This window comes from Panulirus ornatus, chromosome 34 (assembly GCF_036320965.1).
Source record: "Panulirus ornatus isolate Po-2019 chromosome 34, ASM3632096v1, whole genome shotgun sequence".
Taxonomy (NCBI): domain Eukaryota; kingdom Metazoa; phylum Arthropoda; class Malacostraca; order Decapoda; family Palinuridae; genus Panulirus; species Panulirus ornatus.
The window spans coordinates 2,076,072-2,142,527 of record NC_092257.1 but is presented as its reverse complement, the minus strand read 5'-3'; the positions used below and the strand labels follow the sequence as shown (position 1 = coordinate 2,142,527).

Sequence of the window (66,456 nt, the reverse complement as noted above, 5' to 3'; positions counted from 1 at the left end):
AAGAATGACTTGATTCACGAAAATGTTTGAAGACGACGATGTGCATTTGTTAATTCCTCTCCTGTGGTTCTTGGTTGAATGAAACTGAGATAGATCCTGGGGGAAAATACGGCTCACAACACGACACAAGGAATGAGTAAGGAACCTTGAAGACTTAAGCGGTAAATTTACGTTCACTGTGAACTTTAATGTATCTCCTGTTACTTTTGTAAGTGAGTGTAGCGAGGAAGAACATGTAATACATATTAAAGTATCTACTTGAGATATGTGCCATGATGTTTTGCATATTACTTCACACTCTGTATGTGCCAATCGCTACCAAAGTAATTCCTCTTCTGCACACTGTCTCTGTGTCTCGGAACAGGGTGGTTCAGGGGGAGGAGGAAGAAAATGGGAAAGAGGAAGAAATAGACTGGAATGGGAGGGTGAAGTGTGTGTGTGTGTGTGTGGTGTACTGTGGTATGACGCAACTATGAGTTTAATAGTCTAACTTATGACTTGAGTCTTCGTACAGTCGTGTTCAAGGGTCACATGGTCGTCCTCGAGAGTGATACCGTACCGTCATGCTTGAGGTTTAAGTGTCAGAATGCTATGAGTGTTTGTATGTGTGTGTGTGTGTGTGTGTGTGTGTAGATATATCATAATTTCCTCTCTGTCTTTATGGATCTGAATCGCTCGTTACCTCGTTCAGAAATCAATCACTATTCAGACACACTTAAGGAAGATCCCTTCCACCCTTGAGTGTGTGGAAAGTGCGTATATACAACACACGTCACGAGTGTGTACGGTCATGTGTGCAATGAGTGCGTATGTATGTACGTACTGAGTGTGTGTGTGTACGCAAACTCAATGCTTGAACTCGCAAACAGGCAAACGTGCTGTTGACAGACACATGCTTATGTATGTATGTGGGTGGGTGTACGTGCCCCGCGCGTTCGTGTGTGTATGTGTGTGTGTCTGTGTGTGTGTGTGTGTGTGTGTGTGTGTGTGTGCAAGGTTACCGTAACAACTTGAAGAGTTCCAGCAAAAACTGGCCCAGGACGGGAGCCGCCCCGCCTGAGGTCGGGTAACTTTTACCTTCACACACTCGATGACCATACCATTCTGGGGGGGTAGGGGGGGCTCCCCCTACCCCACGATGGAAGGGGGGGTGTGTGAAGGGAAGTGGAGGTTATTATAAGGTGTGAGGGAGGGAAGGGAAGGGAGGAGGGAGGAGGAAGGGAAGGAAGGGAGGAGGGAGGGAAAGGGGGAGGTTCTGGTTCCCATACTTACCCTCCACCTCAACAAGTTACCGCTCAACTTTAAGTTGTAACTTGAGCGAAAGCAAACTTGAAAGCTTCGTGTACCACAGTGAAGAGATAGGCGTCGAATGCAGGTTATTCGTATGTCTCTGAGGGTAATGTGCACACTTTGATTTTGATTTTGAGAGTCGAAACACTGCATTAGACGTAAATCGTCCTAATGTGACCATCTTATCCAGCATAGTCACATCATGTGAATGACCCAGCATAGTCACATCATGCGAATCATCCAGTATAGTCACATCATGTGAATCATCCAGTATAGTCACATTATATGAATGATCCAGTATAGTCACATCATGTGAATCATCCAGTATAGTCACATTATGTGAATGATCCAGCATAGTCACATTATATGAATGATCCAGTATAGTCACATTATGTGAATCATCCAGCATAGTCACATTATGTGAATCATTTGATGCAGGCAGGTTGCACGGTCGTGTACATGGGGTAAACATTATATAATCGTTAATGGAAGTCTCAAAAAAAAAAATTGTATCTTCAAGGACGCTCAGGTTACCGGAGGTTGTTGTGTGAGACTAACCAGACCTACTGACAGTGTATCACACTGACCAGACCTACTGACAGTGTATCACACTGACCAGACCTACTGACACCATAACATACTGACCAGACCTACTGACACCATAACATACTGACCAGACCTACTGACAGTGTAAATACACTGACCAGACCTACTGACACCATAACATACTGACCAGACCTACTGACAGTGTAAATACACTGACCAGACCTACTGACACTGCAATATACTGACCAGACCTACTGACGGTGTAAATACACTGACCAGACCTACTGACACCATAACATACTAACCCCAGATCTACTGACACTGCAATATACTGACCAGACCTACTGACACTACACTATACTGATCAGACGTCTGTCGTTCGAGCAGTGGGAGATGGAGGAGTGTGGAGAACGTGAGCACAGGTGAGAGAGTGACCAGTGGAAGTAAGAGATTACATAAAGAAAATTAATGATAAATGAAAGACATTGTGAATGTAAGGTGAGGTGTGAATAATCTACAGACGAAGGCAAGGAACAGAGAGATACAGGCAGTGAATACAGTGGACGGAGAACTGAACTGAAGGAGACGGAGAGTGAAAAGAAGGGAATAAAGTAGAGGAAAAGATGACTGGAAAGGAATGAAGAACTGAACTGCTATGAATAACTTCGAAGAATAGATGACTAGAAGGAACGTGAGAGTTAAAAGGAATGAGTAAACTGCAGGAAAACATGACTGGAAGAGAAAGATTAGCACATACGTGGGATTCGTCAGTCCCTATTCCATTCCCAATCAAAATTGGCATATATCTCAGACACGTGATCATAGAAATCTAAGTAAGACTCAAGATTATTCAAATTTTCCCATAATTATTTTAAATAGCACTGTATTATTTTTTTACACGTTTAGAAATCTAAAAAATCTATGAAATTTAAAATCATTCTGATAATGCTTTTCGTCCTGCGGGAATTAACATAATTCTTGAATCAAAAGATTTAGAAAAGTCTTCTGTATATTGACTTTTAATTGAAAATAATACGATAATACTAATAATAACAACAACAAAAGTAATAATAATAATAGTAATAATAATAATGATAATAATAATGATAATAATGATAATAATAATAATAATAATACTGATAATAATAATAATAATAATAATAATAATAATGATAACAATAATAATGACTATGATAATGATAACGATGATGATAATGATGATGATAACAATGATGAAGACAGGTGATCAAGACACGTTTACCATGTCTGAAACACAATTTCAGGTGTGTGACATCCATACAGAACCCTTGTGTCTGCCTTGGTGGCAATGATGATCATTTACATACACCAGAGGCATCAGGTATGGCAACACACGCAGAGGCAACGCGATGCGTCATCCACCCACACGAAGCAGACATTTAAAATCAAAATCATGAAGAGAAATTACAATTTTGACGTAAATCTACATTCTTTAACACTAGTTCTCGCCCTTGTCTCACTGTAGCAAAATATCAGGTAGCCTTCTTTGGCCACTTTCAAGGCGAATGTCCGTATGTGAGGGATTTCTAGTTTTTTCCACATAAAAGTCGACATTATTGCCATAAGTCCTAGACAGGCCAATGGAAGATAGAGCTACAGAGAGATAGTGTCTCTAAGGAAACTATCTCTCACGGGTGAGGTGAAGAGATATGTTACGTACAGGTGTGATGAACAGGTTTTCCCCTGTGTGTGTGTGTGTGTGTGTGTGTGTGTGTGTGTGTGTTTGCCTTACATTTTGATCGTCCTATATCATCAACACAGAGTCAGTCATTTTTGTTCTTCATTATATACATCGAAATATATAAATGTTACATGGTTTTTGTGCAGGGAGTTACATCATCAAAATAAATCTCTCTCTCTCTCTCTCTTTCTCTTCTCTCTCTCTCTCTCTCTCTCTCTCTCTCTCTCTCTCTCTCTCTCTCTCTCTCTCTCTCTCTCTCTCTCTCTCTCTCTCTCTCTCTCTCTCTCTCTCTCTCTCTCTCTCTCTCTCTCACAAGAACGTTTATCCAGCAGCTGCGATTTCTAACACTAATGAACTGAAACGTTACTGGATCAGCTGACTACTGCCTTGAGAACGTTACTGGATCAGCTGATTGCCCTGAGAACGTTTAGAAGAGCGTGGAAGATAAACGTTTGCCAGTGACCGAAATCTCGTGGGTTTTCCTCACCAATTTATGATCCTCAGTAATTCTGTCTGATTTCAGGTAATGTTAAATGGGCATGATCTAATTTGGTAATAGGGACGACAGGAGCGTCAAATGGGCTTGATCTAATAGGGAGGAGAGGAGCCAGACTTCTAGATAGGATCAGGGTAATAGGAGGTGAGTGTGGGATGCAGGATCTGTCTGCTACTTGACCATCGTCTGCGTCCAGGACTTCGTGACCAACTCAGCCTTACTGCGGGGGCGGAGGAGGAGGAGGGGGCTTGGCCTGAGACCCACCTGGAGGTCCACTGCCACCAGACCACCTCAAAGACCTTTACGAAATCGATCGATTTCTCTTCGCTTTTCAAGGATGGTCTTCGTCATAGGTGGGTCCTTCCTAGGGCGTGATTGCTGTACCAGGAGGTCGTAGTGTTCAGTGGACTGGAGCAAGTTATGGGTCGTGAGGAGGAAAAGAGGATCTAAATGTCTGTCAAGGTTTCAGATGTAGCGTAGGAAAAGGATTGAATCGTCTAACTTATATATGGGACTGTTGTCCAACGAGAAGGAGGGGGATCCTAGACTCACCAGTACCTCTCTCATGGTCGACGGCGCCTTTGAATAGATTAAGATTTTCCTTTCTATATCCTTGTTCTAATTGATGGTGGCGTAAGGCTGTGAACTGGGGGGTAATAAGTAGGCAACAACCCGTCTTCTTCCGAGTGCATGATTTTCTGATTTTCTCCGACAATACGCCAGCCCCACGGGGGCTATCTAGTTCAAGGAGAGTGGGGCGCCCTCGTCTCGGTCCTCTGTGAGAATATGGAAGCTCTACATTGACTGTTATATGTTGAAATGATAATTGGTGTTCCACGAACACGCCTCACTGACTGGGGACCCCGAGTGTGTTCTCTTAAGAAGAGATGTGATTGACTGATGTGGATCAATTGTCAGGTGAAGCAGAGAGAGAGAGAGAGAGAGAGAGAGAGAGAGAGAGAGAGAGAGAGAGAGAGAGAGAGAGACCCTCCTCCTATATAGGAAACGGAATCTGAGGCAGAGACGAGCGTATACCACTCACACCCCCAGCCGGGACAGACAGAAAAGCGTACCAAACACACGACGGCAAGTAAGCTGAACCTCCACATTTGGTGAGGAAGTGAGGCGAGGCGGTGGGAAACCTCCCACCGGATCACACCACATTTGGCATTGATGATATTCTGAATAACTGCCACAGTGAGACGTGGTATGTACGTCCCCCGCCAACCACCACCACACCCCCCCCCCACATACCGTTCCTCCGTCTAGGTCAGACGTTGATAAGAACTTAGACCAGTTTCTTGATCTCCGAGAGAGGGGAGGAAAAAAATATATTGATGTCAAACAGCATTTGTCTGGGTTGAGGTCCAGATTAAGAGAGGAACCTCGTACACGGCCAAGGAATTATGCAGTTTCTATTTTTCCTTCAATTAAGGAAGGTCTGTCTCTCTTCCTTTTCGTCTCCACGACCAAGATGATGTTTTCGTTTTCCATCTTTCTGTTCACTAACGCATGATTCTCTTTCCAGTCGGCCCATCGTGGTAGTCTGTGGTGGGGTAATTTCCCCTTCTTATCATCCAGTTAGTAATGGCGTCCAGTAGGGTGCGGGTCTGTCGCCTACGCTCTTTCTTTACCCCATAAACAGTTCTCTCTGTCTTCAACTATGCAATCTTACAGCCAGAGACCCAGCCTTAATCTCCCTACCTTGCCCTCCCCACTACAGTACTCATTCTTCGTCCTGCACCCAACATGTGTCTTCTCTTGACCCAGACTTGTGCTGCACCTCAGTATGGGGAAGTGGTGACCTGATTACTGTCAACTGTGAAAAAAATATTATCTGAGCCTGATTCTCTTTCTAACACCTGGGTAGGGGGAGCCTCGATGGGGTGGAGGGGACGTCGATGGGGTAAGGGGGACGTCGATGGGGTAAGGGGGACGTCGATGGGGTAAGGGGGACGTCGATGGGGTAAGGGGGAGCCTCGATGGGGTGAACGGGACGTCGATGGGGTAAGGGGGACGTCGATGGGGTAAGGGGGACGTCGATGGGGTAAGGGGGACGTCGATGGGGTAAGGGGGAGCCTCGATGGGGTGAACGGGACGTCGATGGGGTAAGGGGGACGTCGATGGGGTAAGGGGGACGTCGATGGGGTAAGGGGGACGTCGATGGGGTAAGGGGGGACGTTGATGGGGTAAGGGGGATGTCGATGGGGTAAGGGGGACGTCGATGGGGTAAGGGGGACGTTGATGGGGTAAGGGGGATGTCGATGGGGTAAGGGGGACGTCGATGGGGTGAGGGGGGACGTCAGTGGGGTAAAGGGGACATCGATAAAAACACCTTCCCACAGGCGAGGTCCCTCACTACCATCGTCTTCAGTTCACTGCGTCATCTTGTGTGTGGTGACTCTCTGATCCGGGCCAGGAGTGCCCGTCTGTTGCTCCTGTTGCACATCTTCCCCCAGGCTGGCTGTTGCTCCTGTTGTACATCCTCTCCAGGCTGTCTGTTGCTCCTGTTGTACATCCTCCCCCAGGCTGGCTGTTGCTCTTGTCGCACATCCTCCCCAGGCTGTCTGTTGCTCCTGTTGTACATCCTCCCCAGCCTGTCTGTTGCTCCTGTTGTACGACTCGACAAGCCCGTGTGTTGCTCCTGTTGTACATCTTGTCCAACTCATCTGTTGTTTGCGCTGTACACGTCAGCCAGGCTACGTTCTATGTCGTGACTCGGGATATAATTCATAACCGTGTTAGCAGGAAACACACCAACCAAACAACCTTTGTAGCTGACTTAACGGGAAACAGTCAAGCCAAACGGGAAACGGTCAAGCCAAACAACCTTTGATATAAATGCCGTTGTAATTATCTCAGATACAAAGGTTAGATTATCCTTTTTTTATCTATCTACTAAACGTGGAGATAATATTTTTACAGCAATTTACATGTTCCAATACTTTATACAGGTGTGGGTCAGAAGAGCCTCCGAACTTATCTGATTACCCTAGGAATTTCGACCTTGGGGTCCTTATACGCTTAGCTGGTTATGTAAAATGCCACAGCAGGTACAGATGTTAGAGGAAAAAGGGCTTTGAAGGTCGAACAGCGGGTTAGAAACACACACACACACACACACACACACACACACACACACACACACACACACAGTTATGGAGGAGACGTAATATGTGAAGAACTGAATGACAAGTTCAGAAGTGCCTTCACTGTGAAAGACACTTTGCCCTAACATTAGTGAGTTGGGACGGAAAAGGTCCCGACTCATATAATGCTCATGGTCTTGATGGAATTTCTCCATACGAGTTGAAGACGTGCGAAGAAACTGTGGACAACCGGCTCGAAATGTTGTTCAAGACGTCGCTGGATAAGGGTATAGTGCTGAGGGAGTGGAAGACGGGAGACCTAAAGGCGAGGCTGGACTCCAAACCAGTTCCCTGTCGAGTGTGGGTCTGTCAGGTACTGGAAAAGATAATCAGAGAGCAAAGGAATGACTTCCTGCAAAGGAGAAAATGCCTAAGTGAGAGACAACACCTTTTTTTTCAGGAATAGAAGGTTATCTGTAACGAACCTCTCAGATTTCTACGAGAGAGTGAGCTCTGGTTTTGAGAAAATAGAAGGCCGGGTGGACAGTCCGCATCTGGATTGCCAGAAAGGATCTAACACCGTATCATATGGTAATTCCGAGCAGGAATAAGAAGATTCTTTCCTACGAACAGAAGACTATCTTAATGGAAGGGAACAATGAGATTATATCATAGAAACCTTCTCGAAATGCTTTGAGGTCACCAGTGAGGTGCAGAAGGGTTCGATCCTGGGACCAATGTTCTTCACGATCGATGTGAATGACTTGCCAGAGAGACTGGACTCCTAACTGAAAACATGTTTGCTGATGATGCCGTGGCCATGAAGAAAGTACAATGCTAGGTTGCATCAAGAAAACCTGGATAAACATTGAAAGAAAGAAAGAAAGATAGGTTAACCAAAGGTCATTCCATGAAACTGAGCAAGACAAAAAGGCAATCGTAATCTGTTCTCTATAAACAGTAAGTCTCTGAAATGAACTCCTGTCGGTAGGAGATTACAATTCTCTCTTGTTGGTCCGGGTGTGTTGTATATGCCTCCGGCAGACGCGTTCCTAATAAAGTATTACCGCTCCCCTCCACTGCCTCACTAGGATCCGCATTCTAGTTCTCTTTATTAGACTTCTGACACCGGTTGGATGTTAGGTAATGGAGCGTTTGGCGGCTGGTCGATGAGGAAGGTATGTCAAAAGGTTTCCTGAAGTGTCAGCATCGAGGTGGAGCAGCAGCTGGTGTGTGTGTGTGTGTGTGTGTGTGTGTGTGTGTGTGTGTGTGTGTGTGTGTGTCGGCTGGGCAGGAAGGGAGCTACTGCGCGTGGTTCCTCCCCCCCCCCTGGACTTGCCAACGATGGCAATGTCGGTGATGCCCACTTGTCTTACGCAACCCGGACTTACCCTCTTCACCTCCTCCCCCGCCCCTCACCGCCGAGCACCAGGGAACACCGGCGACGAGGCAGCAGGTGAGGGCGAGGCAGCAGGTGAGGGCGAGGTAGGAGGTGAGGGCGAGGCAGCAGGTGAGGGCGAGGCAGCAGGTGAGGGCGAGGTAGGAGGTGAGGGCGAGGCAGCAGGTGAGGGCGAGGTAGTAGGTGAGGGCGAGGCAGCAGGTGAGGGTGAGGCAGCAGGTGAGGGCGACACACCCTTCAGGAGTCACTGCTCTCAAGGTCCTCCCGGTGACCTGACCCGAGGCTCTATAATGAGAAGGTGAGGTCAAGTCTGACCCTCTGCAGGAGACGGAGCAACCAGGGCCCCCTGGACATACCCTACGTCACCCCCCTGATAGGATAGAGAAGGTGTGTTCTTATTCCTATTATGAACGACGTCATCATCATCATCCGCTGTCGCGTTTGGCCTGATATTGGTCATGCCATTTTCTTTCCCCGTGTTGTAGAAAACGGCGTGTTGGTTGCATGGAACACAGGTGGCTTTATGAGGCAGGAGAAGGATGTGGTGGGCCAGGTGGTGGTCAGTGGGGCTTGCTCCTCCTGATAGCCCTACGCTGCAGGTGGTGTTTATCTTTCCTGAAGCTACAGCCAGACTACAGTTCCTGGTCTGTAACGAGGGAGGGAATGTGGTCCCCAGCCACCACCAGGTCATGTGGTCCCCAGTCACCACCAGGTCTCTTCGTATGGGTTGTCATCTTTCGCCATATAGACATTCGAGTATTGCAACAGTAACACTCCAGACTAACGAAAAGAAATCGGTCGGAACACAGCAGGAGGCAGATCGGTTGCAACACAATGAGAAGCAGGTCCGTCGTAACACAAGGGTCCTTCTCATGACACTCGTCGAATCCTGCATCTTCCAGACTGGCGTTACCTAAACCATCTTCTCCCACAGGTCTTGCTTGCTGCCGTCGACCCAGCATCAACGTGTGACCCAGGATGGTGAGGTGTTCGCTGCCCAAGAGACTGTCCTGCATCTAGGAGGTCACGCCCGCGACCTTGTTTGACCTGGGACCGTTGATGGTAGAACTGTCACATTCAACCTACCAGATCATCCTGGTCGTCTACCACTTCCAGTGTTCCAACGTTGGTCGTGGGCGAGATGATGTGAGTTCATCTGGAGGACTGTACGTGAAGCTCTGTGTCCAGCGCCGCTACAGGACGGGTTTTGGTAATAGATGCCTTTATGGATGTCATTTAGCAATCTATAAATCTATATGATCATGTTTCTAGACTTGAACATTTCTGATAAGAGCCTCTTCAATCACTGCTTTGGATGCAGAAACAAATGATGGCAGAAGATGGGGTGTTGTTGCTTGTTATGGTGTATGTTGTGCTTGGATTGACGTCTATCTTTTGCAGGATGGTCTCAAAGTCCTTTTCTTTTTTTTCACAGGATGGTCTCCACATCCTCCTGCTGCCCTCGTTTTCTAAAACATATTTTCTAATGATCAAGGCGGATTGTGTTTACCATACAGCATACGTCAGTGTGGACAGAGATTACCAGAATAATTTTTTTCTTTCTAAGTCGATGACTATTTCAGGGTCACTGGCCCGTGGCAGGCAGGGTTGATGCCATCCCTCAACCCTCAGAGAGAATGGCCTCTATCAGGGGGGTAACTTTCTCAGGGATGATAGTCTCTCTCTGGAGGAACACCAAACTCCATAACCTCTCGTCACAAGCAGCTACAGTAACCTCTCGTCTCAACAGATGTCAACAGATATATACATGTGTGGGTGTTTACGTTGGAAGAGAGGCTGTGAAGTGACGTAGGTAGACCTAGCAGGTGTGATAATGATGGTCTGGCACATTTGTGGCGAGGATAGCCTCATCAACAGCTCATATAAACACAGACTGACATCAGTGCTTCAGGTTTTATGACCAGCTTCGAGAGTAAGAGGAAAATCTTGGACTGATACAACAGTTAAAGTCGATAAGAATTTAGAAAGATGTTTTCCCTCACGTGACTGATACCTTGGGTGATCTCTATAGTCCAACACACGTCATGAAGCTCTCAGACAGTGTTAACCAACAGGTCACTGTTCCTGAGAATGTTAACTAGCGCCACACATCTCCTGGTCGTGTTAACCACCAAGGTGGTGTTAACAAACGTTCAAGGAGGGCCATTGCAGAGGCCCGATTGTTTCCTGAAAATCCCTCAAGGTGAACGACTTTCGCAAGCTGTTATTGAACGCTGTCGACTGGAGCAGTGTCGAAGGAGCTCCGCTTTTGCCAAGGAATTGGATGGAAAGGGAGGGAGAGTTTGGCAATGGGCAGAGAGTGGAAGATCGGGAAGGAAAAACAAGATAGAGCGGGGAGACGCAATTGGAAACTCGTCCTGGTTGGGAGAGACGACTGGAAACTACCCCTGGTGGGGAGAGACGATAGGAAACCCCCTGGTGAGGAGAGACGATAGGAAACTCCCCCTGGTGGGGAGAGATGATAGGAAACTCCCCCTGGTGGAGAGAGACGACTGGAAACTCCCCCTGGTGGGGAGAGACGATAAGGAACTCCTCCTGGTGGAAAGAGAAGATAGGAAACTCCCCCTGGTGGAGAGAGACAACTGGAAACTACCCCTGGTGGGGAGAGACGATAGGAAACTCCCCCTGGTGAGGAGAGACGACTGGAAACTCCCCCTGGTGGGGAGAGACGATAGGAAATTCCCCCTGGTGATGAGAGACGACTGGAAACTCCCCTGGTGGGGAGAGACGATAGGAAACTCCCCTGGTGATGAGAGACGACTGGAAACTCCCCCTGGTGGGGAGAGACGACTGGAAACTCCCCCTGGTGGGGAGAGACGACTGGAAAGCCCTGCTGGCTTCAGGCGATCAGACAAACAAGCTACAAATAAGATAATTAACCTAGACCTTGACGCTCCTTTACAACCTGGAACGAACCACCTCTTAAATCAGGGTTCCGCATCAACTGGGATCTTATCATGCGTCTCATCTTGCGTCTGTACAGGAGGTCCTTTGGCTACTGAATGATACCGTTCATCCCGAACCACTAACTCCCACGTCAGTTTATCCCAAACCTTCGGCGTCAGAAAGTCTGGCAGTTTAGAAACTGTGTAATGCAACTACACTTTATGACAGTGAGTGTAAGGACGCCAGTGAGTTCTGTTTCCTGTTTTCGGTGAGAAGGAGTCCTCGTCCTGACACCCAACCCCGGAAGAGAGAGATCTCACTGGTTGGAAACAGGTATGATGGGTGTGGACACTTGGTGGTGGTGGTGGTGGGGTAGTGAGTCGAGGGCCTCGAGGGTGTAGTGGCTTGGGTGTGGTCAGTGGCTACACGGATGTAGGAAGATCCGGATTGTGTGTGGTTCCTTCAGTAAATGGGGTCTGGAGTGGGCTGGGGGAGAGGTTCTCCATTGGGTGTTGTGGATCCAGGGGAGGTGGTGTTTGGCTGGGGGGTTATGAGAAAGATTATCTGAGGTGAGGGATTACCAGGGAGGAATATAAGGTTGCCGATGCTCTGTGTTAAGGGTGAAATACAATGCAAAGTCTAGCTACAGAAGACTTCAAGATCCTCGTCTGTATGAACTAAGTATCATTACCAACATATTTCAGCCCGGTATTGCACTCCATATGTAATTAAGTATATATCTAGATCTATCTATATCTATGTTATGCCTACATATCCATATCTAGTATATACTTGATCTATCTATCATCGTATCTATCTACTTATCTATCGACGTATCTGTAAGCGAGTGTCCCAGCACAGGGTTCAGTGGGAAACCCCAGGTCGCGTGTTCACCAGGACACAACAGTACCGTCCTTAGTCACCAGTGAGGCTGTCACCTGGTGCTGCCAGGACACACACACACACACACACACACACACACACACAATACCCCCCAGGTCGCGCCCACCGCTTCCTCCATCCCCCCAAGCATCCACTAGGGGTAACTAAGAGGGACATCTCCGTCAAACAGGTTCTGAGGACGTGTTTGCCATCTGGTCTCACAAGCCTGGCTGCACGCGCGTCTTGAAGCGGCTCTTAAGCCACGAGAGGATGTAGCCACGAGTGCACGCGCGTGCGGCCGCCCTCCAGCCTGCCGTAATGTCTATACCAGGCAACAGTGAGCCGCAAAAGCTGTTCAGGATGGATGTGGGGACAGTAATCCTGCAGTACCTGGGCTTCATATGTCCTGATTTCTTGCCACATCGTTGACTAGATGGTGAGGTGACCGGGTTACGCCCTCCTCACTCACTGTTGATATCCAGATACAGAGTACAGTGGACTCCATCTCCAGACATTGAAGACAGTATACTCTATATGAATCTCTGATCAATTACGTCACCATAATCCGCCACGGCTCTCCGTGCAGGAGATTGGTACCTCTTTCCCCTTAAGACCATAGTTCGATTGTTATATAATGGACGAAACGGCTTTTTGATGATCCTGACGTACAAAACTATCGTTATGATGTTTAGTAATGGATGGAGTTGAGTGAGAGATCCATACATGCCCCTTCCATCATGTAGGTAGACTCTGTCACGTTGGCCATGATTGGCCCCACTTCTGGACCCGTGCAATCATGAGGCTTAGACGGGGCTGTGTCTGTGTGCTGTCGCGTCCTGCATGTCTGTTCACCTGGGGAACCCCGTACAACAGACACGCTCAGCGCCGGGCTGCACACAGGCTGGCTCTCCCCTTCCTTCCCCATACCCACCCCGGCACCCATGAGTAAAGAGGACACTGGACACACGGCATTCACGTGAGTGAGTACCATGTCCTGAGGAAGTGTGTCAGCTTCCTCTTGCCTCAGTGGTCTATAATGTGCCTCCTTGTGCCACACACACTACCACGTCACGTGGAAGCACGTGACGTGGTTGCATCATGTCCCTCCAGGAACTGAAGGGGTAGACGAGGACCTGCGACGTGTTGGTGAGGGTGAGTGTCGAACCTGGGGATCTGGCTGGCTTGTTTAAGACGAAGGCCAATCGATCATCTGACAGTTCGTGTGACACCACTATTTCCTCACACTGGAAAGCTACGTCTCCATCTGTGCCCAGGAAGTGTCCAGCTCCGTGCCCCTGGGCGGCCGTGGCCGTCCTAACGACCCAACTAGCCCCACAACAAGCTTGACCGAACAACCTAATTGTCAACGATGAAAAAAGTTACTCGAGAGGGTGAGAAAGATGGCCATACTGATAACAGCGGCTTAACCCCCATTGACCCCCATTGACCTGGAAGATGATATATCAACAAAATTAAATCCTCTTTATCTAATCAATATCTTCACAAAGTTTGGCTAGCATCCCTCAACTAGTCTGATAGAAAAAGGCATGATGGTACAGAGCAGACACCCCGACATCAACGCTTCTCCTCCATGCTTGGTGTGACAATGATAAATGACGTAAGCAAGTTCGAATCTGAGGTCAGTAGGTCGAAGGTCAAGGTCAAGTGATCATTGGCCAAGGTCTGGGAGCTTTAAAGAAGGGATCGAAAGTAAATGTTAGTAAGTTAGTAAAGTTTTAGAACACTTATGAAGGTGGTGTTGGCCTGGGTGAGCACCTGGTTCCAGTACTGTTCTCTTGGCCTCACTGGATGGTTCCAGTATTGTTTACACCCAAACACAACCTCGCCCTTACGTGCAAACACCCAAACACAACTTCACCCTTACGTGCAAACACATCTTCCGTCATAAGACCACCGTTTTCGCTACCAGCCTCAGCTGAACGGTTGTTAAGTAGCTGAACGGTTGTTAAGTAGCTGAACGGTTGTTAAGTAGCTGAACGGTTGTTAAGTAGCTGAACGGTTGTTAAGTAGCTGAACGGTTGTTAAGTAGCTGAACGGTTGTTAAGTAGCTGAACGGTTGTTAAGTAGCTGAACGGTTGTTAAGTAGCTGAACGGTTGTTAAGTAGCTGAACGGTTGTTAAGTAGCTGAACGGTTGTTAAGTAGCTGAACGGTTGTTAAGTAGCTGAACGGTTGTTAAGTAGCTGAACGGTTGTTAAGTAGCTGAACGGTTGTTAAGTAGCTGAACGGTTGTTAAGTAGCTGAACGGTTGTTAAGTAGCTGAACGGTTGTTAAGTAGCTGAACGGTTGTTAAGTAGCTGAACGGTTGTTAAGTAGCTGAACGGTTGTTAAGTAGCTGAACGGTTGTTAAGTAGCTGAACGGTTGTTAAGTAGCTGAACGGTTGTTAAGTAGCTGAACGGTTGTTAAGTAGCTGAACGGTTGTTAAGTAGCTGAACGGTTGTTAAGTAGCTGAACGGTTGTTAAGTAGCTGAACGGTTGTTAAGTAGCTGAACGGTTGTTAAGTAGCTGAACGGTTGTTAAGTAGCTGAACGGTTGTTAAGTAGCTGAACGGTTGTTAAGTAGCTGAACGGTTGTTAAGTAGCTGAACGGTTGTTAAGTAGCTGAACGGTTGTTAAGTAGCTGAACGGTTGTTAAGTAGCTGAACGGTTGTTAAGTAGCTGAACGGTTGTTAAGTAGCTGAACGGTTGTTAAGTAGCTGAACGGTTGTTAAGTAGCTGAACGGTTGTTAAGTAGCTGAACGGTTGTTAAGTAGCTGAACGGTTGTTAAGTAGCTGAACGGTTGTTAAGTAGCTGAACGGTTGTTAAGTAGCTGAACGGTTGTTAAGTAGCTGAACGGTTGTTAAGTAGCTGAACGGTTGTTAAGTAGCTGAACGGTTGTTAAGTAGCTGAACGGTTGTTAAGTAGCTGAACGGTTGTTAAGTAGCTGAACGGTTGTTAAGTAGCTGAACGGTTGTTAAGTAGCTGAACGGTTGTTAAGTAGCTGAACGGTTGTTAAGTAGCTGAACGGTTGTTAAGTAGCTGAACGGTTGTTAAGTAGCTGAACGGTTGTTAAGTAGCTGAACGGTTGTTAAGTAGCTGAACGGTTGTTAAGTAGCTGAACGGTTGTTAAGTAGCTGAACGGTTGTTAAGTAGCTGAACGGTTGTTAAGTAGCTGAACGGTTGTTAAGTAGCTGAACGGTTGTTAAGTAGCTGAACGGTTGTTAAGTAGCTGAACGGTTGTTAAGTAGCTGAACGGTTGTTAAGTAGCTGAACGGTTGTTAAGTAGCTGAACGGTTGTTAAGTAGCTGAACGGTTGTTAAGTAGCTGAACGGTTGTTAAGTAGCTGAACGGTTGTTAAGTAGCTGAACGGTTGTTAAGTAGCTGAACGGTTGTTAAGTAGCTGAACGGTTGTTAAGTAGCTGAACGGTTGTTAAGTAGCTGAACGGTTGTTAAGTAGCTGAACGGTTGTTAAGTAGCTGAACGGTTGTTAAGTAGCTGAACGGTTGTTAAGTAGCTGAACGGTTGTTAAGTAGCTGAACGGTTGTTAAGTAGCTGAACGGTTGTTAAGTAGCTGAACGGTTGTTAAGTAGCTGAACGGTTGTTAAGTAGCTGAACGGTTGTTAAGTAGCTGAACGGTTGTTAAGTAGCTGAACGGTTGTTAAGTAGCTGAACGGTTGTTAAGTAGCTGAACGGTTGTTAAGTAGCTGAACGGTTGTTAAGTAGCTGAACGGTTGTTAAGTAGCTGAACGGTTGTTAAGTAGCTGAACGGTTGTTAAGTAGCTGAACGGTTGTTAAGTAGCTGAACGGTTGTTAAGTAGCTGAACGGTTGTTAAGTAGCTGAACGGTTGTTAAGTAGCTGAACGGTTGTTAAGTAGCTGAACGGTTGTTAAGTAGCTGAACGGTTGTTAAGTAGCTGAACGGTTGTTAAGTAGCTGAACGGTTGTTAAGTAGCTGAACGGTTGTTAAGTAGCTGAACGGTTGTTAAGTAGCTGAACGGTTGTTAAGTAGCTGAACGGTTGTTAAGTAGCTGAACGGTTGTTAAGTAGCTGAACGGTTGTTAAGTAGCTGAACGGTTGTTAAGTAGCTGAACGGTTGTTAAGTAGCTGAACGGTTGTTAAGTAGCTGAACGGTTGTTAAGTAGCTGAACGGTTGTTAAGTAGCTGAACGGTTGTTAAGTAGCTGAACGGTTGTTAAGTAGCTGAACGGTTGTTAAGTAGCTGAACGGTTGTTAAGTAGCTGAACGGTTGTTAAGTAGCTGAACGGTTGTTAAGTAGCTGAACGGTTGTTAAGTAGCTGAACGGTTGTTAAGTAGCTGAACGGTTGTTAAGTAGCTGAACGGTTGTTAAGTAGCTGAACGGTTGTTAAGTAGCTGAACGGTTGTTAAGTAGCTGAACGGTTGTTAAGTAGCTGAACGGTTGTTAAGTAGCTGAACGGTTGTTAAGTAGCTGAACGGTTGTTAAGTAGCTGAACGGTTGTTAAGTAGCTGAACGGTTGTTAAGTAGCTGAACGGTTGTTAAGTAGCTGAACGGTTGTTAAGTAGCTGAACGGTTGTTAAGTAGCTGAACGGTTGTTAAGTAGCTGAACGGTTGTTAAGTAGCTGAACGGTTGTTAAGTAGCTGAACGGTTGTTAAGTAGCTGAACGGTTGTTAAGTAGCTGAACGGTTGTTAAGTAGCTGAACGGTTGTTAAGTAGCTGAACGGTTGTTAAGTAGCTGAACGGTTGTTAAGTAGCTGAACGGTTGTTAAGTAGCTGAACGGTTGTTAAGTAGCTGAACGGTTGTTAAGTAGCTGAACGGTTGTTAAGTAGCTGAACGGTTGTTAAGTAGCTGAACGGTTGTTAAGTAGCTGAACGGTTGTTAAGTAGCTGAACGGTTGTTAAGTAGCTGAACGGTTGTTAAGTAGCTGAACGGTTGTTAAGTAGCTGAACGGTTGTTAAGTAGCTGAACGGTTGTTAAGTAGCTGAACGGTTGTTAAGTAGCTGAACGGTTGTTAAGTAGCTGAACGGTTGTTAAGTAGCTGAACGGTTGTTAAGTAGCTGAACGGTTGTTAAGTAGCTGAACGGTTGTTAAGTAGCTGAACGGTTGTTAAGTAGCTGAACGGTTGTTAAGTAGCTGAACGGTTGTTAAGTAGCTGAACGGTTGTTAAGTAGCTGAACGGTTGTTAAGTAGCTGAACGGTTGTTAAGTAGCTGAACGGTTGTTAAGTAGCTGAACGGTTGTTAAGTAGCTGAACGGTTGTTAAGTAGCTGAACGGTTGTTAAGTAGCTGAACGGTTGTTAAGTAGCTGAACGGTTGTTAAGTAGCTGAACGGTTGTTAAGTAGCTGAACGGTTGTTAAGTAGCTGAACGGTTGTTAAGTAGCTGAACGGTTGTTAAGTAGCTGAACGGTTGTTAAGTAGCTGAACGGTTGTTAAGTAGCTGAACGGTTGTTAAGTAGCTGAACGGTTGTTAAGTAGCTGAACGGTTGTTAAGTAGCTGAACGGTTGTTAAGTAGCTGAACGGTTGTTAAGTAGCTGAACGGTTGTTAAGTAGCTGAACGGTTGTTAAGTAGCTGAACGGTTGTTAAGTAGCTGAACGGTTGTTAAGTAGCTGAACGGTTGTTAAGTAGCTGAACGGTTGTTAAGTAGCTGAACGGTTGTTAAGTAGCTGAACGGTTGTTAAGTAGCTGAACGGTTGTTAAGTAGCTGAACGGTTGTTAAGTAGCTGAACGGTTGTTAAGTAGCTGAACGGTTGTTAAGTAGCTGAACGGTTGTTAAGTAGCTGAACGGTTGTTAAGTAGCTGAACGGTTGTTAAGTAGCTGAACGGTTGTTAAGTAGCTGAACGGTTGTTAAGTAGCTGAACGGTTGTTAAGTAGCTGAACGGTTGTTAAGTAGCTGAACGGTTGTTAAGTAGCTGAACGGTTGTTAAGTAGCTGAACGGTTGTTAAGTAGCTGAACGGTTGTTAAGTAGCTGAACGGTTGTTAAGTAGCTGAACGGTTGTTAAGTAGCTGAACGGTTGTTAAGTAGCTGAACGGTTGTTAAGTAGCTGAACGGTTGTTAAGTAGCTGAACGGTTGTTAAGTAGCTGAACGGTTGTTAAGTAGCTGAACGGTTGTTAAGTAGCTGAACGGTTGTTAAGTAGCTGAACGGTTGTTAAGTAGCTGAACGGTTGTTAAGTAGCTGAACGGTTGTTAAGTAGCTGAACGGTTGTTAAGTAGCTGAACGGTTGTTAAGTAGCTGAACGGTTGTTAAGTAGCTGAACGGTTGTTAAGTAGCTGAACGGTTGTTAAGTAGCTGAACGGTTGTTAAGTAGCTGAACGGTTGTTAAGTAGCTGAACGGTTGTTAAGTAGCTGAACGGTTGTTAAGTAGCTGAACGGTTGTTAAGTAGCTGAACGGTTGTTAAGTAGCTGAACGGTTGTTAAGTAGCTGAACGGTTGTTAAGTAGCTGAACGGTTGTTAAGTAGCTGAACGGTTGTTAAGTAGCTGAACGGTTGTTAAGTAGCTGAACGGTTGTTAAGTAGCTGAACGGTTGTTAAGTAGCTGAACGGTTGTTAAGTAGCTGAACGGTTGTTAAGTAGCTGAACGGTTGTTAAGTAGCTGAACGGTTGTTAAGTAGCTGAACGGTTGTTAAGTAGCTGAACGGTTGTTAAGTAGCTGAACGGTTGTTAAGTAGCTGAACGGTTGTTAAGTAGCTGAACGGTTGTTAAGTAGCTGAACGGTTGTTAAGTAGCTGAACGGTTGTTAAGTAGCTGAACGGTTGTTAAGTAGCTGAACGGTTGTTAAGTAGCTGAACGGTTGTTAAGTAGCTGAACGGTTGTTAAGTAGCTGAACGGTTGTTAAGTAGCTGAACGGTTGTTAAGTAGCTGAACGGTTGTTAAGTAGCTGAACGGTTGTTAAGTAGCTGAACGGTTGTTAAGTAGCTGAACGGTTGTTAAGTAGCTGAACGGTTGTTAAGTAGCTGAACGGTTGTTAAGTAGCTGAACGGTTGTTAAGTAGCTGAACGGTTGTTAAGTAGCTGAACGGTTGTTAAGTAGCTGAACGGTTGTTAAGTAGCTGAACGGTTGTTAAGTAGCTGAACGGTTGTTAAGTAGCTGAACGGTTGTTAAGTAGCTGAACGGTTGTTAAGTAGCTGAACGGTTGTTAAGTAGCTGAACGGTTGTTAAGTAGCTGAACGGTTGTTAAGTAGCTGAACGGTTGTTAAGTAGCTGAACGGTTGTTAAGTAGCTGAACGGTTGTTAAGTAGCTGAACGGTTGTTAAGTAGCTGAACGGTTGTTAAGTAGCTGAACGGTTGTTAAGTAGCTGAACGGTTGTTAAGTAGCTGAACGGTTGTTAAGTAGCTGAACGGTTGTTAAGTAGCTGAACGGTTGTTAAGTAGCTGAACGGTTGTTAAGTAGCTGAACGGTTGTTAAGTAGCTGAACGGTTGTTAAGTAGCTGAACGGTTGTTAAGTAGCTGAACGGTTGTTAAGTAGCTGAACGGTTGTTAAGTAGCTGAACGGTTGTTAAGTAGCTGAACGGTTGTTAAGTAGCTGAACGGTTGTTAAGTAGCTGAACGGTTGTTAAGTAGCTGAACGGTTGTTAAGTAGCTGAACGGTTGTTAAGTAGCTGAACGGTTGTTAAGTAGCTGAACGGTTGTTAAGTAGCTGAACGGTTGTTAAGTAGCTGAACGGTTGTTAAGTAGCTGAACGGTTGTTAAGTAGCTGAACGGTTGTTAAGTAGCTGAACGGTTGTTAAGTAGCTGAACGGTTGTTAAGTAGCTGAACGGTTGTTAAGTAGCTGAACGGTTGTTAAGTAGCTGAACGGTTGTTAAGTAGCTGAACGGTTGTTAAGTAGCTGAACGGTTGTTAAGTAGCTGAACGGTTGTTAAGTAGCTGAACGGTTGTTAAGTAGCTGAACGGTTGTTAAGTAGCTGAACGGTTGTTAAGTAGCTGAACGGTTGTTAAGTAGCTGAACGGTTGTTAAGTAGCTGAACGGTTGTTAAGTAGCTGAACGGTTGTTAAGTAGCTGAACGGTTGTTAAGTAGCTGAACGGTTGTTAAGTAGCTGAACGGTTGTTAAGTAGCTGAACGGTTGTTAAGTAGCTGAACGGTTGTTAAGTAGCTGAACGGTTGTTAAGTAGCTGAACGGTTGTTAAGTAGCTGAACGGTTGTTAAGTAGCTGAACGGTTGTTAAGTAGCTGAACGGTTGTTAAGTAGCTGAACGGTTGTTAAGTAGCTGAACGGTTGTTAAGTAGCTGAACGGTTGTTAAGTAGCTGAACGGTTGTTAAGTAGCTGAACGGTTGTTAAGTAGCTGAACGGTTGTTAAGTAGCTGAACGGTTGTTAAGTAGCTGAACGGTTGTTAAGTAGCTGAACGGTTGTTAAGTAGCTGAACGGTTGTTAAGTAGCTGAACGGTTGTTAAGTAGCTGAACGGTTGTTAAGTAGCTGAACGGTTGTTAAGTAGCTGAACGGTTGTTAAGTAGCTGAACGGTTGTTAAGTAGCTGAACGGTTGTTAAGTAGCTGAACGGTTGTTAAGTAGCTGAACGGTTGTTAAGTAGCTGAACGGTTGTTAAGTAGCTGAACGGTTGTTAAGTAGCTGAACGGTTGTTAAGTAGCTGAACGGTTGTTAAGTAGCTGAACGGTTGTTAAGTAGCTGAACGGTTGTTAAGTAGCTGAACGGTTGTTAAGTAGCTGAACGGTTGTTAAGTAGCTGAACGGTTGTTAAGTAGCTGAACGGTTGTTAAGTAGCTGAACGGTTGTTAAGTAGCTGAACGGTTGTTAAGTAGCTGAACGGTTGTTAAGTAGCTGAACGGTTGTTAAGTAGCTGAACAGTTGTTAAGTAGCTGAACGGTTGTTAAGTAGCTGAACGGTTGTTAAGTAGTAGAACAGTCGTTTGCATGTCATACAGAACTACTCCCCAGTATACCACTGTATTCCTGGAGTACCAGTGTGGTTATTAAGGGTGAGAGGCCGTACTTACTTATATACGAATACTTACCATAAGTGTTGTTAAGTCAGGGCTGGCGCGTAACGCTCACCGCAGGTAGACCGCCAGCCAACCAGCTGCCCACTTGTGGCTGATACGGGAAGGAGACAGCTGCCTGGGTCAAAGGAGAGACACATGACAGCCACTAAAGTGTTGGTTCACTGCACAGTGCTTACTGGCCTCCCTATACCCAGGCGGGGAGTATATGCCTACCTGGTCAGTGGCTCCCTACCACCTGGTCCCTACCAGGGAGGGAGGGAGTAAAGGGGTGAGGGAGGGAGGGAGGGAGGAAGTAGAAGGGTGAGGGAGGGAGGGAGAGAGGAAGTAGAAGGGTGAGGGAGGAAGTAAAAGGGTGAGGGTTGGAGGAAGTAAAAGGGTGAGGGAGGGAGGGAGGGAGGAAGTAGAAGGGTGAGGGAGGGAGCAAAGGAGTGAGGGAGGGAGGGAGGGAGGAAGTAAAAGGGTGAGGGAGGGTTGGAGTGGGTAAAGGGGTGAGGGAGGGAGGAAGTAAAAGGGTGAGGGAGGGTTGGAGTGGGTAAAGGGGTGAGGGAGGGAGGAAGTAAAAGGGTGAGGGAGGGTTGGAGTGGGTAAAGGGGTGAGGGAGGGAGGAAGAGCAAGATTGAGGGAGGAGGAATCTGGGTCAACACACCCCCCTACCCCCCTCCCCCCCACACACACACACACCTTGTCCTTGACACACCCACCTACACTGTTCCCTCTCCCTCTACCACCACTACACCTCCACCACTACACCTCCACCACTACACCTCCACCACTGCATCTCCACCACTACACCACCACTACATGCGAGACACCGCAAGGCCCAGTTCACGCACTGCACAGTACACCAGAACCCACCACACACCACCACACCTGCCAGTACCCACCACACACCACCACACCTGCCAGTACCCACCACACACCACCTCACCTCCACCACAGTAGGCCTAGCACGTGCCATCCCCCCGCTGTGTACCACAATCTTCCGGCGCCTCCCTCCACCCCACATGACCTCCCCACCACCACCACCACCTAGTGCCACACCACACCACACCACACCACACACACACCACACCACATCACATCACATCCTCAAGTGAGATGTGGACTTTAAGTGTCAGGCAACGTTGTTGGTAATGTACATATGATGATTAGGATGTGTGTGTGTGTGTATGTGTGTGTGTGTGTGTGTGTGTGTGTGTGTGTAATGTTACCAGCTGAGTATCAACACAGATTATAACATCTAATATCATAATCTTGTTTTGCAACAACAATACATAGAGCCAGTCAGTGTTGCAAATATCATTTCTATATAAATATGTGAAGGAGTCATGTGTCCAGAATGACATTTCTATAATTCTACAATATAAGAACACTGTCTCTATAATTATAGGAGATATAGATAATATAGGATCTACGATATATCATTTTGCCACAACACATCTGTTGTGAAGATCATAGCTTCGTTGTGGTCGAGGAATTGGATATTTTTGAGAATATTCTTAGTCGTTGTGTTACACCTGCATCCACATCCACTACCACTGTAAACTTGTGACAATATAATCCAAATACCAATGTAACCCAGAACCAATGTAACTCAGACCCAATGTAACCCAGGTGCTTCCCCCAAAAGATCTTCCCTGGTAATAATATCATCTTTTTTCTTTTCCTTCGTACATTCCTTCACTGCTTCTTTCGTTCAGCCTTGACCGTCGTACTGGCCTTCAGCTCATTCACCTCTGTAACCTAAACAGAGAGAGAGAGAGAGAGAGAGAGAGAGAGAGAGAGAGAGAGAGAGAGAGAGAGAGAGAGAGAGAGAGAGAGAGAGAGGCCGTACCTTGCACTCCAACAAAGATGGACTCCTGGGCTTGGCGGAGAGAGAGAGAGAGAGAGAGAGAGAGAGAGAGAGTCAAAATGTTTCTGATATCACTAAGTAATTATAAACTCTCAGTCACTCACCCTTGCTACAGTCACCCAACCCCACACTCACTCACCCCTTCATACAGTCACCTTGTAGACAGGATCCTTCGTGATATCCCCTGTACAGTTGTAGTTATAATCACCTACGTCTCGTTACAGTTGTCTGTACGTCGTAACTGTCACACAGACACACGCACACACGGTCCTCATCTACCCCCTGCTGGCCAGGCGGTCAGGTAATCTCGAAAGAAAAATATTAAGATAATTAATTGAAACATCTGACGATGAAGAGGTCCTTACAGGATCGTTAAGGACCTTAGAAGGGCGTCAAGGGCGGCGCTACAGGAACGTCACAGGGCGTCACCAGGATCTCCAACCAACCAACCAACGAACTAACCAACCAGCCAGCAAGCTAACTAACCAGCCAATCAACCAGCCAACCAGCCAACCAGCCAGCTAACCAATCAGTTAGTCAGCTGTGTGTCGACACGCTCAACATAGATACTTAAAAGATGACACTTAAATAAGTATATTTATATAAGTCATCAATCGAGACTTACTTTACCGTTCCTATCGTAGACTGAATCTTCATGATCGATAATTTCGTACTAGTATCGAAGGTGAAAAAATTTAGGAACTTCAAAAAATTTACGTAAAGAATAGATATACATATGTTGCAACACTCCAGGTCTGAAACACAGGCGCCAGGTCACTTGTGTTGCGTGCCAGGCGTGTAAAGGTCAAGTGAGATGCAACACAAGGACATAAAGTGTCTTTCAGAAAAAGAAAAACTTGAGGTCATTAGTTCGTAAATCCTATGAGGAATTTTTACGATGACAAGCTCTACGTGGTCGGCTTGGCAATGGTTCAAGTGGTCGAACCCAGAACCTTATCTGAATAGGAAAATGAGTTCAACAGACATTGAAATAAGAATGTGTAGCAATAAAGTGTCATAGCACATCAAATGATGTCTTGATGTCATGACTTAATAAGGATGTTGAGTGATGTCAACTACTGAGGCCAAAATGGTGTGTGTGTCCTTTGATGTCAACACAAGCAGATGTTTGGCCTCATTAAACCTCATATGATGAGAGTAAGATTCAAGTCTCATCACCGCCAGAAAACCACACCTCTCTTCCCTCATAGATGGAAATCAACAGTTAATGGATATCTTCTATGTTATCTTATCTAAGTTATCTTCCAGGGGAATGTTTTCTAATGTAGTTGTTATGTTGTATATGGTTTGATCAGATCAACAGCCAGTGTGGAATGAAACTAGTCTCCACAAGAACTAGTTTGGATGGTAATTTTGTTAAAGGATCGAGTCCCATTTTACTAGAGGGACGAATTACATTGGAAGAATTCAGAAACCTGCAGGTTTCTTGTTTCCCAGAAAGTGAGGTAATCAGTGGTTGGAACCCGAAGGAAAAACTGTCCAGGAGCCCCACACGCATCCAGGGGCCCCACACACATCCAGGGGCCCCACACACATCCAGGGGCCCCACACACATCCAGGAGCCCCACACACATCCAGGGGCCCCACACACATCCAGGGGCCCCACACACATCCAGGGGCCCCACACACATCCATGGGCCCCACACACATCCAGGGGCCCCACACACATCCAGGGGCCCCACACACATCCAGGGGCCCCACACACATCCAGGGGCCCTACACACATCCAGGGGCCCCACACACATCCAGGGGCCCTACACACATCCAGGGGAACCCACACACATCCAGGGACCCCACATACCTAGGAGCCCCACCCGTCCTGGGACCCCCACAGACCTAAGGCCTCCACCCATTCTAGGACCCCCAAAAGACCAAGGGGCCCCACACACTCGGGAGCCTCCACAAAAGAGATCAGGCCCCCAAATATCTCTGACTTGGGAAGACGACTAAAGACAAACTGTCTTGATGAGTACAGAGAGGGCGCCTCAAGGTCTCAGGGCGCCGTCTTCTGGAGGCAAAAAGAAACAGAAATTTCGATAAGTTTTTGTTTCCATCGCGTTGGTCCTAGAGGGAAGTGGAGGAGGGAGGGAGAGAGGGACGTCTCAGAGAGACACTCTCCATGGTTAATTGGTTAATAATTCCCCAGACTGTTTCGAGAAATGATTTTCCTTCGACTTGGCCACTAACGAGTTTCATTTGATAAGATTTGCAGACGGAACCAGAAGGGTTGAGATTTGGGACTAGATAGAAGCCGTTCGTGGATGGATCTTAATAATGAGCTCACCAGATAATCCGCCTGTCGGCAAAAACGATGATGGTGGTTGTGAGAACCGCTGCATGACTGACGGTGTTTGGCCAGGGTCGCCAGAAGGCAACCAGACAGCCGCTGCTGCTGCTGCTGCCCTGGACACGCCCAGCTGTTGCCTCCCTCACAAGACGTCGGCCACAGCAACTTTCGGAGGTCCGTCCGCCTCAGCTGAGGCCCAGCCCAGTCTGACACAGTCGCCACTTTGACTCACGAAGCTAATCCCTTAAACACGACGGTACGACCTTTGGGTCATTAGACCCAAGGGTCGTACCGTCGTCCTTAAGGGTTATAACGCTGTGCTTAAGGGTCGTATCGTGCTTACAGGATGAACGTATCTGAACTACATTGTGTCGCCTCAACTACCATTATCACTACGAGTGTAGTAGTTTTAATTCATGAGGAAACCACCCATTCCACCACCACCACCACACCGCCACCACTACCACACCCCCACACCTACAGCCAACACTTCTTGTGGCATCCGGTTTGCCACATCGGGAGCCACCATGACAAGGATCTGATACAAGCAGCTTCCACCACGGTCGAGGAACCGGTGTTTTTACTCCATTCTACCCAAGTCCTGCAGTACGTGTTGAGGTCACCCTGGCACGAAGTGGCCTTGATGGACGCGTGGCATCCTTGATGACCACAGTTTCCTTATCATAGAGGAGTGTAGAGGGCGGGAAAACCTCCACCCGCTGAGGGGGGAACGTCGCAAGAAAACCATAACGTAACGAGTTTTTCTTCGTAACAGACCAGGGACCTCCCTGGCTGGGGTACGTGTTACGAGATCAAGATGAGGATCAGTTCGCCTCGTGACGGAGGTAACGCCCCGTTACGAAGCTGTGGAATTCAAGGATCATGAAAGATGGTGATAGCGAGGCATGATCTTCCAGGGCAGAGACCGTCTGTGACAAGCGTCCTCCACCTACAGAAGTCTATCTATCTTTCTCCTCCAGAAGGAGAGAGTCCTCGAATCCTCAGTCATCTGCCGACAACGTCTTCAAATTCCTTCATGACGTCCAGCGTCTGGGTTCAAGTCACTCCCAAAACCTCATCAGGAACTAAGTATATGATCTAAGGTTTTTCTCGACTGTGTTCTGTGGACGTCAGTGGTGTGTGGGCGTGCGGGTGTGAGGTACGTGAGGGGGTAATTCACATAATCTTGTTCCTCTTAGTGGTATGTGAAGGTAAACTTCATCAGCTCGAAGGTAATGTTTTTCATGAGGTAAACTTCATTGGCCTGAAGGTAAACATCAAGGTAAACTTCGTCGTCTGGTAAGAGGTAAACTTCACCAAGGGGATGGTCAACATTATCAAGTCTAGCGTGAACTTCATCAGATGTAACGTAGACTTCACCAATATGAAGCTAAGCTTCACATTAAAGATACGTTATCAAGATCTTTGATTAATTCGCAATACTTTAACACGTTAGCAAAGTACACACACACACACACACACACACACACACACACACACACACACACACATCATGAAACAGAGACAGAATGTAAGCCAAAAAAAACAAAAAAAAAACACGCCAGACCTTATATAAGAGTGTGATGTAGCGAGACCCTCTAGAGCAGTGCGTTTCTGCAAGAGTGCGTCTTGGAAACAGTAGATGTCAAAGCAACAGGACGATAGTTAGAAGGGGTCAGAACAGTGACCCTTCTTACGGATGGGATGTATCAATACAGGCGTCTAAGATGGATGATCTTGTTTGTTTTGAAACAGAAACGGAACAGACGAGGAAGCACAAGCGCAAGTACAGAGGCACACTCTTTCAGTAGACGGGGATGGATGCCATCAGGGCCACAAGCCTTCCTGGTGTCCAAAGAAACGCTTTTCGGACGGTCCGAAAACAGATTACGGGAAGAGGCAAAGGATGACGAAGAGGAGCATCAGGGGTTGAAGGAATGTTAGACTTATGCAAGGCGGAGTTAGAGGAGAAACGAGAACCAAGTGGAGTTGTTTTGTCTACTGGAGAGACATCTATGGTACCGTCAGAACGGAAAGGTGAGGGAAAGTTAGAATGACAGAAGTTGTTAGAGATTCCCTGAGCTAAAGATCAGAAAGAACTTTCAGTGGACGAGGAGGAGAGGTTAGCACACTTCCCTTGAATACTGGAACGCTTCGCCTCCCAGATAACGCACTTGGTGCAACGCGTTTAAAAAAACCTAGGAAGGAGCGACGGATGAGCTGGGGGGATCCTGGGAAAGGACAGTCTTCCCCAGTGAGGGCTCCTGAAGCGGGACGAAGAAGCGTGGAAGCTGTCTACCACATCCCTACGTTGTGCCTTCCTGTCACACACCTACGAAGCGAATGACACTCAAGTACACTTCACTTTATCAGGACTCGAACTTGATTGGACCTGATTGATCTATAGCTTAAGTCAACTCAAGTTTACCAGCGCTTCAAGGAAGATCTGCGCATTGATCATCAGTTTGATGAAACGTGAGAAATACTGAGAAGACAGAGTACATCCCTGGGGTGGTCAGTGGCTCTGTGGTGGTATGAACCTTCGGCAGTCCAGGTATGGGAAATACCTGGCGTCCTCAGGAGTATTTCCTGAAGACGTCCTCCTCCGGAATGGATTTGGCAAGACTCCTCCACGACGTCCCGCTGGGGAGGGTGTGTTGGGCGCCGTTAGGTCAAACTACCTGTTACCTCGTTATCATCATAACTCATCAAGAGGGATGATAGCTGGAGGAAGGGATGGGCTCGAGTTCAGAATGTCAGGGGTTAGGGTCAAGGGATGACTCCAGGCTTGGGTGTGGTCAGGGCGTCTCTGAATGACACTCCTCTGATCCCGAGGACGCCCTGACCTGACCCTGGCGACGCCCTGAACTGCTGACCCGAGGGACGCCCTGACCTGCTGACCCAGGGGACGCCCTGACCTGATTCGAGGGTCAGCCTGATCTGCTGACCCAGGGGACGCCCTGACCTGATCTGAGGGTCGCCCTGGTCTGCTGACCCGGAGGACGCCCTCACCTGACCTATGAGACGCCCTGACCTGACCTGAGGGTCGCCCTGATCTGCTGACCCGGGAACGCCCTGACCTGACCCAGGGGACGCCCTGACCTGACCCGAGGGTCGCCCTGATCTGCTGATGCAGTTTCATCGTCTCGCGTGATAGTCATGATGTCGGCTGACGGTACGGTACAGTCATAGACTGACGGTACGGTACAGCCGTAGGCTGACGGTACGGTACAGTCGTAGACTGACGGTACGGTACAGTCATAGGCAGACGGTACGGTACAGTCGTCAGCAGACGGTACGGTACAGCTGTAGGCAGACGGGAAGGGTACATCTGACGGGTAAGGTACAGTCATCGGTTGACGAGGTACGGTACAGCCACCGACTAATGGGTCCGACAGGTACTTGTACCACTGTCCCTTAGTTTTAGGAGCAGGTTGACACGCGCCCTCTGCTTCCTGGAAGCGGGAAACCTACGAATCAGTATCGAAAATGACGTCCAACATTGTCGAGTGAAGGTCGGGCACGCCATCAACCGAGCGAAGCAACTGTGATTATATGTATTAAGTCATCCATGATTTAATGGCACGGTTGGCTGGGTGGCCGAGAACCGACCCTCTCCTTCAGAGGTGAGCGTCAGGAGGGACTCCACCACCTTCGTCAGCAGGTTTTTGTCGTCGCTGTGATATGGTAATAAGTCTGATTATCATCCAGCAGGAACACGAGGGTCTGTCTTAAAGGGTTGGTGTGTTGTCGGGCAGCCATATACCACACAGCGACCTTCGGTAAGTGTATGTTTTTCAGAATACCTTTCAGAACCCACACACACACACACACACACACACACACACACACACCTTCAAGACCTGAAGGATATGCATTCCAAAAATTGACAAGGTCGCCTCATTCTGTTCAGAAGATGAGGCCTCACGAGCGTGGACCTCCTCACGAACATGGACCTCCTGACGAGCGTGGAACTCCTGCCCGCGTACTGCACAAAATACGTCACTTCACATTCAACTCTCCAGCTTCCTGCGCGTGAGGGAACGAGCGGAGTGGGTGTGTTGTGTGGGACGTAGCCACACCCCAGGATGGTGGGCGGGAGGACTTACCTCTCCCCCACACACCACCACAGACGTCCACCACCTCTCCGGAGGTCTGTGGTCACCTCCTCGGAGGTCTGTGGTCACCTCCTCGGAGGTCTGTGGTCACCTCCTCGGAGGTCTGTGGTCACCTCCTCAGCCATCAGGTCGTGTGAGGTGACTGTGGACCTCTTGACACTCCTCCCTCTGACCTTACACTACTAGCATGACCCCTAAATACTATCTCCTATGACCCCAGTCTACTACTATGACCCCAGCCACAATCCCCAGTGACCCCAGCCGCTAAAAGCCGTGGTGGATGGAGAGAGAGAGACAACCCCCCCCCCCCCCCACAGTAGCGGTCTACCAGCCACAAACGTGTGATTTACTGTCTATTTTTTTGTTGTTGTTGTTTTTGTTGTGGCTGTGGCGACCCCTGGCCCTCATCACTTCCTGTTCTGGACGGGTGAAAGGGGTCACCTTGTCTGACCAAACCCGCCCCCAGCTGACCACCTCATGATCACTGATATGGAGCCGTTCGTCGCCATCCGTAACCCCTCCAGCGTGACGGTACGACCCCATCCAGTGTGACGGTATGAACCCCATCCAGCGTGACGGTATGACCCCATCCAGTGTGACGGTACGACCCCATCCAGCGTGACGGTACGACCCCATCCAGTGTGACGGTACGACCCCATCCAGCGTGACGGTACGACCCCATCCAGCGTGACGGTACGACCCCATCCAGTGTGACGGTATGAACCCCATCCAGCGTGACGGTATGACCCCATCCAGTGTGACGGTACGACCCCATCCAGCGTGACGGTACGACCCCATCCAGTGTGACGGTACGACCCCATCCAGTGTGACGGTACGACCCCATCCAGTGTGACGGTACGACCCCATCCAGTGTGACGGTACGACCCCATCCAGCGTGACGGTATGAACCCCAGCCAGTGTGACGGTACGACCCCATCCAGTGTGACGGTACGACCCCTCCAGCGTGACGGTACGACCCATCCAGCGTGACGGTACGACCCCATCCAGTGTGACGGTACGACCCCATCCAGTGTGACGGTACGACCCATCCAGTGTGACGGTACGACCCATCCAGTGTGACGGTATGAACCCCATCCAGTGTGACGGTATGACCCCATCCAGTGTGACGGTATGACCCCATCCAGTGTGACGATACGACCCATCCAGTGTGACGGTATGAACCCCATCCAGTGTGACGGTATGACCCCATCCAGTGTGACGGTACGACCCATCCAGTGTGACGGTATGAACCCCATCCAGTGTGACGGTATGACCCCATCCAGTGTGACGGTACGACCCCTCCAGCGTGACGGTACGACCCCATCCAGTGTGACGGTACGACCCCATCCAGTATGACGGTATGACCCCATCCAGTGTGACGGTATGACCCCATCCAGTGTGACGGTATGACCCCATCCAGTGTGACGATACGACCCATCCAGTGTGACGGTATGAACCCCATCCAGTGTGACGGTATGACCCCATCCAGTGTGACGGTACGACCCATCCAGTGTGACGGTATGAACCCCATCCAGTGTGACGGTACGACCCCATCCAGTGTGACGGTATGAACCCCATCCAGTGTGACGGTATGAACCCCATCCAGTGTGACGGTACGACCCTTGAGTACAACGGTACGACCCTTCAGCACGACACTACAGTCCTTGACTATGATGGGTTGACCTTTTGACCTGACCCTCAAGGGCCAGATCACAGGGCACTGCGATCTACCCAAGAATCGCACCATCGTAACAAATGGTCGTGCCGTCGTGCTTCAAAGTCATACCGTCGTGATCACGAGGTCAATTAGGCCAACATGACCCCCTGTTCAAGATCTTACCTGTAATGACCTGATAAATGACTGGATTGCATGCAAGCAATACTACAGTCCTTAAGACTCGAGATTGCTACGTGTCTCCACGGGTTTGAAAGCAACTGCGGGTCAAATTACCCTAACTACACCCAAGATGATTAGGCGCGAACGCTTGGAAACGATGTCATTCGAGTAATCAAGATTCCTTTTACTTTCTCTCTTTACCAGCATTAAGACGAGGATGAACAGCTAGGTGATCTGCTGTCCGACTACCGTATCCAAGAATCGAACCTGGGCATGCTCATGTATATCACAGAGTAGCACTAGTCGCCACACCACGGAAGGCCATGATAATTTTGGTAATGTTAATTTTGTTGAATCTGTGTTTTTCTTTTTTCTTGACTCAACTAGATTGTGTTCATAGATGTCTTGGCTAATGATAGCTAATTGGCAATCGTGTCTGACACCTGATCACATACATTAAAGTTATAACAAGTGAAGTTGTTATAGAGTCCTGCATTACTGACATATTCCAGCAAAGCAAGTCATACAGTGTTTCTACAAATCTTCAACATTCGTATAACTTGCAGCTATGCTTCAATTCTCTCAACACAAGTTTTGATCTGTTACTTGTGTAACACTGAGAAAGGTTTTAACATTATACACACACACTGTCTACAATCTTCTTCAGTGAGTAATATACTCCAACAAACTCGTTCTCAAACAAGCGATTTATTAAAAGGTATTTAGCTATATTCTTACCTTCTTTTATATTACTAAATCCCTTTTCTAAATGGTGTTTGTCTTTCTTACAGAGTTTGGTGTATGCAGTATAAAACATCTCATGTACTGATTTCTTTGTATATAAATCAGTGTTAAGTCAACGACTCTGCTCACAGATGGTAAGTCATTAATCCTAACTTGTTATAGCAAACCTACTTTCTGAGATGTATATGAGGTAAAGCTTTCACGATTATCTAAACTCCCAAACCATTTTGGTCTTCATTGTTTATCATAAGTGAAGGATTACAATTAAAAAAAGTGGTACTTTTATACATTTATTCATATATTCATCTTTTGAAAAATAATCTATCAATAATTACGGTTAGTAGATATATAAATATATAGTAACTCTGATGTACATCTTTTGTCGATAAAATACACCTATACTCTACAAAAATAAATAATCGTATAGGAATTCTATATATAAATAAATCAAATAATCAGTCGTGGACAAGAGTCTTGGGGGACGCCTGATCGAAGCTATACCGAACCCTGTTTCAAAAACCACAAACAGAGGTCTTGATACAGATTCGATCAGTGTGTTTCGGGACTTCAGAGAGAGCTGTTACGGCATGTCTCAGATCTCGACTGAAGCCGTACCGAAGCTTGTCTCAACAAGCAAAATATTCAGCACAGCATCGGCAACTGTATACAAACCAGGACTTGGGAATTTGATGTGTATTTCCCAAGACGCTTGTCCACGACTGTTTACAAACATTAAGACTAATCTACGAACATTATAACAATAACTTAATTCATAATAACAAAAATATCACAGTCAATTCCATACGCTATGAACACATTGGTTCGAACCAGTTTCATATCCGGGGAACACCGACTGAACCCTCGACTCCTCCAGACTGGAACAGTCAGAAACTCTCTACGTTTATAAAACATGTAAGATTTGTAACAAGACAACGTTAGCAGACCCACGGTGCCCTAACATCATCTCAAACGACCACATTACGAATAAAATGACACAAATCAAGGTGAGGCGAAGGGAGGTTCCTGAAGCACAAATTGGGGAGGTGGCTTAAACGCATTTCGAAGGGGCAGTACAATGGTTAGTGATGACGTGCACAGTGGAAACGTTCTCTCTCTCTCTCTCTCTCTCTCTCTCTCTCTCTCTCTCTCTCTCTCTCTCTCTCTCTCTCTCCACATCGTGTTTTAAAGTCCCCTTCAAACAACTGGTTCATAGTATTCACAGTTAAATATTTTTCCTTCCTCGTTTCCTCATGAGCGTCTTATGTACTCGATTCAGTTGCTTTCGTCTCGCTCAGCATCAAGTCTGAGGGAGGAAAGAACCACACCTGCTGCTGTTCTCATGTAACATCTGCTTTGTTCATAACGTAACATAACACCGTTGTCTTGTTCATCTTTTGTAAAAGTTTCTTTTCATTCACTAAGCACCAAGTCCAGCGAACGAAGAAACCAAAATTAAAAACCTATTTTTTTTTCTCTCAATTTTCGACAATTACGTCGAATGTTGAGGTTTTTGAGCACTTGTCTACTAACGTAACAAAATGAACACAGATGTTGATCACAGAGACCTCAGGTGTACAGCGTCGTACTGTGGAGGGGTTGAATACAAGCCACACCTTGCGGAATCAAACACACCCACCACCATACACACCCAGTGTGGCCCAGTACACACGTGGCATAGCCCAGTACACTAGACGAGAGGAGAGTTTACCAAGTGTACTGGAAACAAGAGGAGGTCAGCGAACACCGAAGATGGACGAGGGTAACAATACTGTGGGAGGTGTACTAGGAAGAGAGAGAGAGAGAGAGAGAGAGAGAGAGAGAGAGAGAGAGAGAGAGAGAGAGAGAGAGAGAGAGAGAGATTTACCCCTTACGAGAGGTCACTGTACACAGAGTGAGAGGTACACCCAGTACCGCTCATGTACAAGGGACGAACACGCTATGTGACCTTGTGGTCACCCAGTAAACTGAGGAGTGCGACCTAGTACCACCCCCACACTGGGTGCACTAGGGTGGTCATCCAGTACTGCCATGGGTCACCCAGTACACTGGTGGGTGGCTGGGTGGGCAGGTAACGACCAGGACCAGCATGATGTTTAGCAACTCACACGACGTCCCAAAATTTTGCCTCAAATGTCATAGCTTCACCCAGGTCCCACGCAGGACGCGTCCACGCCACAACGGTCAGACACGTCCACGCCTCAACGCTGTCAGACACGTCCACACCACAACACTGTCAGACACGTCCACGCCTCAACGCTGTCAGACACGTCCACGCCACAACGCTGTCAGACACGTCCACGCCACAACGCTGTCAGACACGTCCACGCCACAACGCTGTCAGACACGTCCACGCCACAACGCTGTCAGACACGTCCACACCACAACGCTGTCAGACACGTCCACGCCACAACGTTGTCAGACACGTCCACGCCACAACGCTGAAATCCAACACACAACGCCCCACACTAACTCAAACGTCAAGTCATAACACTTGTACAACGTTGTCCCAACCATGAAACAGTGAACAGTTCACTGACAGTCAAATGTTCAGTCATGTAGAAATGAACAACACACAACCCAGCCAACAGTGACGAAGTATGAACTGAAATTGTACGTAATGTATGAGTGATTTAAGTTAGAATAAGAAACATGAAAGACTCACGCACAAAGGTTTCGGAACCTGACAGTGTACAATCCTGGAATGCTCAATGTTCATTCAGTCTCGTTCAACCCTACCTTCAGGCGAGGTTCGATCAATGAATGATAAAAATTTCAGTAGAACCGCTTTCCAGGAAAGGTATTTGAGTCAATGCTCGATACAGATGGATATATACTGCAGTCCTTTTGTGCGTTATGACTTCGCAAACATTAATTTTCAAGAAGAAAATAGATGCTTCAAAACGCTAAAACATAAGGAATCAGGTCCGCGATCGTCTGTGTGTGGTGTGTCAGCAGCAACACTGTAGGGAGGAGCTACAGAGTTGCAAGGCCCCGCATACTACTACTGCTACTGGTGGTGGTGGTGCTACTAGCTTGTGAGTCTCCTGAAGGAGGAGGAGGCTGCGGAGGCTGGTGTCCATCAGCTGCAGCAGGAGAGGCGGGCCCCGAGTTGAAATACGGTTGGGCGTCGTCTGACGGAGAGGTCTCCAGGAAGGGCGCCATGTAGCGGCTCATGATGGAGGAGCAGATGAAGACTTCCTCCCGCTCGGCTGGTGTGTATAACTCGAACAACCTGATCCAAGCGAGACCCAGGAGGGCAAGAACATCAGACACCCACATATTTCCAAGCCTCTAACTTGCATTACAAATGGAGTGGACAAATATGATACATTTCTATACACAGACTGGTCCTCTTGCTCGAATAAACTGCTATCTTTAACAAAAACTATATGTAATATGCAACCCTACACGTGTGAATTCTGTGTTCTGGGAACAACAGAAAGTATAGATATTAATGGTTCAAGATGGAGAGTAAGTCCGCAATCTCTGGCGGTGACTTCAGATGGACCAGTAAGAACATAGATTATACTGGATTGTGATCTGGTGTATGGAAAACACACAAGTAATTCACATTGTACGTAAGGGAAGACTTGCAGAGCCTGTATGGTGTGTAGGGGACATGAGGAGACTTACAGAGCCTGTATGGTGTGTGAGGGAACATAAGGAGACTTACAGAGCCTGTATGGTGTGTGAGGGGGCAGGAGGAGACTTACAGAGCCTGTATGGTGTGTGAGGGGGCAGGAGGAGACTTACAGAGCCTGTATGGTGTGTGAGGGGGCAGGAGGAGACTTACAGAGCCTGTATGGTGTGTGAGGGGGCAGGAGGAGACTTACAGAGCCTGTATGGTGTGTGAGGGGGCAGGAGGAGACTTACAGAGCCTGTATGGTGTGTGAGGGAACATAAGGAGACTTACAGAACCTGTATGGTGTGTGAGGGGGCAGGAGGAGACTTACAGAGCCTATATGGTGTGTGAGGGAACATAAGGAGACTTACAGAGCCTGTATGGTGTGTGAAAGCGTCGGGCTGGACACCAGGGTGAGCCCCACCAAGAGCGAGGCCGCCCCCTGCACGCTGGGTAGAAACTGACTCACTTCGTAGCTGCCCAAGCAGGTCTCCGCCACGGACCGGGACAAGCTCAACACTCGCCTGTTCAAGCACGAGAACCAGACGTTAGCACACACTCACGACCAGCCTGATGTAAAGGCTGGGTTAAGGAGTATGTTTACACTGGAATCATTTAACGTTTAACATTGCTGCTTATGAATCACGTAAGAGCCCACCCAGGATTCGACTCCTGGACTGCGTAACTTTATACCTAAACCATAACAAAAGTGATTACAATAGTTTTACAAGTCTTTCCAGACTACAAAACATGTATATCTATAGATACAATGGACTGGTAAACGATAGATATTACTCATAGCAGAGTGTATAGCTAATCGAAATGTGGTTATATATATATCTGAGGTTGTACCGTCGTGTTCAGAAAGGTCAACCAACTCCCTGACCTGTCACCATCTGAGAGAAGCAAGACCCCCACCTGTCCACTGCACCCAGCTGTGCTGCCTTCAGTGCCAGATGGTCCAGGAAGTACCAGCTGGTGGGGCTATACAGGGCAAACCTGTAGGAAGTAAACAAATGGTGTCAGGTGACCTGAAAACCCCAAGTGAGATGTCAACTTCTTAAATGGTAAATATTATATATATATATATATATATATATATATATATATATATATATATATATATATATATATATATATATATATATATATATATATATTACATAGGTTTAAGAACAGACATATCAGAGTGAAGATGAGACAACCATTGTCTATCAGACATGGACAATCAGTAAAGAAAGACTGATTGATTTTCTCCTTCCTTCCTGTCACCAGATTTGTACCATCTTCAGCCACTATCACCACAACCACCATTCCATGCCACCACCGCCACCATCCTCCTCACCCACCACCACAATCACCACCCCCAGCCACCACACAAGACCCACTGCACCACCGTACTCACTCCAGCTTGGAGAGGACCAGCACCTCCATGCGACGGAAGTGGTGATGTTTGTAGTTCCCGCCACAGATGGCCACCAGCTCGCTGATGCTGGGGAAGGCACACTCCTCCTGACGGAGGAACAGCAGCAGGTAAGTTGCTGGGGGGCTCCTCAGGGAACCAAGGACACTACACATTCTTCATGAAAGGGAAATAAAGTTGAGAAGTTGTAGATGTAGAGTGAGAGGTTGTGTACCTGGTCCAGCCAAAGGAATTAGGAACTGCCTTAATGATGAGAGAGAGAGAGAGATGGATGGACATTCTATACATATGTCTTCTTACATATAACATTATCTATCTATAATCTAACATTAAGTCTTGTATATAAACTGTCGAAGTCCTTAATCATTGACAATTATCTATCTATAATCTAACATTAATTCTAATATATAACCTTTCGAAGTTCTGAATCACTGACAATTATATATCTATAATCTACTCCAAATTCCATTCTTCTAGCGTCTAAGCTGATGTGTCTTTCTGAGGTAACATAATAAACACTGATAAACAAGTTATTGCTGTCTCATATAATGACCATTAATCAAGTAATCAATTAGTTCGTTAATAAGTCACTCATGAGATGGGTCAACTCACCATCTTAGCGGCCAAGAAGTGAGTCGTCACGGCCAACAGCTGAAGACAGTCCTGGGCCAAGGGCGTGATGGCCAGGAAGCGGTCGGCCAAGTTGACAGCCAGGAACACGGTCTCGGGGCCAAACTTGAGGCGATGATTGATCTTAATCAGCCAGTGGACGATGGTACATCGCATGTACTCCGTCACCTACAAAGCGGATGGCAAGCGGTGATATACAGTCATGCAGAGCAACAGAGGAGTGCTATGTACACGGTGAACATCCTGAACATGATGGTATAGCCAATAACCACGAGGGAACGACCTTTGGTAATGATGGCCTACATAGCCTTTGACCTGATCCTCAAGGGTCATGTCAAAAGGCAAGACGTCATACCCAAAGGTCGCAATGTTTGTACTCAAGGGTTGTACAGCCATTCTCAAGGAGTGAGAGATGACCCCAGGACATTCCAGGGAATATAAGCAACAAGAGAAACTTCACTGTCTGAAGATAGTCCCGTGTGGTGGGTGGGGAGGAGCCTTCTGCTGTACTATCCTGTCTCCATCTACAGTGGTGGGTGGGGAGGAGCCTTCTGCTGTACTATCCTGTCTCCATCTACAGTGGTGGGTGGGGAGGAGCCTTCTGCTGGACTATCCTGTCTCCATCTACAGTGGTGGGTGAGGGAGGAGCCTTCTGCTGTACTATCCTGTCTCCATCTACAGTGGTGGGTCGGGGAGGAGCCTTCTGCTGTACTATCCTGTCTCCATCTACAGTGGTGGGTGGGGAGGAGCCTTCTGCTGTACTATCCTGTCTCCATCTACAGTGGTGGGTGGGGAGGAGCCTTCTGCTGCACTATCCTGTCTCCATCTACAGTGGTGGGTGGGGAGGAGCCTTCTGCTGTACTATCCTGTCTCCATCTACAGTGGTGGGTGGGGAGGAGCCTTCTGCTGTACTATCCTGTTTCCATCTATAGTGGTGGGTGGGGAGGAGCCTTCTGCTGTACTATCCTGTCTCCATCTACAGTGGTGGGTGGGGAGGAGCCTTCTGCTGTACTATCCTGTCTCCATCTATAGTGGTGGGTGGGGAGGAGCCTTCTGCTGTACTATCCTGTCTCCATCTACAGTGGTGGGTGGGGGAGGAGCCTTCTGCTGTACTATCCTGTCTCCATCTATAGTGTAGGGTGGGGGAGGAGCCCTCTGCTGCACTATCCTGTCTCCACCTATAGTGGTGGGTGGGGGAGGAGCCTTCTGCTGCACTATCCTGTCTCCATCTATAGTGGTGGGTGGGGAGGAGCCTTCTATACTATCCTGTCTCCATCTATAGTTGGGGGGGGTTGGAATGATAGCCCCTGGTTATGATGAGTGTTCACGAGGAGAGCTATGCTCGAGTAGGTATGAAACATATATAAGTGAGGAACACCTTTCACCTGTGGCTGGTCGGCCATGCAGTTCGGTGGATGGTAGTCGCCCTCCATGGCCTTCTTGACGAAGAAGATGTCGTCGGCGTACTGAAGTCCCAGGATGGTCTCCAGGGGCGTGAGTGTGGCGGCGCCCTCGAGCTCGTACGATCCATCCTCGCTGAAGTCCTGGTCTAGGAGGGAGTCTGCACCGAGGGAGGAGCGGCGGGAGAACTTGTCGAACACCAGGTCCTCCTGACGGGCGTGGAAGGAAGGGCGACACCTTAGTAACGGGGCTGGTGAGGGGCGTGTGATGTGCCCATAGGCATGTAGGAACAGTTGATGGGGCTAGAAGTACGTAGAAACAGGTGATGGGAGGCATGTAGGAACAGGTGATGGGGCTAGAAGTACGTAGAAACAGGTGATGGGGCTAGAAGTACGTAGAAACAGGTGATGGCGACAGAAAAACAAAACAGTGAAGCCAACCACTTTACTAATTCAACGCCTCATTTGCAAATATGGGCACAAATTACCACTGAACTACTCCCCAGTGCCGCCTGCTGTCACCCACATCGACCTGTCAAACAATCGTCGACTCAAGCGCCACTTTATTCAACCTCAGAGTTAGAGAGGTCGACAGTGTACCATCCAGGTCGACCCAGTTACCCAATTTTTTCAATCAAGCTACGAATTTACCTTCCTACCTCACGACTGATCATCCTTCAAGAAGTGATACCTACACCCTAAACCTTGACGACCCAAGATTCTACACCTCTCCTTCAAGGTTCGACGACTTCGACATGAGATACAGCGACCCCTTCCAGAGATTCAACAACTCCATCCAAGGATTCGAAAACATCGCAAGATCCAACAACTGAAAAGTCGAAAGTCGACAGAATTCGACCAATATTCCCACTTCTACTGTTACGTAATAGCTTTCTAAAATTATGCTAAAAGTAACCGGAAAATTACCTTTAAATTAGTAAAGTAGATCAGCGTCGTATCGCTGATGATCAAAGTCTCTGAGCGTTTATCAAACTCCAAGGTCTGCCAACCAAAACATTAAACAGCAGACAACAGCTCTCAATATCATCAGATTCGCTACATCATTAGATGTTCTGACACGTAAGAAATTCAAGAATATAAAGTTCATTATTACCAAAATCGGAACATTTTGAAAAATACGTTTACGTTTTGAAGATGATCCGGCAGCCGGATTAAAGATTCGTCGCCAACATGAACCCCTCGAAATAATAGCTATATCAATTTGACTCATTATATATATATATATATATATATATATATATATATATATATATATATATATATATATATATATATATGCGAGTATCAAAAACTCACGAGGACGTTACTACACACGAACTACCCTGTAGCTGATACGAATCCGTTTTGTTTACATTGGATTGTGAACATTTTCGTCGCTGGGACTTTTTACGCATCTCGTCAGTCCTTATCATTATAGTAGTTTCTCTTACACACAACACGAATCATACGATTTTATAGTTCTTAAACTTACTCCAAAAAATTAGAATAATAAAATTATAAATAATCGAAAAATCTTGAACACCTCCAGGTGTTCAGGTTACAAGATCAAACATACATATATCTTTTTCTATAATGAACGGTAACAATGATATGTAATTCTCCCATTTTGTACTTGAAAATAATAATTCAAACATAGATACTTTCAAATGAAATCATTTAAAGTTTAGATACTTTCAAATGAAATCATTTAAAGATTTTACTTTCAAATTTTCTCTCGTATAGACAAGGCACATCCTGCACACAGCCTCGTAGAAACAACAATGACTACGATTTTCGAACTGTTAACTCACCAGGGCGTCCTGTGGCAGGGTGTCATCGCCGAGGACCTGGCTGGCGGGTAGCGCCTGGCATTCTGTGTCCATCTGGGTCTCCATCACCAGCAACACAACCTAAAGCGACAAAGGTCAAGGGTTCACGTCAGTGTCAACCGACCCTTCCTTCGAATCGGATTCGTTCAGTTCGCGCGCTCTGAATCCCTGAATTGCTCTCCTGTAACTTGAAAATAACTACAATGGAGCTAACTGCTCAAAGAATGATCGTATAGTTCGTTAATTAAGCGCAAACCCTAGTCTTACCGTTACTGCTTATTGACCTCCAACTATGTGTGTCTCACACTGACGGGATAATGTAAAATTGTTTTGCTGTTAACTAATGCACATCATAAGGTAAAGTAGGGAGAAAGACGTTTGTAAATAGATATGATTTTCTTGAAAAGGAAACCTAACTGGTTTTTTTTTTTTCCTTCACTGTAGAGGGTATAGTCATCAATATATATAATTCCGTCTTAAGAAACATCTCATTTACAGAATTATCTATATATTACATTATCCTTGGTCAAATAATTCTATTAATAGAGAAATATAAAGCCGTAGCAATTAGAAATTTAGTTTGAAATGCTGAAAGTTAACTTACCTTCGAAAGCAGAAGTTTCGAGCAGTAAAATATTAGCAGTTTTAGCTAAAGTTACGAGAATCGCTAGTCAGTCAGTGTTAAGCAGCTGGTCGCTTTGTGTCAACTGTGACGACAGAGCTGGGAAGACTCGCTCCTCGCTGAACACCGGTGCCACATCCTACATTTCTATCCTCTCCACTCTCTTCATATAGATATCTAAGCCTCATTGCGAGGAAAGTAATTTTTTTTTAATTATTTCACATTAGTTCCGTCACATTAGTCTATTCGTTTTACGATTATATAGTCTTGATAAGAGAAGTTTGCGTGAGATGTGGCATATAGTAAGCTTTGGTAATAGACCCTAGGTAGCCAGACTGCGTGGCTCCAGCCAGTGTCAACAGGTCGTTTACACCTTGGCTAACTGCGGGTAACCTTAACACGAGCTGATGACAGTTAACCAGTAACTCCCAGATATCAAAAACGCCAGTAAACACTGGACTGGGACGGAATAAGTGTATAAACTGTGTATAGATAGACTTTGAAATACCTTAATCTTTCTCGAAACTTTATCTTTCTCAAGCTGAGCAATATAGAATGTTTATAGCTAAATCACTCCGTAACAATGTAGTTTTACTTCCAGATGTCGCCAGACTCCTCTGTACCCATCACCTCTTCTCTTATTGAGTTAGTGTTTTTCTCTTTAATCTTTTTCAATTCTAATGTTTCCTCTGTTCAGATAATAAACTGCGTTGTTGCGACAAGGAAAAATAGTGTATTTGTGAGGTTCCATTAAGTTGAATTATCGGTATTTTTTTTTTTTCATTTCTTGCAAAGAGATAGTAAGAATATGTATGTGTACGTATTGATATATGTTTGCGTAATATATGTATATAATATCCACGTACATGCAGTAACACGTATCTGTAAGTGATATACACAAGAAATGCAAATTCTACTGCACATAGGTCAGGGTCATTAACAAATAGAGAGAGAGAGAGAGAGAGAGAGAGAGAGAGAGAGAGAGAGAGAGAGAGAGAGAGAGAGAGAGAGACAGACAGACAGACAGAGACAGACAGACAGACAAAGAGGAGAGAGACCCAATTAAAACCATTATCATTTTAATCATTATTATTATTATTATTATTATTGTTATTATTATTATTATTATCATTATTACTATTATCATTTTTACTATCATCATCATTATCAACATCATTATCATTATCAACATCATTATTATTATCATCATTATCATTATCAAAATCATTATTATTATTATCATTATGCCCAGATCCCTTCTAATGGTGTTGCTACTGATCCGAGGCTGCGCTCCACGCAGGAGGAGGGAAATGGTGGACCCGGAGCGAAAAGTTCCTCGACGAGATTATAATCCTTTCTTTGAAGGATAACAATTAAATTTGCTATATCTAAAACATACTGATCAATTATATATATCAATCAATATTAGAAATTGAATGATGCGCATCACACAGCATGATCAGGGTTCGAGACAAAGTGAAGGTGTTCCGTCGCGAACCTCATATTTAGACCCTTAGTTAGTGAACGCGCTAACATGGTGCTTATCCTCATCAGTAAAACGTAAATATCTACCATGGTGATGTCTATCCTCGCATAAATAGCCTGTCCGTTTGATGGCAAAACAAATAATACAGAAACCAAAAGGGGAAAGTGCTCATAGATCCTGGTAAATGTGGTCCATTATTTCATTATTTCGATACATCTACCAACAAAATATTCAATTTATTGATGTCTGTATATTTTAATCATTAGATTTAATAGACAAGCAATTATAAAGCCAGAATCTAAATCACACTTCATAGAAAATATCATTTTATATTTAAAATACGTCTGTGAATTTGTGTATAATATTTCTAGTTGGTAATTTTCCACGAAAAAAACGTTATACTTTGCACTATGGAAATTTAGAATAGTTTACCCGATCTATCATATATACTGAAGTTGGTGTATAAAACTTTATCGAAGTAATAACATTCTGAACAGATGCTTTGCTATAACTATGAACTATAAAGAATTTTTATTTCTACGTAATAATTCTATTACGAAATAATGTTCGATATTCCTTTTTTTTAAACCTGTCAAAGAAAATGGGAATACGTTTCACGTTTTCTCAGAAGAACATTCAGGCGACGGCGCTGGGATTGTAAACATTGACCTGTGTCACATCGTCAGTTATCCTTATATGTGAATTTCTGGACATGACAAGAAAATAAGTATAAGTGTATTTTGAGCCAAAACTCGCCAGAGGATGTGTTACAACAGTAACTGTAGTTGAGAAGTGATATTTAAGTGATACAGAGAACAAGCAAGACTGGGTTGAACCTTGTTGACATGGCCTTCCTGTACTTGCCATCACTCGTACTCGCTCGTAAGGTAAGGTTATGGTTCATCAGCCTTATTATGCCAACTGTCATGTGATTTTCCATAGAAGATTTTCCCGTACAGACAACCAGACGTAACCTTTTTGTGCAAGAATGACCCTAAAAATTAGATCAAAGTAAACAAAACATTGCCATTCCGTGTTGGGTATTTTAACAGACCATGTCAGACGTGATGAAAATTGATCACATTACTGTGTTACCTCGCGAATATCTTAAGTAGATTCTGGAAGCTTGTCTACCTTCACAGCTAAGTGTGGTACCAAGCTGTAGTGCTTTTTAGATCAGTTAGGTTAGGTTAGGCTACGGCCCGGACACTTGAACGACCCCCTCTCATTATTTTGCCGGTATGATCTACCACTTCACTGGACATTTGCCTCGTAATTTTTATAACTTCTCTTCGTGGTCGTGGTAGCTCACAAATTTTCTAACAATATGTCAGGGATCAGTTTTGGGGGCCGATACACCTGCATTTTTTCACGTTTTTGCATTTTTTGTGTGTGTGTGTGTGTGTCGTTTGTGGAGCACGGTTAACACTGTATGGATTGCATTGTCAGATTAGGTTAATTATGTCTGTCATGCCGATTAGGGAAACATATCTTGGCGTAAATTAGCTGTCGTGCTCAGTAAATAATAAAGAACTGAATGATTCCAGTGTTCTGCAGATCTGTTTCATAATCATTGTGTGATAAGAATGATCTTTCCACGTTTTCCAACCTAGTAATAACCTTTAACTTAATGAAGAACTGTTTGAACAACTGTATTTCATTTTGTATGGCACATATGCTTTGAAATATTGTCTGTTTTCGTCGTCTCGAGGACTGAAAAAAAAAAATCAGCCAACCATCATCATTCTATGACGAAAATGCTTACTCTGTTGTTCCTGCTGATGGTAAGGTCAACAGATATATCATTGATTATAGAAATTGTAGGTTGGAGCAGTGTTTAGTGTTGGGTCATTTCGTCTGCGCAGAGGCGCAGTATATGTCTGATTGCCATGTAGATGCTGTAGTTTCATGCACAGTTTACATAAAAGGCACGAACTTTAAAAAGGGAAAAGAAATTAAGGAAATATGCACTAGTTAAATGCTTTTCTATCTCAGTTATATAGGATTTGCTCTCCATTGCGACTGATATTGGAGCAGCCAGCTAACCTAATGTTTGGTTGATAACTTTTATTTTTATTATTACCCCTCTCCCCATGTTTACATTTTGTTCATTTACTACAGAAGCCCAGTCTTCACACCATGTAAACTTTCTTATGCAAAAAAAAAATTATATTCATACTGCAGTAATTGTTAAACGTGGTGAAACTAAGAAAAACGCTTAAGTTCTGACTAGTTTTCGTTGAACGACTTCACCTTTTGGTTTATATATTCAGAGTTCACTAGATATTATGAGGGGATTTCATATATATTTATTGCAAATAATGCTTGGAAGTGCTTTTATTCCTCTGTCAGTGCCAGTAGGTCATGTTGTACTCTAGAGTGTTATGTAGGACAGTCTGATATGAATCCTAATGTTTACTTTTCGTTACAGAAAATGGGAGTAGCTTTGTATGCTATCAAAGAGAACGTTTTAATGAAGTCTCCCAATTTATGTTTCTTTTATTATACTTTCTTCATTCCTCCAATAGATATACATTATGCTCGTTTGTTTTGTGGATATCCAGGTTTACTCTAACCCAGTCCATTTACTTAGGTCCTTTATACCTTATAGCTTGATAAGGATAAACTTTTATACCTTATAGCTTGGTAAGGATAAACTTTTTTATTTTAATAATTAAGCCCCTTTTGTTTAATTTTCATAATTACACGGTAATAGATTCTATTCTGGAATATATATATATATATATATATATATATATATATATATATATATATATATATATATATATATATATATGAAGTAGATTGCGAAAGCTAAGATTGTTAGGATTATTTTTGTCTCCGTTCACCACAAATTTCATTCAGATCACATAGAAATTTAATTCATTAGAAAATCTAACAAATCACGTAATAACGTTAATCATACAAGAAATTTACTCGTCCTAACAGCCTTCACGACGTCATTCTTAACGTATTTCGTAATGTTGCCGACATTTTCCTTCATAACGATATAGTAAACAACACCTTTACCTCCTCATTTTCATATTAATTCGGTATAGATGCATAATGCTGTGTCGGATACGTATATTTATATGCTGTCGTTAATGTTAATTACATAGTTTAAGTATTCGTGTATTTTTCCCTATGCGAGAAGCAGTAACGTACTTCATAGTAGCATACATACATTGATGTTCAGATAATTAGCTGAAATATATTATCACCGAAAATAGACAAAGTCAGAATCGCACTGTTTTTTTACGTATTGTAATCGAAATAGAAAACTAAAACTTTTGGTAAAGAAAAAAAAAATATTTCCCCAACTGAGAGAGCGAGAGACTATCACCTCCATCGTCTCCCAGACCCCCACAACAACTCAAATATTCAAGTCGTGTTTGCCGATAATTTCGTCAATGGCGGCTGTTTGTCCGTCCATCGGTGTGCGCTCCACTTCCCGCCAGAATCTCGCCGGATGTCCACTTTCCCGCCAGGAGTCAGATTTTGGCGCCATAATCGGCCTCAGACGTCCGAAAACTTCGCTGTTATCATGGACGTTCATCACTGATGCTTTTATCTTGTAAAGAAACCTTGCACGAGGATGAGAAACAACGTTAAGTAGTACGGTATTTAGACTAGAGCCTTATAAGAGGCTGTGATGTCCAACATCTGTTATCAACAAAAGAAAACTTCACCAGAAGAAACGAATTCGAACACAACACGTAAAACGATCATTTTGCCTGACCAACTTTGTAAGGCTAATCCGAAAGATTTACTCCATTGATAGACTATGAAAGAATGTTTCCTTCGTTGGCGGTGTCTTTCGTTTATGTTTTCTTTTGCTTCATATATGGCATCTTTGATGTCAGTAATATTACATGCTTATTGTATGTCAACGAAGTAATCAGTGTAACTCGCTCTCGATCAGTTAGTGTCATACTCCAGTTTTATCGCACAACAACGACTCACACACAAGTGGATGGTGCCAGTCCGAAAGTTTTCGACGGGTTTCGAGGCAGAAAAGCTGAGACAGTCCAAGATGGCCGTGGACTTGTTGGCTCGGAAAAGTGGGCACTGGCCAATTACCCGGATGCTGGCTGGGGGAGACGCTCGAAACGATGTCTCCTTTTTTTATCAGCTTATTCTCTGTTGGACAAGTCGGAACGGTAGTTTATATAATCTTCAATAATTGTTATGGGAGTGTACGGTATATTTTATTCACAGCTGGAAATATCACAGCAAGACTCTTTGGTATTGACTAAGTTCCTATTGGACGCTGCTGATCCATATTTACTCCTCATTTTCAGTCACCGAAATCCAATATTTGGATTTGTCAAGCGGCCAGAAAAAGACATTGGATTTAGTGTGAGAACAGAGGGTGTGCGGTTGAGCAGGGCTGGGGCGGGCCACAAGCGGGTGAGGAGGGGGACCGGGAGATGAGCCTGTCGCCATGATGGGACAGGAAGTTATATAAAGCTGAGATTGGCGGCGCTTCATCTCATTGTTGTCTGACACTTGTAAGGCGAATGTCAGGGGGCGGGGAGGCGGGCTTAGAAAAGCTTTAAGCTTGTAAGCAATAGTGATAGTGAGGAATCTAAGTTCATCTTCAGTTCGAGGGAACTTAGAGGATTGGGGCGTTGTTATATATGAAGTGAGTGACGGACTCAGCTGGGCCAAGTATATTCGTTCCTGGTCTTTAGCCATGAGTTCCCGTGGTGAGTCCACTTCGTTACCAGGAATTCTGATACTTGTTACTGTAACTCCCCGTATTGTATGGTAGTAAGTGTAGGGTGTTTTTCCTGCTTTGTCATCCGTCTTGTATTGATTGTATTATTTCATTTTCGTATTATTATTATTATTATTATTATTAGGAGGGTTATCTCTGTGATCATACGGTACATTGTACTCAGTATTATTCGTTGTAGAATATATATATATATATATATATATATATATATATATATATATATATATATATATATATATATATATATGTGAGTGTGTGTGTGTGTGTGTGTGTGTGTGTGTGTGTGTGTGTGTGTGTGTGTGTGTGTGTGTGTGTGTATATATCCCTGGGGATAGGGGAGAAAGAATACTTCCCACGTATTCCCTGCGTGTCGTAGAAGGCGACTAAAAGGGGAGGGAGCGGGGGGCTGGAAATCCTCCCCTCTCATTTATAATTTTCCGAAAGAAGGAACAGAGAAGGGGGCCAAGTAAGGATTTCCTTCAAAGGCCCAGTCCTCTGTTCTTAACGCTACCTCGCTATCGCGGGAAATGGCGAATAGTATGAAAGAAAGAAAAGATATATATATATATATATATATATATATATATATATATATATATATATATATATATATATATATATATATATATATATATATTACTGGATTCCGCCTGTGAGAACAAAGGTGAGCAGGAAGTTATCTTTGGCAAGGTTTTTTTTTTTTTTCTATTTCATCTGCAGCGGATGGAAAGGAATATAATGCCGTCGACGACTTTCCCACCCTAATGGAACCATCCTTACCATGCTACTGCGAGAAGCGCAGCATCGAAGCTGCAGGGGATCCATAGATGGTAACAGTGTACGTGTGTGTCTGTGTTTGCGTTTAATGATAAAAATTCATGACATAAAAACTGATTTCATTTTGCCGTATTATTTTCCATGTTATAAATTCTTCGGGGGTCATATATCAACCGCTATTTTATCGTGGCTTTGCGTGTGTGGCAGTTCATCTGTGGCCTTTTTTGGGTGCTAGATGAATACAGATTAATTCCTGTCAAGTTAAGATAGTGTCCTACGTACTTCCGTTTTCCGTTATGTAAACACACTGCAGTTTCCAGTTAGTCTCGTCGATATGTAAGCCAAAAGATCTGGTATGAGTGAGAAAGATTATTACCCATCTTCAGCTGAAGGTAAAAGAATGTGTACTTATAGAAGTGGGTTCCTCTTTTATTTATTTCCCGCTTTAGCAAGGTAACGTTAAGAACAGAGGAGTGAGCCAAAGAGGAAATATCCTCACTTGGCCCCCTTCTTTGTTCCTTCTTTTGGAAAATTGAAAACGGGAGAGGAAGATTTCCAGCTCCCCGCTCCCTCACGTTTTTGTCGCCTTCTATGACACACAGGGAATACGTGGGAAGTATTCTTTCTCCTAATCCCCATATATATATATATATATATATATATATATATATATTATTGACCAACCCCTATTTGTGGATGAACAGCTGGGTTGACTGTGGATCGACTGCCGCAACTAGAATTCGAACCTATGCTTTCGACGCTGGGCAGCCAATGACTGTGTCACAGTCAGGGACGCTTCCTGTTTAGATTGCCAAAATTTGTGTTTTAATGACAGCAAATGCTTTGTAACAGATCATGGTATGTAGCCAGAAGGGGTTTTTGGTCACATAGCTCTCTCTAGTTGATTAGCTTGCTTCACCACATTGTTTTACTTTTCCTAAAATCATACTGCTCTTGGTAAGTATATAGCCCTTTGAGGAGGACATGAGACACCAAATATAAGCCAGCTGAATATATATATATATATATATATATATATATATATATATATATATATATATATTATTTTTATTATTATTTTATTATTATTATTATTATTATTATTATTTTGCTTTGTCACTGTCTCCCGCGTTAGCGAGGTAGCGCAAGAAAACAGACAAAAGAATGGCCCAACCCAACCCATTATAAATATATGCAGCAGGTAATCTCAGAACAGGCTATTAGATCCTTTGCCGCCTGTTTTTGAAATATATATATGTGGGTATTCTATTATGTGTGCAGTAAGTGTCTTTTTTTGTATCTTGTAGGCGGTCGTTGTGGTGTGAACCAACTTGGGGGTCATTATGCAAACGGTCGACCTTTACCAGCTGTGACCAGGTGGCGCATCCTCCAGCTGGCCTTACTAGGGTACCGTCCATGTGATATATCTCGCCATCTCCTCGTCTCCCATGGCTGCGTCTCCAAGATCTTGGCCAGGTTCGCAGAGACTGGCTCCATCCTACCAGGAGCAATAGGTGAGTTAGCTTTCTCTTTCTCTCACTGTCCAGTAAGCAGCCACTGACCAGGTGGTTATATATGACCAGTACCACTCTCCTGGCATTTAGTGAGGGCTGCACTGTGCTAGCACTTTAGTAGTTGGTATGTGTCATTTATTTGACTAAGGTAGCTGTCATTTCTTTCTGCTTACCCCACATGTGGTCTTCTGGTTTTGATACTTCTGCCATAGTCTCTTCTCATTCACAACACATAACTCACACCACTCGCTCTTCATATTTTCATACAGTGATCCCTACGCGTTAGCCTTGCCTTCTAATAAAATCCGGTAGTAAGGACTGATAAGTAAGTACTCTCTCACAAAGCAGAGAGATATCAAGGAACTTGAATAAATTGCTAAAAAAAAATACTTCCACATGAACCAGAAACTGATGAGTATGCTATGTTACTATTGGCTAGGAACAGTACTGTTAATTTAGCAGGATGTTTTCTGAGCACCAGGCACTAGTCCGCTTAAGGGCTGTATCTTGTCATGGTTATGTACTCTTTCTCTCAAAACTTTCACCAATAAAGTATATATATATATATATATATATATATATATATATATATATATATATATATATATATATATATATATATATATTCCTGAGTCCACGGGGAAAATGAAACACGAAAAGTTCCCAAGTGCGCTTTCGTGTAATAATCACATCATCAGGGGAGAAACAAGAGAGAAATATAACAGTAAGTTTGATATACATCGAAGAGATGAAGCTAGCTTTGTCTCTTCGATGTATATCAAACTGACTGTTATATTTCTCTCTTGTGTCTCCCCTGATGATGTGATTATTACACGAAAGTGCACTTGGGAACTTTTCATGTTTCATTTTCCCTGTGGACTCATAGGAATATCTTGATCACGCGCAAAATTGTGATCCTTTCCAACATATATATTATTTTTTTTTTTTTTTCAAACTATTCGCCATTTCCCGCGTTAGCGAGGTAGCGTTAAGAATAGGGAACTGGGCCACTGAGGGAATATCCTCACCTGGCCCCCTTCTCTGTTCCTTCTTTTGGAAAATTAAAAAAAATTGAGAGGGGAGGATTTCCAGCCCCCCGCTCCCTCCCCTTTTAGTCGCCTTCTACGACACGCAGGGAATACGTGGGAAGTATTCTTTCTCCCCTATCCCCAGGGATATATATATATATATATATATATTCATTTATTTTTCATTATACATAATTGCTGTTTCCCGCGTCAGCAAGGTAGCGCCAGGAAACAGACGAAGAATGGCCCATCCACTCATATACACATATATATAAGCATAATCACCCACATACGCACTATACATACATATACATTTTTTTTTCATACTATTTGCCATCTCCCGCGTTACGAGGTAGAGTTAAGAACAGAGGGCTGAGCCTTTGGGGGAAATCCTCACTTGGCCCCCTTCTCTGTTCCTTCTTTTGGATAATCATAAACCAGAGGGGAGGATTTCCAGCCCCCTGCTCCATCTCTTTAGTCGCCTTCTACGACACGCAGAGAATACATGGGAAGTATTCTTTCTCTTCTATCCCTAGGGATAACATATACTTATCAACATATATATACATATACATACACATATGCAAATATTACATTAATACCCCTATCCAAATATTACATACACATGTACATATTCAAACTTTCTTGCCTTCATCCATTCCTGTTGCTTCCCTGCCCCACAGGCAATCAGCATCGCTATCCCCTGCTTCAGCAAGGTAGTGCCAGGAATAAAGACAAAAAAAGGCCACATTTGTTCACACTCAGTCTCTAGCTGTCATGTGTAATGTACCGAAACCACAGCTCCCTGTTCACATCCAGACCCCACAGACCTTTCCATGGTTTACCCCAGACGCTTCACATTCCCTGGTTCACTGTATTGACAGCGCATCGACCCCGGTATACCACATCATTCCCATTCAGTCTGTTCCTTGCACGCCTTTCATCCTCCTGTATGTTCAGGCCCCGATCTCTCAAAATCGTTTTTTATCCATCCTTCCCCCTCCAATTTGGTCTCCCCTTCTCCTTGTTCCTTTCACCTCTGACACATATATCCTCTTTCTCAATCTTTACTCACTCATTCTCTCCATATGTCCAGACCATTTCTGCACACCCGCTTCTGTTCGCTCAACCATATTCTTTTTATTTCCACACATCTCTCACCCTTACATTACTTACTCGATCATACCACTCACACCACACATATTGTCCTCAAATATATCATTTTCAACACATCCACCCTGCTCCATATAACCCTATCAACAGCCCATGCCTCGCAATCATATAACATTGTTGGCACTACTATTCCTTCAAACTTACCCATTTTTGCTCTCCGAGATAACGTTCTCTACTTCCACACATTCTTCATAACTCCTAGAACCTTCACTCCCTCCCCCACCCTGTGACTCACTTTTGCTTCCATGGTTCTATCTGTTGCTAAGTCCACTCCGAGATATCTAAAACACTTCACTTCCTCCCATTTTTCTCCATTCAAACTTACATCCCAGTTAACTTGTTCCTCAACCCTACTGAACCTAATAACCTTGCTTTTATTCTCATTTACTTTCAACTTTTTCCTTTCACACACTTTTCAAACTCAGTCCCCAGCTTCTCACACGAATCAGCCACCAGTGCTGTATTATTGGCGAACAACAACTAACTCGCTTCCCAGGCCCTCTCATCTACAACAGACTGCATACTCGCCTCTTTCTCCAAAACTCTTGCATTTACCTCCATAACCACCCTATCTATAAACAAATGTAACAACCATGGGGACATCACACAAACCTGCTGCAGACCAAAATTCACTAGGAACCAATCACTTTCCTCTCTTCCTGCTCGTAAACATGCCTTACATCCTTGGTAAAAACTTTTCTCTGATTCTAACATCTTACCTCCCATACCATATACTCTTAAAACCCTCCACAAATCATCTCTAACAACCCTGTCATATGCCTTCTCCAGAGTCCATAAATGGTACATACAAATCCATGTGTTTTTCTAAGTATTTCTCACATACATACTTAAAAGGAGACACCTGATCCACACATCCTCTACCACTTCGGGAACCACACTGCTTCTTCCAGAGCTGATGCTCTGTACATGCCCTCCTCCTCTCAGTCAATACTTTCCCATATATATATTTTTTTTTTTTTTTTTTTTGCTTTGTCGCTGTCTCCCACGTTTGCGAGGTAGCGCAAGGAAACAGACGAAAGAAATGGCCCAACCCACCCCCATACACATGTATATACATACACGTCCACACACGCAAATATACATACCTACACAGCTTTCCATGGTTTACCCCAGACGCTTCACATGCCCTAATTCAATCCACTGACAGCACGTCAACCCCAGTATACCACATCGATCCAATTCACTCTCTTCCTTGCCCTCCTTTCACCCTCCTGCATGTTCAGGCCCTGATCACATAAAATCTTTTTCACTTCATCTTTCCACCTCCAATTTGGTCTCCCACTTCTCCTCGTTCCCTCCACCTCCGACACATATATCCTCTTGGTCAATCTTTCCTCACTCATTCTCTCCATGTGCCCAAACCATTTCAAAACACCCTCTTCTGCTCTCTCAATCATGCTCTTTTTATTTCCACACATCTCTCTTACCCCTACGTTACTTACTCGATCAAACCACCTCACAACACACCTTGTCCTCAAACATCTCATTTCCAGCACATCCAGCCTCCTGCGCACAACTCTATCCATAGCCCACGCCTCGCAACCATACAACATTGTTGGAACCACCATTCCTTCAAACATACCCATTTTTGCTTTCCGAGATAATGTTCTCGACTTCCACACATTCTTCAAGGCTCCCAGGATTTTTGCCCCCTCCCCCACCCTATGATCCACTTCCGCTTCCATGGTTCCATCCGCTGCCAGATCCACTCCCAGATATCTAAAACACTTTACTTCCTCCAGTTTTTCTCCATTCAAACTCACCTCCCAATTGAATTGACCCTCAACCCTACTGTACCTAATAACCTTGCTCTTATTCACATTTACTCTTAACTTTCTTCTTTCACACACTTTACCAAACTCAGTCACCAGCTTCTGCAGTTTCTCACATGAATCAGCCACCAGCGCTGTATCATCAGCGAACAACAACTGACTCACTTCCCAAGCTCTCTCATCCCCAACAGACTTCATCCTTGCCCCTCTTTCCAAAACTCTTGCATTCACCTCCCTAACAACCCCATCCATAAACAAATTAAACAACCATGGAGACATCACACACCCCTGCCGCAAACCTACATTCACTGAGAACCAATCACTTTCCTCTCTTCCTACACGTACACATGCCTTACATCCTCGATAAAAACTTTTCACTGCTTCTAACAACTTGCCTCCCACACCATATATTCTTAATACCTTCCACAGAGCATCTCTATCAACTCTATCATATGCCTTCTCCAGATCCATAAATGCTACATACAAATCCATTTGCTTTTCTAAGTATTTCTCACATACATTCTTCAAAGCAAACACCTGATCCACACATCCTCTACCACTTCTGAAACCACACTGCTCTTCCCCAATCTGATGCTCTGTACATGCCTTCACCCTCTCAATCAATACCCTCCCATACAATTTGCCAGGAATACTCAACAAACTTATACCTCTGTAATTTGAGCACTCACTCTTATCCCCTTTGCCTTTGTACAATGGCACTATGCACGCATTCCGCCAATCCTCAGGCACCTCACCATGAGTCATACATACATTAAATAACCTTACCAACCAGTCAACAATACAGTCACCCCCTTTTTTAATAAATTCCACTGCAATACCATCCAAACCTGCTGCCTTGCCGGCTTTCATCTTCCGCAAAGCTTTTACTACCTCTTCTCTGTTTACCAAATCATTTTCCCTAACCCTCGCACTTTGCACACCACCTCGACCAAAACACCCTATATCTGCCACTCTATCATCAAACACATTCAACAAACCTTCAAAATACTCACTCCATCTCCTTCTCACATCACCACTACTTGTTATCACCTCCCCATTTGCGCCCTTCACTGAAGTTCCCATTTGCTCCCTTGTCTTACGCACTTTATTTACCTCCTTCCAGAACATCTTTTTATTCTCCCTAAAATTTAATGATACTCTCTCACCCCAACTCTCATTTGCCCTTTTTTTCACCTCTTGCACCTTTCTCTTGACCTCCTGTCTCTTTCTTTTATACGTCTCCCACTCAATTTCATTTTTTCCCTGCAAAAATCGTCCAAATGCCTCTCTCTTCTCTTTCACTAATACTCTTACTTCTTCATCCCACCACTCACTACCCTTTCTAATCAACCCACCTCCCACTCTTCTCATGCCACAAGCATCTTTTGCGCAATCCATCACTGATTCCCTAAATACATCCCATTCCTCCCCCACTCCCCTTACTTCCATTGTTCTCACCTTTTTCCATTCTGTACTCAGTCTCTCCTGGTACTTCCTCACACAAGTCTCCTTCCCAAGCTCACTTACTCTCACCACCCTCTTCACCCCAACATTCACTCTTCTTTTCTGGAAACCCATACAAATCTTCACCTTAGCCTCCACAAGATAATGATCAGACATCCCTCCAGTTGCACCTCTCAGCACATTAACATCCAAAAGTCTCTCTTTCGCGCGCCTGTCAATTAACACGTAATCCAATAATGCTCTCTGGCCATCTCTCCTACTTACATAAGTATACTTATGTATATCTCGCTTTTTAAACCAGGTATTCCCAATCATCAGTCCTTTTTCAGCACATAAATCTACAAGCTCTTCACCATTTCCATTTACAACACTGAACACCCTATGTATACCAATTATTCCCTCAACTGCCACATTACTCACCTTTGCATTCAAATCACCCAACACTATATATTATATATATATATATATATATATATATATATATATATATATATATATATATATATATATACATATATATATAGTGCCATTGTACAAAGGCAAAGGGGATAAGAGTGAGTGCTCAAATTACAGAGGTATAAGTTTGTTGAGTATTCCTGGTAAATTATATGGGAGGGTATTGATTGAGAGGGTGAAGGCATGTACAGAGCATCAGATTGGGGAAGAGCAGTGTGGTTTCAGAAGTGGTAGAGGATGTGTGGATCAGGTGTTTGCTTTGAAGAATGTATGTGAGAAATACTTAGAAAAGCAAATGGATTTGTATGTAGCATTTATGGATCTGGAGAAGGCATATGATAGAGTTGATAGAGATGCTCTGTGGAAGGTATTAAGAATATATGGTGTGGGAGGAAAGTTGTTAGAAGCAGTGAAAAGTTTTTATCGAGGATGTAAGGCATGTGTACGTGTAGGAAGAGAGGAAAGTGATTGGTTCTCAGTGAATGAAGGTTTGCAGCAGGGGTGTGTGATGTCTCCATGGTTGTTTAATTTGTTTATGGATGGGGTTGTTAGGGAGGTAAATGCAAGAGTTTTGGAAAGAGGGGCAAGTATGAAGTCTGTTGGGGATGAGAGAGCTTGGGAAGTGAGTCAGTTGTTGTTCGCTGATGATACAGCGCTGGTGGCTGATTCATGTGAGAAACTGCAGAAGCTGGTGACTGAGTTTGGTAAAGTGTGTGGAAGAAGAAAGTTAAGAGTAAATGTGAATAAGAGCAAGGTTATTAGGTACAGTAGGGTTGAGGGTGAAGTCAATTGGGAGGTGAGTTTGAATAGAGAAAAACTGGAGGAAGTGAAGTGTTTTAGATATCTGGGAGTGGATCTGGCAGCGGATGGAACCATGGAAGCGGAAGTGGATCATAGGGTGGGGGAGGGGGTGAAAATTCTGGGGGCCTTGAAGAATGTGTGGAAGTCGAGAACATTATCTCGGAAAGCAAAAATGGGTATGTTTGAAGGAATAGTGGTTCCAACAATGTTGTATGGTTGCGAGGCGTGGGCTATGGATAGAGTTGTGCGCAGGAGGATGGATGTGCTGGTAATGAGATGTTTGAGGACAATGTGTGGTGTGAGGTGGTTTGATCGAGTGAGTAACGTAAGGGTAAGAGAGATGTGTGGAAATAAAAAGAGCGTGGTTGAGAGAGCAGAAGAGGGTGTTTTGAAGTGGTTTGGGCACGTGGAGAGAATGAGTGAGGAAAGATTGACCAAGAGGATATATGTGTCAGAGGTGGAGGGAATGAGAAGTGGGAGACCAAATTGGAGGTGGAAGGATGAAGTAGAAAAGATTTTGAACAATTGGGGCCTGAACATGCAGGAGGGTGAAAGGCAGCAAGGAATAGAGTGAATTGGAATGATGTGGTATACTGGGGTCGACGTGCTGTCAGTGGATTGAACCAGGGCATGTGAAGCTTAAACCACGGGGTAAACCATGAAAAGTTTTGTGGGGCCTGGATGTGGAAAGGGAGCTGTGGTTTCGGTGCATTATACATGACAGTTAGAGACTGTCACATCAGTCCAGTTCCTTCTGATGACGGCATGTCTCTAGTTCTGAATATTCATGTCCTGATACCCCAAAGCCTCTTTCACTCCATTCTTTCAATCCCCTGATTTGCCTCAACCCCTTGCCCCTTATACTTCTGCCACATAAATCCTTAGCTAGTCTATCTTGGCTTTATTCATATGCACAAACCATTTCAGTAAACCAGGGTTGGTACTCTTGGTCAGAATGAATGTACAAGCACACCTCTCATGCTCATACCTTACCCTGTCAGATTTCCAAACATTGCATATCGTCCTCAGGCTTTTAGTTCAAACACCTCCTCCCTCTTTCTTTTGCATTCAAGACCTACAGCCACATCCATACAACACTGTTGGAGCTGTTATATATTCAATTATAACATTTTTGCCATGCAAACGCCTAACATATCCCACATTCTCCTTAATACATCCAAGATGTTGGTTTTTTTCTTCCACCCAGATTCACTTCAGACACTATGGTTCCATTTGCTGCCATATCCATTCCCAGATGATTATACTTCTTCCAAGTCCTTCCTACTGAAAATCATACTCAAACAATACTGTCTGTCTCACACCTGCTGTACTTCATTGCCTTATTTCTGATAGCATCTTTTTTCTCAGCTTTCATTTCATATGGTCTCTCAAGCATTGGCACCAGCTTCTGGAGCTTCTCTTTGGAGTCTACCTCCAGAATCATGTCAAGTGCAATCAGCAAAGGATTCACCTCCCATGCTCCACCGGTACTATCTACCCACCACTTTTTCTACTTGAGCACATGCCTAACTCTCCTGTTGAAAACTCTTCTGTATTTAGTAATGTAACATTTAACCCATGTATTCATAGCACCTTCCATAAGGCATCTTTGCCAACATTATCATATGCTTTCTCAAAGGTCCATATGTGCCTTCTGCAATTCATTTTCTTTCTCCAGATATCTCTCACACATTCTTCAAAGCAAATAACAGGTTCACCTCCTCTTCACCACTCTTGATGCACACCTTACAAGGTATTCTCAATAGAATTAATCTAATTCAAACATTCATTCTTGCACCCCTGCCTTTATACAAGGGATTTAAACATGCATAGTGCCAGTCATCAGGCACCTTACCATATGCCATACAAATGTCTGACAGTCTGACCGACTAGTCAGAAGTACTGTCATCCCTCTGTTGAGAAACTGTATGGCAACCCCATCCACACTTACCACTTTGTCACACTTCATCTCGTGCAAGGCTTTTACTACCTCTTCTCATTTCATCACATTGTATGCCATGACTCCCTCAACCTGCTTGCCACATCTTCTCAGGTACTTCACAGCTGCCTCCCTATCATTTAATGCTTTCAGTGTTCCTTCAAGATACTCAGACCATCTCATTTTTCACATTGTCCTTGCCTGTTACTACTTTCCAAATCTGTCCTTATCACACTTTTCACCTTATCCCGAACCATTATCTTATTCTCAGTGAAATTAATGGATATTTTCACAATGCCTTTCCTGTACCTTTGATTTTTTGACTCTTGGATATGTCTTGACCTCCTCCTGGTTTCTGTGTATTCACTCCAAATACTTGCACTCCTTTCCTGCAAAAATTACCCGTACACTATGCCCTTTTCTCTTTCATTAGCTATTCAACTTCCTCATTCTACCTCTCTACCTTTTTTCTAATATCCCCATACCACCTTTCACATACTCCTCAGTTTAAGCACTACTTCCCTAAATACTTTCAAATCTTCTCACACTCTCTTTAAAAACTCTTGAATCTTCCTGTGTGATTTACTTATTATAACAGTCTTCAGTCATTCTTATTTTAAACTATTCATTTTTTCTTCCTAGATACTTGGGTGCTTTCTTTTGAAATTTAACTCTTCTGTTCAGGGCTTTAAATTCTATTTTTTCTCTCCATTCATGAGCTTTTTCTGACAGATTTAATATCTTCCAAGCTGTTTTTTCCAATCACTTTCTTAAATCTTCACTCAGCCTCACTTTACCTCTCCCTCCTCAGCTTACACATAACATACTGTACACATCCCTGGCAGCCTCTAGTACAGCAGTCTTAAAAAGTGCCACCACATTAAATCACTGTTGTTATTACTCTTTACTTTTGGTGATTGTTATCAGTCATCTTTTTTCTTGTCACTGTGTTTGCAGGAGGTAGTAAGCCGCGAGTATCTACCCCAGCAGTGGTGGCTTGCATCAGGGAGTATAAACACCAAAACCCAGGAATGTTTGCCTGGGAAATCCGTTCCAGGCTAGCCAGGGATGGAGTCTGCCCACAGGCCCATCTTCCCTCCATATCCTCTATAAACCGAATTCTCAGAGCCAGTACCAGTTATGATGGTGATAGAGTTCAAAGTGTAAATGGCGGAGACAGCCATAACTTCTCCACTGACATTTCTAGGTCAGCTGCTAACGACATAAGAAATGTTTCCATTCCTTGCTCTAGTGATACCACTTCTACAACCATCTCCAATATGAGCCCAGTTGCTGCTCTAAACAACACTAATACAGTGTTCCCCACATTCAGTAGTTCAGCATTAAAAAATATGGTGGATCACTCAATGAAGACTTGCACTAACAGGAAACCTCAGAGTATAGATCTTGTCATTTCACATGGGAGAAGCAATAGCCACAACACTAAAAGAGTTTCGAAATGTGCTCCTACAATCACCACCACCAGTGTTGCTAAAGAAAATTCCAGTACACAGGATAGCATTGATCATTTACAAAAAATCCCACACAAAGCCCATACAGGAAAAGAGCATCGAAACTTTTATTCTTTTGGTCAGAGGAGACAGGAACCTGTTTTACACCAATATTTACATGTGCAAAAAAGCATTGATGAAAAGGGAGTTGATAATCTGAAAGATTCTTCCCTGTCTGTAAAGAGAAAGGGGGTCTTTAATGATATAGACCATAATTTCCCACAGGGCACATTTGCCTGGAAAAGTCCATCCGAAACCTTTTCCTTAGAAAATTTGAATTCATTAAGATGCCACTCACAAAATATCTGTCCCCAAATGCTCACTCGATCAGGGCATTCTGTTCTCCAAGGTCATCGTGGAGAGGAGGTTGCAGAAACTCTACCTCATCTCAACCCTCACACTTTGTTTCAAAGCAACAATGATGATTCTGGCCTAATGGTTCATAAAACATTTATGAAGTCTTTTGGTGTGCAAGATGATACTTCTTACTCTTATTTCCTGAAGTCACCAAATACAGCAGATGGTGCAACAGGAAAGTTAGGGGTATTTTCTTCAAGTTGTTTTGATGACAGATATAAGTTAAATAAAGTATTATCTCCTATCAATATTTCATTCAGACCATATGACATAGCCCATATAAACAGCAGTCAATGGATTGCCCCCCTTGGAGAGAATGAAATATCCTTACAAAATGTACCATACTCTGGAGTACACTGTGGAACAGAACATTTACAGTCACAAGAAAAACATGAAAGTTGGAAGAATCCTTGGGGGAATGCATTATTACCTATTACTGATAATCAGGTGACTTCTCAGCCCTCTCAGTCACAAAATCATCAGCATTTAAAAGATTTCCACAAGAAAACTTGTGTTCAGAATCAAAATATAGCAGATTCACTCAAAGTAAAAAACAGTCATACAGATGTTACAGGAAACATATCCAAAAGTGAAGTCTTGCATTCCACAGAGGAAGACACTTTTCGGGAAAGACCACCAAATCCAGAAGCGACAGAAGGCAAAAATTTGGAAAGCCTCGAGGCAAGTCTAACTACAGGGAACATGTTAATACGTGATGCTTCATTCAAATGTAAAGAAATGCCCCGAGAGATAAGTCATACAAATCCAACAAAAGATAGCCTAAAACACACAGGACTGAGTCACATGAGCCCCCTAGGTTTGAATCATGGCATCTCAGAAAGCAGCATTGATGATCTGTCTCATAGTTTAAGAAATTTGAAAGAAAACATTAGTCATGGTAATTCTCTAACTTCTCCGAAATTTTCATTCCCTGATCACAAAAAGTCAGGCAGTACAAATTATGAGAGTGTTAAAGGCTTCCCTGCTAGTGGATTACCACCTTCATTTACTGACAGTGAAGTGCACTTGAAATACAAGGAGTCATTGCATGTTTGCAGAATTCACAGAGCTTGTAAACCAGATACCTTAAAATCAACATGTAAAGAAGCAATTCAAGATTTAGAATGCTTATGCCTGCAAAAAGAATCTTCCAGTGCCAAAACATTAATCATTAATACCACAAGCACTATCTCAGGTACTTCAAAATTAGCTGAAAATTATGTAACAAATCATAATTCTAGTACTTCTGGCTCTAAGGAGGAACATCAGCCAGAGACACAATTAGTAGGTTATGAAAAAAACAAGGCAAAGATTTCTGGCACAACTGAAGCAAGTTTTGATACTCAGAAAGAAGAAAGTACCTCAGAGGACACCACGAATCTTACAGAAGTGTTCACTGGAGAAAAATGTATGGAAGTAAATGGTGAAAGAGCACAGGAAATCATTGAGGATGATAGAGATATACTTGTAGATGTTATCAAACTTTTCAAAGATGGTAAAGATTTTAGCAAAGGAATAAATGTACCTATCCAAAAGGGAGGAAAAAATTATATAAGAAATTCTCAAAAATTCAAGGATGGACTTTATTATGCTGTTCCAACACCATCTGGAAAGCAGGTTATAACAAAAACCCCTCCCTTAGAGATGAATAACAAATGTGTACCCACATCACTTATGCATAACATGTGGTCCCCTCTTTCTCAGTCTACAAATGAAGAATGTACTTCTACTGTCGTAGCATCCCAAAATAATTTGGACTTAGCTTGTTCTGGTACAGGGCAGAATGATGTCAGGGTCCTTGGTGAAGTGGAAGGTAAAGCGACAACCAGGAAACTGCACACTTTTATGATCAGAGACCTCTTAGCAAAGTGAGGAGCAAAGGGGAAGGTAAAGGGTGCCCAGAAAAGTAGCAGGACTAGATGCTTGTATGTGAAATAAATGAAAATGAAAATGACCAAATAAAAAGGTCCATGATAGGTGCTAATGGTGCAAGAAGAAGAATTATCAGATGCTAATTGCATCTTTTGTGTTTATAATACCATCTGTACAACAAGTACAATACTCATCTTGTAAGCCAGATGAACTGTATACATGAAATGGTAAAGCTATCTTTAGAGTGCAATATTTGTATCACAAATCCAAAATTAAAGAACACCAGAAGGGTAGAATTTATTATTGGTATGATTGCAGTTGGTCCTTTGTAAATTGGCAATAAACTTGACCTTTGAGACTACTACTGGATCATTAGATGTTACAAAATGTATGTGTTCTTAAGTATGTAGATTGGAGTCAATCCTACATTCACTTCATGAATAGGAATAAATTAAAACACATTATATTGTATATTTTCATTTCACTTTGCAAGGTGAAAATCACAATCTCATTAGTGACAAACAAATTGATCAAGAAAGTGATACTTAGGAATCTGAACAGAAATTTGATGAAAACAATGGGGTTTAAACCTAGATAAAAAATGACATTTATGATAATTATGGAGGATGATCTTTATATGCATTTAAATTACAGTATCATGTCCATTCAGTAGATTTATATAATATAACCCAATGGTATAAAAAAAAAGTGGATTCTGTACCTTCTCAAACATTCTAGTATCATATACACTCACACCTTTGTAAAAGAAAATTTTATTACATGATGGAAACTTAATAATGCCAATATTCACTAATGGCAATAAGAGAAGAATCCCTTATATCTTGTTCACTGGAAACTAAACTTATCTGTAGCCTAAAAACCACAATGTCATCCTAAGAACAACATGGTGACTGAGGAAAGACCTCACTGTAATCTCATGAGATGCAGTGCCAGTTTAATGATAGGGTGCACTATTACCCAGAGAGTCCAAATCTAATCTCTTAAGGCTCAGCTGTAACCACATGATGATACAAGGTGGCACTGCAGTCTTGAAGGCTACAATCTAACCACACAAACCCACTGTGACTGAGGTCTGCACTATTGCTATTCAAAATGACCAGCTTTGACTTGGATTGATTGCAGTGATCCCAAGAGCTGCACTGCTATCCTAAGGAATGTACGGCAACCTCAGGGACCACACTACTCCAACAAGACAGCATAAGATCCTAAGACTTCACATGGCTGTATGATACAGGCTTCACTGGAGCCATAATGACTACAGTGCAACACTGAGAGCTGCAATATGACTCAAATGATTCCAGTGCTGTCCCCAACACTACATTGGGAGATCATGGATTACACTGTAAAACCAAAGAGACTGACCAAGGAATTGCAGCGTGGCCTATCAAACTTATATGCAATCCTGTGGACACTTACACTGTGCCATCATAACTCAAAATGCAGCTTCAAGTCTGATTCTAATGAGCCTCAAATTATTGCTTATCTTAAGCATTAAACACTGGCTAAACTGTGCACACTTACAGCTTTACAATTCACATTAGAATCTCTGCTGCTTTTTGTTAGTGTTACTTCTTGCTAAACAAGGTAAGGTTGCACAAGCCTTCCATGTACTTAGGTATATTGTACTGGTCAGTTTTTGGCTGGGTTTTGGAATAGTTTCTCTGAAAAAATAAGGAGAAAACCAATGACCTTCACACTATCAGTGATGTGGTAACCAATTATTAATAGTTTTATGAAATGCAAATCATGAAATTGGAGCAATTAAGGAATAACCAAATATGACTTAAGTAATCTAGTCAACTGTCTCAAAGAACAGCAGCAGTCATCTATTGTGGCACTGCTCAGTTTCACAATAACTGTAATGCATGTTGTCACAGAAGCATTCAGTCCATTGCACTGACCCCTATCACCAAGAAAAAATTAAATGAAAACAATACGTTGAAAATTAAAATACACTTTTGAAAATTTCTAATTAGGCCAAGGTAGATAACCATATTTCCAAAATTCAGCCAAGAATATTATGGTTTTGCATCACAGTAATATAAACAAGCAATAAACAGTCACTGACACAGAAATTTTACTGCAAAAACATGCTTAAAATTGACAGCTTGCTTGCTGTCTCACCAACACTTTCTTATCAGATATTTTACTGTCATTAATGTGTGTGCTGGGCATCCAGAAACTTTCGTCCTTCATCACCTTTACATAAATCATGCATACATGTGTTTATGTGAAACATCTCTGAATTTGAAATGATTTCCTCTTGCTCAACATGCACTAAACTGCATGACATAATATTGGAAATATTTTCTGCCCAAGAAATAAAAAAATTTACACTAAAAGATTTTCAAACTTTTGTAAAAACTTTAAACTAAAATGCGTGGGAGTCTATAGAAACCCCACCTTCCCAAGACTACTGTAATGTAAAACCAGAAACAGAAGGGTCACAGAACTTTTTACATGGAAGAGTAATAATGGCATGTGATATACAAAAAACCATACAATAACATACTGTACACATCATACACTGTTGTACTTGTTTCTTTTTACAAGGCTCTCGCTCTCACTTATATGAGGAAAAGATCCACATAAACAATAGAATGTAACTGTTTCCAATTCCATTTCCAAATTACAGTCTTTCGTGACATCTAAACTGAAATACTGAATCTGGCATTTCATACCTCATCTAATACCAGCATATTTTAGAAGTATTCATTAAGTTTAGCAACTAAATCCACTCTAGGTATTCAATATTCTCAATATTGCTGAAGATGAATTATAAATTACCACCATATAATGCAATGCTCACAAAAACTAACTTCATTAATAAAACACAAACATAGGAAAAACACAAGCTGAGAGCCTAAAGTATTATTTATAACATTTATTAGTATTAAAAAACACACAATAATTTTGAGTCACCCCTGCTGCAGGAATATGTCTTCGAGCACTGTTGAGTCTCACTATTTCTGGTTAGCAGCCCAAGTCCAAAAACACAATAAAAATTAAGTACGACTCCATAGTCACTCTGAAGTCTTATGACACTGGTGATCAGAATGACAAGTAAGGCCACTAAAATTATTTTGCTCTGTGAACTCTAGATAAAATTTGATGATAAGTTCACAATGATCCAAACTTTTCCTATATTGAAAAATCATCTGTAAAGTGATAATAAAATATGAACCCAGCTGAAAGCCCAACTTGGTCTCATCATTAAAAGTGGTCACATAATATAGGTTAACTGCAATTACACAATCTCTGTATGGATATTCTGAAGATTTTCAAATAGCCACTCATTAAGCGTCAGTGAGTGCACAAACCTTGGATAACAATAAAAATCAAATGTACAAATTATCAATGTACACCATGCTTCAGGAACATATGAAACTTGCTAGTATGATTAACAAAGCCAGTGAAGTTTGTAACATAAAAGAATCAGTTGTTACATACACTATGATTATAGTTTGTATAGATAAGATATTGCTTGAACATAGTAAGAAAGAATTACCTTATGTCCTTAAAATAATAAAGTATTTTTTTGGTTTTTATGAGATCTTTATACTTTTTTACTGAGTCATCATGAAAGAAATCATTTCTTTACATGAATTACTATCATATGGTATACCTGAATGCAATAAATCCTGTATATGCATCAGTCACTATCAATAAATACTGAAACACTCAAGAAAAACACTCACTACGAGTTTAAATACTGAGCCCAATATCATGACCTGACTTTGCTACATTAGAGAAACAACCGTACACAAGGAGCTAAACTTAATCCTATCAACAACACTTCACTCAGTATAGCCACTGGTAGCTTGTGTCACAAGTCATTATGAACTATCAGAAAGAGTCTGCTGTTTCCAAT

The 66,456-nt window shown here is 43.8% G+C and overlaps 2 protein-coding genes across 4 annotated transcripts; one reads left to right on the top strand and one right to left on the bottom strand.

Moving 5' to 3' along the window:
- Nucleotides 1-32,403: 32,403 nt before the first annotated feature.
- LOC139759759 (uncharacterized) lies at nucleotides 32,404-41,914 on the bottom strand. 2 transcript variants are annotated; one of them, XM_071682205.1, is made up of 8 exons: nucleotides 41,635-41,914; nucleotides 41,013-41,211; nucleotides 39,187-39,411; nucleotides 37,784-37,969; nucleotides 37,154-37,260; nucleotides 36,667-36,747; nucleotides 36,120-36,272; nucleotides 32,404-35,358 (listed from the first exon to the last, which is right to left on the bottom strand). In XM_071682205.1, the coding sequence occupies exons 2-8, from the start codon at nucleotides 41,094-41,096 to the stop codon at nucleotides 35,100-35,102; spliced, it is 1,095 nt and encodes a 364-aa protein (XP_071538306.1). In that variant the 5' UTR covers nucleotides 41,097-41,211; nucleotides 41,635-41,914; the 3' UTR covers nucleotides 32,404-35,099. The 2 variants fall into 2 exon arrangements, with proteins under 2 accessions (XP_071538306.1, XP_071538305.1); XM_071682204.1 differs by having other exon boundaries at nucleotides 41,013-41,111.
- Nucleotides 41,915-43,776: 1,862 nt separating this feature from the next.
- Nucleotides 43,777-65,469, top strand: LOC139759757 (uncharacterized). Of its 2 annotated transcripts, none has more exons than XM_071682200.1 (3): nucleotides 43,777-44,025; nucleotides 49,964-50,170; nucleotides 59,782-65,469. In XM_071682200.1, exon 3 carries the CDS (start codon nucleotides 59,856-59,858, stop codon nucleotides 62,562-62,564), a length of 2,709 nt encoding a protein of 902 aa, XP_071538301.1. In that variant the 5' UTR covers nucleotides 43,777-44,025; nucleotides 49,964-50,170; nucleotides 59,782-59,855; the 3' UTR covers nucleotides 62,565-65,469. The 2 variants fall into 2 exon arrangements, with proteins under 2 accessions (XP_071538301.1, XP_071538300.1); XM_071682199.1 differs by lacking the exon at nucleotides 43,777-44,025 and adding an exon at nucleotides 46,217-47,847.
- The last annotated feature ends 987 nt before the right edge of the window (nucleotides 65,470-66,456 follow it).

Excerpts from the sequence above, each read along its gene's own strand:
- LOC139759759 (XM_071682205.1), bottom strand. The coding sequence starts at position 41,096 with ATGGAGACCCAGATGGACACAGAATGCCAGGCGCTACCCGCCAGCCAG. Across the intron at positions 36,748-37,153 it reads CTGGTCCTCTCCAAGCTGGA|GTTTGCCCTGTATAGCCCCA; the intron begins GTGAGTACGGTG and ends TACTTCCTACAG. Across the intron at positions 35,359-36,119 it reads TCACACACCATACAGGCTCT|GTTGTTCGAGTTATACACAC; the intron begins GTAAGTCTCCTT and ends CGCTTGGATCAG.
- LOC139759757 (XM_071682199.1), top strand. Across the intron at positions 50,171-59,781 it reads CATCCTACCAGGAGCAATAG|GAGGTAGTAAGCCGCGAGTA; the intron begins GTGAGTTAGCTT and ends CTGTGTTTGCAG.